The following is a 71,479-nucleotide window of genomic DNA, read 5'->3' on the forward strand; positions in this document are numbered from 1 at the left end:
GTTGGTCATAACTTTCCTTCCAAGGAGCAAGCATCTTTTAATTTCATGGGTGCAATCACCATCTGCAGTAATTTTGGAGCCCCCCAAAATAAAGTCTGACACTGTTTCCATACTTTATTCATCTATTTCCCATGAAGTGATGGGACCAGATGCCATGATCTTAGTTTTCTGAATGCTGAACTTTAAGCCAACTTTGTCACTCTCCTCTTTCATCAAGAGGTTTTTAGTTCCTCTTCACTTTCTGCCATAAAGGTGGTGTCATCTGCATACCTGAGATTATTGATATTTCTCCTGGCAATCTTGATTCCAGCCTGAGCTCCATCCAGCCCAGCATTTCTCATGATGTACTCTGCATAGAAGTTAAATAAGCAGGGTGACAATATACAGCCTTGACATACTCCTTTTCCCATTTGGAACCAGTCTGTTGGCATGCAAAAAGATTTAACACATAATGTTAAGCCTGTAAATTAGGCTACAGAATAATGGTATTGAATGAGACAGTGTATATAAATTTGAAAAAAGAATAGAAAAAAGACTGGAAGGATGGAAGGAAAGCTAACAAAATATAAACAGTGGTAATCTCTAGGTGACAGATTGTGAGTGACTTGTTTTGTTTTAATTATATGAACTTCCTAAGTTGTCTTCCAAAAACATCTGTGTAACTTGTGTAATAAGACAAAATGAGAAGTAGTATAATCATTAGGATTGTGAAGTTACCAGTTACAACCAAACCCTGAGTTTCAGATTCTTTTTCCAAACTTCCAGCAGGTGGCGCAATGGCAATGTGAGCCTCTATCTGAGTTTCACTCCAGATGAACTCAATCTGTGGATGAAACCACCCAGACCCAGGGGCTGCCTGGCCCAGGGTTCCGTTCTTCCCACATTAGGAGAAACAACATAATTAGAATTGCAATGAGATGAGGTTTCTGTTCCTCTCTCCACCCACGTCCTCCCCATCATTTGGCCTGGGACAAAATTCAAATTAGTCTTATTGGGCATTTCTGGATTAGATTGGGTTTGCAGCTCATCCAATCCTAATGATAAGTGAGACTGTCAGCTAAAGGGTGGAAAAAAAAGAAAAGCAAGTAATTTTCTTGTTCACAAGAAAAGCAATTTTTAATGAACAGCAAACCTTGTTCACAAAGATAATGGACATTCTGGACCAATGTCAGTCATGGGGGAGGGAAGGCAGAGAGCCTGGCAGCCTGGCTAAGCAGCTTCCAGGGACTGAATGGGACAGAGTCCCTCCAGGCCTGGACACCCCCAGGGAATGAATGGGTCACAGCTTTGCCTGGTCCAGAAGGGGAAGAGCCCTCAGAAGAACCAGCTCCACTTCATCTTTTCCACTTTTGTTTTACATTTTAAATTGACTGCCCCCAAGAAAACTACTCTGAAGGGAATTCAGAATGTAAATAAAAGCCAGCGGAGTCCACCAAAATGGTCCCCATTCCACCCAGATGCACAAAGATGCACACAGTCTGGAGATATGGAATGTTCTGGGTCCTCGCTGCTGTTTCTCATAACTCTTCAATAAGCCTTCAGTGTCCTTCTTGGTGTTGACTTGGAGAAAAAGAAGGGAGGGAAAAGACCACCTCAGCTCATCTTTGCAGAGAGAAGCTGAGTGGGTTTCTCCAGCTTGGTCCCAGAAGTTTTCACTTACTGATCTTCAGCGCTATTGTGGTCCAGATGCCTCCACAGACAACTGGCTTTCCTGTGGCACCATCTGCGTTCTGAGTGTGTGAATCAAAGCCCTTGGCACAGAGTTGCTTTCAATCTCAGACAACCCACACAGCTGGAAGGAACCACATAAAATGATGAGGAACAGGGACGTGGCAATTCTGTCTGTATATACGCAACACGGGCTTCCCTGGTGGCTCAGATGGTAAAGAATCTGCCCACAGTGCGGGAGACCCAGGTTTGATCCCTGGGTCAGGAAGATTCCCTGGAAAAGGGCATGGCAACCCACTCCAGTATTCTTGCCTGGGAAATCCCATGGACAAAGGAGCCTAGTGGGTTACCGTCTGTGGGGCTGTGGAAGAGTCAGACGTGACTGAGAGACTAACATACGCTTTCACTTTCTTTCTTATACAACATCACCACACATGTCCATTCCTCTTCTCTCTTGTTCTTTCTCTCTCTCTCTTTCTTACACACACACACACACACACACACACACACACACACACACACAGAGGCATTCCTAAGGGTACTAGAATAGAGAAGATTGTATAACAAGAAGAAGATAACTAACTTAGATAACTAATGAGACCATATACCAAATAATTTAGCTTCAGGTTTAAGAGCTTGAAGTCACTCAGCCTGGGTTTGAGTCCCAGCCCTGCCACTTTCTAGTGTGATACTTTGAACAAATTACTTAAGTTCTGTGCATCTTAGGCTCCACCTGTGAAATGATAATAAAGATACCTACACATCCCAATGTTGCAGAGGGGATTCAGTGAGATTCTGCCCATGGAGCACTTGGCACCGTGCCAGGCACTGAGTGGTACTATGTACATGTTGACTATTATTGTCTTCTGAAAGCATCAGAATAAAGGGGCAGTTTGAAACTGGAGCTCCTCCACCAAGGGGAAAGTTCATCAGAGGCAGTTGCATCCAGGGACAATAGTTTTTGTCACTGAAATAATTTAAGACATTTAGTATGCTTCAAAGTAGAACCCAACGCTTTTCTTGTCACAAGTTTCCAAGTGGCTGTCTAGGGGACAGCTGTGTGATAAGTTAGCTGGGAGGGTTTCAGATGATCTTCAGACTAATTAACAACCCACATGGCAGGAGTACCAGCCCATGGGAAAAAACACAGGCCGCAGTGCTGGAGTGGAGACCGAGATAACCCCTAGGGGGCCAGGCTCCTTCTGTTGGACTGTGGGAAACCCAGGGGGCTGAGTGGATGCTGGCAGAATAGATGTGGATGCTTGGCAGTGGCTATTGATCAACTGCAGAAGTATTTCAGCATGTTAATAATCTGTGTGAACAGGCTGGTGCACCCTGGCTGAGTATCCGTTCTAGGTCAAGGTGTAAAGTTCAGTCACACCCTCACCTGGCTGGCTTTCATGTGGCATCCATGTGTCCATTAGGCTTCTCTGCTGGCTCAGTGGGTACAGAATCCACCTGCAATTCAGGAGACACAAGAGATGCGGGTTCAATCCCTGGGTGGGGAAGATCCCCTGGAGGAGGAAATGGCAACCCACTCTAGTATTCTTGCCTGAAAAATCCCATGAACAGAGGAGCCCAGTGGGCTACAGTCCATGGGATTGCAAAGAGCCGGACATGACTGGGCAACAAAACGTCCATCAGTTTATTGGCCAAACTGAACAGCCTGTTTAGAAAGATGTCTTCTTTGGCAAAATAGATCAGTGGAGAATAAATGAATTCATTCAGAAGAAATCTCTCCCCATTTCTGGAAGGACAAATCAATGAGAAAAAGGCAGAGGGTTGGTTCTTACTCTTCTATAGCTTATGGAGGCTAAAATATTCCAGACCCCTATCTTTTAGATGCTGACAGTCCAGGAGGAAGGATGAAAGGAAAGCCCACGAATGCAGAGAGGAGCTTCTGAGGTGGGCTTGGTGAGTCACAGGGATCATGAGGGAACACCCTGTGCGTGGTGAGCTCTTGGGGTGAGAAGCATGACTGGTTCTGTGTACCCCCAAATCAGAGAGTACCCAGTCAATACTCAGTGAGACCAAATGTGGGACTCAAGTGCTGGGTGGAAAGGAGTGATCGTGTATGTGGGGGCAAGTGTCAACAGAGGTAAGGGAGATGAGAGGAAGGAAAAAGCTCATGAGAGAGAAGACTCTGAAGTCAGCTTTCCTGGTCGTGTATGGGCTCTGGAGTAAGCAAGGCTACCAAGAGAAATTTGTCCACATATTCTTTGAGATAGCCTGGGAGAGCAAGGTAGTTGTCCTTTGGAATCGGCAAGAATGGGGGAGGGTGAGAGAAGAGATCACTGCACTTCTGCCATGGCCCAGGTTGGCACAGTTGGTCCTCGGAGCCAGAGAAGGATGGAGCCTCACTATCCGGAAGGTGCTGTGGGTGTCAGCAGCCATGGGAGACCCCTTTCCTGGGCCGTGAGGTCATCTAGGGCCTGAGAGTTGTTGGTCAGCTGCCTTTTCAAGACTTTGTCCAGGGCTGACCCCCAAAAGAGCTGTAGGGGTTTGGAGACAGGAACCAGTGGACCTGCTCTGATGGGGAAGCTAGTCAGAGAAATGACTGGCTACTCTAACCATGTCCCTCTCATCTGTAGGGCATCATTCAGTTGACAAAGCGTTGCCTCAGTCCTAAATCTTTCCAGCAGAGACGATCACTGCCACTTTCTAGATAAGAAAGCAAAAACCCAGAGAGGTTAAAAGATGAATCTGAGGTCTATGACGGCGATAGGCCATCGGGGGCACACGGGATCGCCATTCAGGTTTCCTGACTCTCCAGTGGGTCCTCTTAATCAGAGTGGGATGCGAGTGAAGTTCCTGGGGAGCAGTATGTAAGGAGGTGAGGTCCTTAAGAGGGAGGTGGCTGTGAAGTGGCTCCCCACCTGGTCACGTATGCGCGATGGTGGCTATCTCAGCTTTAGCCCCTGGATATGCCTCGCTTGACTCACCTACATCCAGACCTTCCTTTAATCACCAGTCTCATTGCAGTGGTGGAGGGTTCTGCCGGGGAAGCACGAAGTTGGGATTTCATGCTAGATACCCCGGCACCCGCAAGCCTGCTGAGCAAGCCTGGGGCTTTTCCACAGGCTATATCCTCACTGAGAAGTTGCCTAGAATCTCAATCTCTTCCTGCAGCGAGGAGAGGGGCAGAGAAGCAGACTGTTGCCCCCAGATAGGCCGGGCACCACAACAAACAACAGAAAAGATTCATGTGCTCAACGAAGCTGAATTTTAATTGATACTTTTTCTAACAGTGGTTCTGAACCAACATCCCTCAGCCCCCAAAGATGATGAAGGGGGTGTGGCTTAACGCCACAATTAGCACACAACCCCACAACAAATACAGTAAACATTAATCATATTAAATATTGAATGCAGACTCTGGTACGCTTGAAGAGCAATGGGTTTTTATAGTTTTATTTTTACAGAAGACAAAGCAATGATTGTGGAGGAATTATTCTGATGTCAGTGCTGAAGGGAAATAATGTAACATTCTGGAATTTATATAAAAATTACAGCTTTGTTGTGTTTCACCCTATATATAGTAATTTAATCATTTGCAGCTGATTAATTTCAGTGAAGGAAAATGTAGCATTATGCATCCCTAATGGAGTTCCAAGGTTTGAATTCTAATCGTGAGTTGGGCACAGTTTAAGTCTAAATTAGCAGTTAGCTTGGGCAAGGGACACTTAGGTTAAAATGGAGTCATCTGTTGATGAGTACTGAGTCAACAAGAGAGCAGAAAGGAAGATCACCAGAAAAGTGCTTGCCGCAGAACACTCTTTGCTGGGGTCATCATTATAATTCCTTACATTAGCAGAATGCGGTTGTGCGTTAGAAAACAATTTCTTGTACGTTTATCTCATCTGCATTGGTCTTCATCTAAGTCTATAAGTGGGTATTTGCGCTCCATCATATGGTGAAGAAACTGATGCTCAGAAGAAGTAAGGTCGCGAAAAGGAAGAGCATTTATGGTGGAGGATTTGAACCCAGTGTTCCAGGTAAAAAGCCAATATTCTTTCAACCTCAAGATATTTTCTGGGGAAATATGCTCCAGTGGCAGGAAATAGGAGGGAGAGAGGCACGTGGGGCTGGAGTGGTTATTATTCTAGTTTCCTCACTTTGGGCTTCCCTGATAGCTCAGTTGGTAAAGAATCTGCCTGCAGTGCAGGAGATCCTGGTTTACTTCCTGGGTTGGGAAGATCCCCTGGAGAAGGGAAAGGCTACCCACTTCAGTATGCTGGCCTGGAGAATTCCATGGGCTGGATAATCCATGGGGTCGCAAAGAGTTGGACAGACTGAGCGACTTTCATTTCACTTTCCTCACTTCAGAGCTGTCAGGAGCTGGCTGTGCCCTTCTCCTGGAGGTCACAGCTCCCGTCAAGTGGCTACACTGCCCTCTGTGTCCAGGCTTTACTGATGCCCCTCTCGACTTGCCCCTTCAGGCTCAGGGTGGTCATGGTGCTCACTATTATCAGCCCTGAGGCACTGCCTGTCCTTTCTGGCGGTTTCCCTGCAGCCCATCCTCCCTGTGAGCAAGGAACAACGCAGGGAAGACCTGCCCCAGTTCAACCAGGCAAAGGTTGCTTTCAAGGAAATGGACACAAGAAAGATGGAAGATAGGATTATTTAATATTTTATTTAAGCACCTAGAGACAATCAAGACAGGAGTAAAGAACTATGGTGTTACACTCTTCAAACAAATAGAAGAGAACATGGCATGTTTCTAGAACCTCCCATCTCTGCTCATGCAAACTGCTGAATCCTTGTGCTGTCCCCAGATATCAGGGCTCTTGGGATGCAATGACACAAACTCAATTTAAATGGACGTAAATCAAAAAAGTGAACTTATTGGTTCATGGACTCCAACTTCGAAAAAAAAGAAATGCGTGGATCCAAGCTCAGGAAAGTCAGGATCCAAGACCTCCACTGCTGGGACTATCGGCTCTTCCTTTTTTTGTTGTTGTTTTTCCTTGAAGTTTGTCTTTATTCCTCTGACAGATTCAGCCTTGTCAAGTGATGCCGATTGACAGAAACAAAATCAAAACTCTTATCATTCAGATCAGAAGTGGGGATCTGAAGTGAAATTCACTGAATCAGAGTCCTGGCGGGAAGCAGAATTTCTCAGATGGTTAATTAAGGAGATTTTTAAACAAAAGGACTCATGGACAGTGTTCACTGTATACAAACAAGAAATATTGAAGCACCCAGATCTAAAGAGGCAGAAGCTAGCTGCACTATGGAGAGTGCAGGGTGGGGCCTCCAGTGATCAGGGACACAGCTACTGCCAGCCATGAGGGCTGAAGCAGGGGAGTTGGGGCACCCTGACCTCTCTCTTCTCCTGCCCTTGGATGACTTACCAGTAACATGCTTCCATGAGCACACCCAACCAGAAACCCAATTGCAAGGGAATTGAGGTGGTGCAGGGTTCAGGGTCAGCCTCCCAGGGTGACAAAATAGGACAGTTAAGTCAGAAAGTGAAACTCAGAGGAGAAAGAGAATAACCTGCATGTTCATCTTGTATCTCTGCAAGAGTTGGGGGATTGGAAGAGTGAACATACTTGAGTGTTTTAATTTTATAAGAGAATCTCCTAAGAATTTCAACTTCAATGAAATAATTGACTCAAGCAGGGATCATCCACAGAAGCTAAAACCATTAAATAAAATACTGATTGGGCTTCCCTGGTAGTTCAGTGGTAAAGAATCCGCCTGCCAGTGCAGGAGATGCACTGTTCGATCGGGAAGATCCCGTGGAGAAGAAATGGCAACCCACTCCAATATTCTTGACTGGAGAGTCCCATGGACAGAGAAGCCTGGCAGGCTATAGTCCATGGGGTTGCAAAAGAGTCGGACAGGACTTCGTGACTAAACAACAACAACAAAATGTTGGTTAGTCATCAGGATGTTTACATGATCTCAGAGTATCTTCCCAAAGACTTCTCGTTAATTACCAAAGGGAAGGTATCTTCACAGTGGAGAACCTGCCAGAGAGCTGCTTAACGAAGCCATCAAGCTTAGCATCAGTCAGCGATCAAGGGACACAGTGACACTACATGCCTTCTTGTGAGATGCAATGGGAAGCACACAACCTCACCTTAGTTGTGTGCTTGCCAAAATGTTTAAGAAAGTGAAAGTCACTCAGTCGTGTCCAACTCTTTGTGACCTCATGGACTATACAGTATTCTCCAGGGCAGAATACTGGAGTGGGTAGCCTTTCCCTTCTCCAAGGGATCTTCCCAACCCAGGGATTGAAGCCAGGTCTCCCACATTGCAGGTGGATTCTTTACCAGCTGAGCCACAAGGTTTAAGCTGAGTCTAATTCAGAGAAAAGGACCAGATAAGTCCAGATCACAGGACACTCTTCAAAAAAGTCAATGCCCTGAACAGCAGCGACCACAAAGAGGGGCTAAACAGAAAAGAGTACCACACAACTTGGATGAATCTCACGGTGTTGAGTAAGAGAAGCTAAGTTCAAGAAGGGTATATAAAACATGATTCTATTTCCATAAAGTTGGAAGACAAACCCTATTTAAGCATTAGGAGCCAGGACAGTGATTTCCCTCAGGGAGTGATGTCAGGAAGGGCACCTAAGAAAGAATACCAGGATGCTGATGATGTTCATTTTCTTACCTCAGTGCCTGTTACAAGAATTTATTCCGTCTATGAAAGCCTATTGTAGTGAGTCCACTCTGTGTGTGTGTGCATATGTGTGTATTAGGGAGAGAGATAACATTAATGTGGCCAAATACCACCAGCGGATGAATCGAGGTGAAGGATCTGTGAGTATGTGTTATCATTATATTGTTTTCTAACTGTTCTCTAGGTTTGAAATTTTTGAAAGTAAAAACTTGGGGGGGGGTAATAGGAACGATTTTGAATTATTTTTTAAATGTTACATGACAAAATAACTGACAGAGTATTCATCAGTAGACATTACAGCCAGTTCACATCATTGACACACTTATTTAAATATATGCAAACTGCTCACACTTAGCTAAAATAAAACAAAGAACAAAAAGCAGAGCTACGTCGCATTTATTACGATTCCTAAACAGAAGCCGAGTATCTCGTCTGATGCGCAAGTATAGAAATAACAAACTGTTCCGATGTTCACAGAAAAACTGTTGTGTTGGACATATTAAGTTTGGGATCCACAAAACCATACCTATGGGATTTTGAATTCTCAAGGGTTAGTTTAATGGCCAGTGATCTTTACTCTGCTCACTAAATTTAGAACCCAGCTAACTTAAGCTGTGCCATCCCTGGCTATGTTGACCAATACGCGGACCTTGTTTTCCTTTAAAAACACATAGTCCTGTTTGGGTAGAAAGAACTTATCAGCTCCCCATCCTCTGGTGTTTTCAGGCCCAGGCATGGATAGAAAGTCTCAGAAGAGGGCAGATAAGAAAAGAGGGAGAAGCTCTACTTGTTTTAATCCATTTCTGTTCCAAAATAACATACTAGCCAGAAGCCAGCGGAGGATCCAATGACGATCCAGTGGTTCTTACTGTCAAAGGTTATCATTGCATAATCCTTATGTGTCCTCCTGCCCTCATCCTTTTAGCTGCCAAGGCTTCAGGAGAGCAAGCACTGTGGCCTCTGGGCACTTGGGTCTGAGGAAGAGGCAGAATCTGCCCGACTCTCCAGTATCCCAATGCCAACACAATAGGCACCTTTGGTTCAGCCCAGCTGCCAACCATCTGTGAGCCACTGTTCAGCTAGAATATAGTAGATGCTCATTAAATGTTTGTTAAATAAATGAGTGGGCTATGGAAAGAAGGGCTGCAGAAGAAGCTGGAGGAGTGGTGTTCATGGAAGATTCTATGTAACTTGAAGGGATTTTTGCTCACTTCTGCTTAGAACTCAGCTCTTGAATCCTTGAGGATGCCATCCTGGGAGCAGTAGAGATATACCGCTGGCATGGATATCAATATTCTTATCTCAAGTGAATGTGCAGGTAACTGACATCTGCAAGGGGGCAGGGTAGGAGAGAATGACCATGGCTGTGTGGCAATTTAAAGATGACTAATTTCTGAGTCTATGTGTGACACCTCCTGGGAGTCCTTGACTCAACATTTGTAGGGAACAGGCTCTGGCAGCATATAAGAGAGTCAATGAAACTGCCAACTGCAGGGCTTCAGACTTCTAGCCTCTGTAATCACGTGAGCCAATTCCTTATTCTAAATCTCTTTGCATGCACAACTTGAACTCAGTATTGTGAAACTATGGACTGTAATCTGCCAGGCTACTTTGTCCATGGGATTCTCCCATGTGTTTAAATACACATTTAAAACGTATATATGTGAAAGTTGCTCAGTCATGTCCAACTCTTTGTGTGGACTGACTATACAGTCCATGGAATTCTCCAGGCCAGAATACTGGAGTGGGTAGCCTTTCCCTTCTCCAGGGAATCTTCCTGACCCAGGGATCAAACCCAGGTCTCCCGCATTGCAGGCAGATTCTTTACCAGCTGAGCTACAGGGAAGCCCAAATTGTGTACACACACACACACACACACACACACGTGTATGTGTAGCTGTGTATGTGTGTGTGCCCATGTGTATGTATAGTATTATCATATTCTGTTTCTCTTAAGAACCCAGACTAAGAACTTAGATCACACAATTGTACGATAAACACTCCTGGTTGCCTGTCTACCAAGTTTGCTGAGATTCCCCCCTCCACTTCTCTGTAAAGAGACCCCCTTTCACATTCCCTTGCTAGGAGGACCCACCTCTCCCAATGGAGACTCAAAATGCCAAACTCTCACGTTCCCAGCTCCCACTACATTCAGAGCACAGGTGAGCAACGCAGACCCTGCCATGTGAACACAAAGGAGAGTTTACCAGGGGCTACAAGGAAACATTTCTTTCCTAGAAAAGGAGCCACCCAAGGGGAAATGTTTTCCTCCAGCTCTGGGTAGAGTTGCACTTGCCCAGTGCCAGAAACCTCAGTAACGTCTAGCCATCAGCAGGGAGACATGGCCTTTGTGTTGAGCAAAGCAGAGCAGAAAGAAACAAAACACAAGAATTCAGAATTCACGAGAATACTGTAGAGCTGCTGAATTAACCATCCAGAAATCACCCTGCCTCCAGATTTCTTATGTGACATAACAGACATTCTTATTGTTTGGGTAAATGCTTAGTCGCTCAGTCGTGTCTGGCTCTTTGTAACCCTTTGGAATGTAGCCTACCAGCCTCCTCTGTCCATGGGAGTTTTCAGGCAAGAATGCTGAAGTGAGTTGCCACTTACTACTCCGGGGGAATCTTCCCAACCCAGGGACTGAACATGCATCTCCTGTTTCCTGTGTTTCCTGCAATGCCAGGGGATTCTTTACCCACTGAGCCACCAGGGAAGCAAAAAACCGATATTAAGTCCTCTTTAAAGGAAAGTCTGTTTCCTGTACTCAAAAGCATCCTAATCGAATTAGCTGATTTTATTTTCATTGTTAAGAACTCATATCAAAGGAGGTCTCTTTATCCAGTCAAAGGTATACTTACAGATTCATTTAGTATTCTTCTTTATTTATAAATAGCAGCGTGAAATGAGAAATATATTTATATATCTATACCCATATTCATCCCTTCATCCTTCTATCCTTCCACCCCTCTGTCCATCTCTTAATCTAGCTGTGAGTTCCACAGTCAGAGAAGTTCAGAAGCCGTGATTACTGCCTACTTTTGGAGAATCACAACCAACATTAATGTATTAGAGCCTTTGAGAAGTTCTGCAGCAAAGAAACTTCTTTAACTCCATATTTCCTTGATTTTTGCTTGTTTGTTTGTTTTGTTTTTGAATCACAGAACCCTTCTTTGAGCAGACATTTCAACAGCAATCCAATTTGGGAAATGTGTGCATGACTGCGTAACTCTGTCTCTCCTTAGATCCCATACACACATTTTAAGAGGACAATTGTTCCCTCTGAAGGCAACACTTGTTATTCTGAAGCACTGAAGCAAAACCTCCAGCACATTCGGAATCTGCTTAGATGTTTACAGATAGCTTCGTGTTAATTTCTATACAAAAGATATATATTTCTGGCCTTGGCGTATTGTTCATGATTCACCGCCACATTCTAGGAACCTCCACTCTTACTCATCATCCTGCTTGAGCTAACCATATCTGACACAAACAGTTCTCATTCATGGTGGCCCCATCCCATTTATACCATCCATAGCCCAAGAGGCAATCTTGTGCTTGTGTTTTAACATAAACTTCAAATCACATGCATACTAACACTACTTCATGAGCAAGAAATTACCACATCTGGTTCATTGACATTTACTTCTGGGAACCATTTCAATCAGATTAATCCGTTTATCTAAATAATCTTCCACTCACTTCACAACATCAGAACTCACCAATACATTTTCTACTGATGCTTCCAACCTTCCTTTTTGTAGACTGAGGTGCAGGATTCATTATCACCTGGAGTTCTGCAAACTGGACATTATCAGAGTGTAAGGGAGGTGAAATAAGAGCTATCCCATCAGAGTTTGAGGAAAGGGGAAAAGAGTGGGGCAGGTGGAGATGTCCATCCATCTCTGATATGACTGCTGGAGAGTGTGGCTTAGATGCGCAGTAACAAATATGCCTTGTATTAGGACTGGTAGCTTATGCTGCAGCAACAACCCAAGAGTGGCAGAGAGAAACAAAGAGTTATTTCTGGTCCACATCACATGTCCAGTTTGGGCCAGCTGAAGCTCTGCTCCATGTCAGCTTCACTTAGGAGCACAGCAGTTGGAAAACTGCCAATCCTGGTGGAAGAGAGGGAAATGCTAGTATGGCAAGCCCCATACCAACTCTCAGAGCTTCCACCCAGACGCGACCACATCACCTCTGCTCACGTTTCATTGGCCTCATGTGAGCTCCATTACCACGGGCCCCCAGCCCTGAGCCCCGGGGCTGGAGAGAGGTGTTCCCCTAGAGCAGGCATCACTGGAAAAGCCACGGGCTTTGTCCCACTGCCTTGTCTACCCTAAGAGCAAAGCCACACCTATGCTCTCTACAGACAGATGGAGCCCAAAGAGAGTGGGCAACAGGGGATAAACTCCTTAACTCTCCAGTCAGGTGAGAAGCGACCAGCAAAAACAAATCACAACAGGACTTTTGCAAAATAGGTCTTCCACTTATTGTCTACTGCAGTTTTAAATTCTTGGTTCAATCTTGAGCTCTCTTCTTCAAGCTCCCCACCTTCTTCTCAGATTGCTTTCCCGTCATTCTAGACTGCTTCATCCTCCTCCTATAAGAACTGTGAATCCCACCCTACTGCTGGATGCCTGGCTACCTGAGCAGATAATCCAACCCTTGAGTTACTAACAGGAAAACGCGATGCTTAGTTCAGTCTGAGAAAAGTCTGTCTGTGACTTGCCACCAGGGGTTTCCGATGGAAACACTCCCTGAGCAAGTGGATGAATGAAGAGACACCATCGAAAGCCCAGTACAGCAGGCGCTTCCATGTGAATTTCAGTGTGAGTTTCCCACCTTCAGCATCTTTGCCAATTCTCCTCCCCCTCCCACGACAGTATCTTTCATTTGAGCTCTTTCTTTATCCAAATCCCAACAGGTCTTCCCGTGTCAATCAAGCTCAGGCCCTACCTCCCCTAGACACATTCCCACATTGACCTACAGTGATGGTGACCCATAGTGATACTCTGTCTACACAATTTGAGCTCCAGTAACAGAACTGGAGGTGGCAGAACCAGGGATTGAACCCCTGTACTCTGCCTCCAGAGCCCAGGCACCTGACCTCTACACTAAAGAACAGATGGGACAAGAAGTGGAGAACTAGGGCCTTCTGAAATCAATCACATAGGGCATGCCTTGAGCCAGACAGACTTGGGTTCAAGTTCTTGCTTGCCTGCTTACTAGAGGTTTAAACAAGTTACTTCACCTTTCTGGGCCTTAGTTCCCTCAGCTGTGAGATGGAATAAGGAAGATTAATATATAACATATCTGACAACTGTAGACTTGCAATCAATGTTAGGTATGAATTGTTCTCCTGTTCTCGCTTCCTCTAAAACCAGAATCTTTATATCAATCAGACTGCACCCCGTCTGTTCAGTCTTCAGTCCGTTCTCTGGCTTGCAAACACAGAGAAAGGTAAGAAAAGTACCTGATAAAGGAGTTTCCAGGCTGGCCTAGCAGTGAATAGACCACAGATACCTCTGTGCGGCACTGGTACCCAGGAGCACTAAGGCCCCCCTGAGACCAGAGTCCACTGACCTCAACTGAGAGTCAAGATGTGTTTGAGCAGAAAATGCAGTTCCCGGTATTTATTGTTACTCCTCCTTAACAGCCTTCCTTTTCTTCCCCTCTTTAGCCCTTTATCAGATATTTCAAATTTATTAATAGGTCCCAAGTTCAATGATGAGCTACACATAGTAAAGCAAACCAGTATCTCCTCTACATAAGGACATTCTATATAAAATGACAGAGATGTGGCGTAGCTGCAAAGAGGGCTGAGCTGGTTAGACTCACTTTTACAAAAAGAGGAACTCTCTTCCCTGTGGTGTCACCACCAACAATACTGCAGGCAGTCTAACAGCTTCATGTGAATAGCCGTGTCTGGATTGCAAGTCCTGGCCTTCTCTGGTGGAAATACTGGTTTGGGCTTGCTGGTCCTTCAGCAGGAGAGCTGTGTGGTCAGATGTGGTCTGGAGAGAATCTACCTGGATTTGACTCCCACAACTTGCTGCCTAAATAGCTTTCCTGGTGGCTCACACGGTAAATAATCTGCCTGCAATGCAGGAGAGCCGGGTTCAGTCCCTGGGTCAGGAAGATCCCCTGGAGGAGGGCATGGCAACCCACTCCAGTATTCTTGCCTGGAGAATGCCATGGGCAGAGGAGGCTTACAAGCTATAATCCATGGGGTCACACAGAGTTGGACATGACTGATGAGACTTAGCGTGCTGACCCAGGGTGGATGGGGGCAGGGAGCTGATATAGAGGAGCGGCAGTGACAGATACACCGAGAAGTGAGATGGGAAGCTGACCGTGAACGCATGACTGGGCAGTTTCCAAGGAACATAGGACAGACTTCCACATATTCATCGAGTACTTCTTGAGGGCAAAACCCCAGTGTGGAGGGCAAAACTCCACAAATCCTAGCAATATAGATGTTGCAGTCAGAATCCCAGTGGGCCACTGGGTGACCTGGAGCATATTATTTAACCCTTCAAAGGCTCCACACCTGAGCTTTAAAACACGCTGAAGAGGTTAACAGGACGAAGTCCTACCCGGCACAGAGCAGGCACTTAAACAAGGCTGGTTTCAGGGACTTGCCTGTCTGTCCAGTGGTTAAGACTTCACCTTCCAATGCAGCGGGTGTGGGTTTGATCCCTAGTCAGGGAGCTAAGAACTCACATGCCTCATAGCCAAAACATCAAAACATTAAAAAAAAAAAAAGGAAGCAATATTGTAACAAATTCAATAAAGATTTGAATTTAAACAAACAAAACAAAAACCAAAAGATAACCAAGGCTGGTTTCTTTCTGGTCCTCTAAAAGAACCGAGAAGCAGGAGAGGCTGCTGTAATCTTCCTCTCCACTGACGTCCAGTTAGACACTGAGAGAAAAGACATGAAACCCACTTCCTTAGCTGTGCAGCCAAGGACTGCCTGGCCCCTGGTGTCAGCAAGCAGACTGGGAACGGCCCTGATGGAGCTTCTGTCGGCCCTGCAACATCCAGTGAGTGCATATTTATTGGGCACCTACTATGCGCCAGGTGCTGGTTAAAGCAGAGCCACTGCCAGCCCCCAAAGTGCTCTGTGCAGATTAGAAAAGGTGGCCCTTTGTGGCAGATACAGCCCCGTCAGCACACAGTTTGGCAAGCGAGAAGACTCTTTGTGTCAAGAAAAAGAGTGCCCCTTCATTCGAGTGGACACAGCCCATGCTGGGCGCATGCCTCGGCAGGCAGTGAGTGGCTTTAGGCCCTGAGGACCTCCCTCATCCGGGCAGCCTCGCCCTGCATCTGCGCCCCACCAGGCACGGCATCCCCAAAGTCATGCATTTCTCTTAATGTGCTCTGTTGAAGGGCTTCTCTTTTATTTTCTCCTTTTAGACATGGGAAAATATCCTTTCTTTTATGAAATGATGCTAATAGTAGATGGCAGTTGTTTGTTTTATCTCTTTTGTGAACTGTTCTTAGCAAAATAAAGTTGGCAACTTTATGTCAGTACTTCTGTTTTGGACATTTTTTTGACCCGTAAAATTCAAAACTTTAGGAATTATTGTGGGAGGTGTTGTGTGGTGAGAAGCCCTTCTGTTCAAGCAGAAGAAAAGCCCCTGCAAGACCCCACAGACCTGGGCAGGTACTCTGTTGCCATCAGGGTCTCTGAGCTTCAATGGTCTGCATGCCACTGCATTTCAGAATCACTGGGTTGCTATGGTTATCACCAGAGCTCTGTAATTACCTTGGAAGTTGCTATCTTTGAGACTTATGAGGTCCGTGCCATATAGATATTCAAAAAAGAAAGGGTTTTGTGTCTGAGAAGTATACATGCTGACAATAAATGGCATTGCTCAAACACAGCTGCACACAAACACACGTGGAAATACTCATACACACAGGAGAATCATCATCTCTTGCATGGTTTGGTGGTTAGATTTGTGGACTTCACATGAGGTTCACACAGTTATAGGAAAGCAGGTCTTGGCTCCAGTGATAAATCTGGACTTTCTCTTTTAGCCAGGATTCTCTGGCTCCAAACAAAAAACTGGTGGTCTCAGTTAAACTAGAGTGTATTGGCTCACCTCATTGAGAAATGAGTGTTTGTGTCAGGTACGGCTTGACCCAGGGGCTCAGGATCAGGATTTGCCAGGTGGTTCAGTGGTAAAGAATCCACCTGCCAATGCAGGAGACACAGAAGACGCGGGTTCGATCACTGGGTGGAGAAGATCCCTTAGAGGAGGAAATGGCAACCCACTCCAGTATTCTTGCCTGGAAAATCCCATGGACAGTGGGCTTCAGTTCGTGGGGTTGCAAAAGAGCTGGACACGACTCTTGGGGGGTTGGACACGACTGAGTCACTGAGCAAATAGGGCACCACCCCCGGGCAATCTGCTTGCTCTTGTAAGTTCCTTTGGGAAGGCCTCACCACCTGGTCAGCTCGCTGCCAAATTTCGAGCCTTGGATTGACCGGAGGGGTGGGGGGGAGGTTGTGGGGGGAGTGGGCGGGGTGGGGGGGGAAGAGAGCTTATCTCCTCCACAGTTCAAACAAACAAAAGGTCTGCACCTTGGTCTCAGCCTGCCTTAGATCATAACATAAGCCTATCTCTGAACCTATCACTGTGCCTGGGGACATGCCCAAAGCTGGAGCAGGACTGTGGGGAAGCATACATTCTCTAGAACAGGGATCCCCAACCTCCGGACCACGGACCAGTACCTCCTGCCAGATCAGCAGCAGCATTAGACTAGAAATGAAGTACACAATAAATGTAATGTGCTTGAATCATTCCCAAACCATGCCCCACCCTCTAGTCTGTAGAAAAATCACCTTCGATGAAACCAGTCCCTAGAGCTGTAGACTGCTGCTCTAAAACAAAGTCAGGGTCAAGGGATGCAGCCAGCCAAACTTATTTTCTCTCCCCAAAGGAGAGGGATCTAGGAAGTTAGTGGCGAGAGAGACATCACCTGGGCTGCTTATGCCCCTTTTGCCTCCCCTCACCCACGCATCTATCCTTGCTCTGCTTGATCCGCACTCTGTGTTCTGAGTTGCAGTCTCTGCAAGGCTTCCTCCCAGGCCCCTTGCCTCGGGCCATTGATTGGATCAGACAGAGCAGAAGCACAGCAGATCTGAGGAGGCAGGGGAGAAAGAAGTGGGTGTTTTTCCCCTGCCCCCTCCCTGCTGTAGTACCTCCCAAGGCCCCATTCTCACGGCTTACACCACCTCCTCTCTCCCTACCCTCAAGCCTTTGAGGCAGTAACAGCTTCCTGCTGCTGTGATCTTGATACCTCAGTGCTCCTGTCTGTTCCACTGATGCTGCCCACTTATCTGCACATTGTCCCTTAAAATCTTTTAATCTAAACTGGGAGTCAGTGAACTTTGGCCCACAAGCCAATAACCACTCCCTCGCTTTTTGTAAAGACAGTTTTACTGGCCCACGGTCACACCCACCGCCCATCCTTTAGGTGTTATCTGTGGCCAGTTGTGACAGAGACTGTAGGCAGCCTGAAAAGCCCAAAATACATCACAGAAAAAAATTGCTGATCCCTGGATAAACCAGCTCTGATGGCTTTTGCTTCCTGCTGGGACCCTTTCTATTTTATCTCCTCATAAAATTTCAGAAGAGAAGGCTACTTTTACTGTAAGATTTGTACACAACTTTTGAGAAGAAACTAATATGGAAGATCAACACCGCTGGTTCAAGGGGAAACCACACAGGGGATAGAAAGGTGTAGTGATCCTTTTTTAAAAAAACTTACTTGGTTGCGCAGGCTTTTAGTTGCAGTGATCCAGTTCCCTGACCAGGGATAGAACCCAGGCCCCCTGCACTGGAGCACTAGCGAAGTCCCTATAGTGATCTTTTTATACAGTGAATCCTGCTCTCTCCTAGCCCTTGAGCTGAAGGGTCTCAGGGCAGAGAATGCCCCCCGTCCTGCACCCCTAGCCACTGCTCACTTCAGACAGCACACCTGGGTGCTCCGACTTCATCAGAGAATGCCAGTGAACGGGAAAATCAATATGTAAAGAACCAAACCGAAATGCCGGATGAAAAAGATGAACATTGCTAGGTTTAGAAAATAAAAATGTTCTAAACAGATAAACAGTAAGCAAAGTGCTTTGATTTGTACTGTTTTCCAGTCCATAAAACCCTAATATCCACCGACATTTCATTAAGAGCTTCCATGCCCGCTGTGGCTTGAACAGATTGCTGCAAACATGTTATTTGAGCCACAGACCCAATCTTTTGCAATGTTTTACATGGGTGCTAAATGGGGGAGAAGTCTGATCTGTCATGAACAGAACTCTACTTTAGGGGAAAAGTAAATGCTGGAGTTAAATGAATAATATCTATCATTTTGCAATGTGATTTTTCCAGTCAATCAAAAAAAAAAAAAAGTAGGCAATGAACATTTATTGGAGAAACAAAAAATGGCAATGAACACATGCAACCACATCCTCCTTCAGCTTTCAGAAACAGGGAGGATTTGTGATTTGAATAATTTCCAGTGAAATAAATATTCAATTTATGTTGGAAATGGTTCATTTGGTCTCTTAGCCTTTTGCAATCCCCAAACCTAATAATACTCCAGTTTATGAAATCCCCTACTAATATAGCAACGCCTTTTCATTTATTGTTACACTCACTCCTGAAGTGGCCCTACTGCTAGCTTTCTGAACCATCAGCCAAAATCAAAGGTGCTACACAGAGCTCTTTTCCTTGATGATTTCCATTTTGTGGCTGCAAGAAAGAGGAAAAAAATCCTAAACAATAAATTAGCGACGCTGAAGTGGATTTTGGGCTGCGAAGCTGAGAAAGACTTGGACAGATTATTAAATCACTCCCTCATCCTCAGTTTCTTTATCTGTAAAATGGAACCAACACTCCCTCCCTACCCCCACCACCCAGATTCTTGTACCTTCATCCATTCCCATTTGTTGAATATTTACTAAGCACCTTTTATGTGTCAGGAGGGTGCTGGGAGAAGAGGAAAATGCGATCCCTGGAAGGCGCTTCTTGAAGTTCACATACTGAGGAAAGAACTACCAGGGACAATGTGTTGTGGCAAGCTCTAGGACAGCAATAGCAACAGTTCTTTGAAAGCACCCAGGAGGTACCGGTGGCCAGAAAGAGCCAAGAGGAAGGGATGGCTAAATGTATTCTGAAGAATGAGTCAGAGGGGAGGGGTACAACGGAAGATATCATCACAAAGGAGAAGAGACTTCTCAGGATTACCAACAGGGTTTTCGCATGGCCACACCCCAGGCTTTAAGGTGGGAGAGGCGAGAGCCCTGGGAAGCAGGGAGAACTAAGCAAAACCCACATTCCAAGGACCTCCCAGCTTTGCTGAGGATTCGGACTTTTCCCTTGAAGGCGGTGGGGAGCTCACTGCAGTGCTTCTGTTGCGGGACATGGCCTGATTCGATGTGTTTCAGGAAGTCCGTCCTCACCATCACTAGCAAGCAGGTGGAGAAGGAGTCAGAGGGGAGACGGAGGCAGGGAGGCCCTTCAGCAGCGAGAGGTGCAGTGGCTGAAGTGGGGTAGAGGCGGTGGGGATGCGAGAGAAGAGGTGGATGTGGGAGGCGTGAAGCTGATGGGACAGCTTGATAGACTGCGGAGAAAAGGGAAGGAAAATGTCAGGGAGGGCTTGGAGGTTCCAGCTTGGACAAAAGAGCAGATGCTGGTTGCATTCACTGAGAGAGAGCGCATGTGAAGCCAGTGCTCGGCACAAGGCAAATTAAAGTGTAGGTGCTCAGTAAGTGTGTCTCAAAGCAGAAACTTTATTCTCCTAGCTTCATTCTCCCCTCTCTTCTGTCACCCCACCCCCCAATGCGCGCACACACACATACACACTGCCCCCACCCACTCTAGCTCGTCCTGCACATCACTGCCTGGTAAATCTTCTTAAAACACCAATTTGCCTGTCAGATTTAAATGGCTCATTTAAATGGCTCAGGATTTCCCCAGGTACCACTCAAAGCCCCCCCTGCTCAGCCTCCCTAATCCAGCTCCCCTATCAAGCCAGCCCTGTTTCCTCTCTGCCTCAGTCCGGCCACGCAGACAGCAGCCCCATGACCTGCCGGCCTCCAGGCCTTTATTCAGGCCGTGCTCTGCTCCGGGAGTACTGGCCTTTCCTTCATCCTGCCACTGGAAATTAAAATCAGAGAGTCACAGTGGAGACTGTGATAAAAGAAAGCAATTCCCTCTGTACCCCTGTTACTTCTGTTAATTCAACACAGGCTTAATTCTTTGACATCTCGGCAACACAGAGAGGCTATGGCTGAGTTTCAAGAGAAGAGACACAAGACGTAAGTTTTTCTAATAAACCGGCTAATAAAATGTCTTGTTACATCCTTCTAGCACATTCCATACTCTCCAAGTCCTTTTGATTTTGAAATGCATTTTTAAAGCATGAGTGGATTGTGATTGTCAAGGGAAAAAAAAGTCGTTTTCTTTCAGGCCTTAAGCTATAAAAACTGCTATTCCTGTTCTCTCTCCAAATGAGCCCACTTTAGGATTTCCTGCTGGGAAATGAAGGCAATTGCTTGATGCTTAGGAATTACCAAAGATTTACTTGAAAGTGCTACCTCACACTCAGTAGGCAATAAGCCTAAATGAAAAGGAAAACAATTAGCCCAAATGTGCCAACTTCAACAGTGTTGATTGGTCGGTTGGTTGATTTTGAAAGCCCATTTTTATTTCTGGAATCAAAAGTTGCAAAAACAAACAACAAACAACAAAAACTTGAGTTGTGACAGTCCATGGATGAGAAGTCCCTGGGGCAAGCACAGGCAGGGTTACTTTGAAGGCCACCCATATTTGGGTCTGAGCCCCTCCCAGGGGCCAAGGAAGCTAGAGGGCCACCTGGAACAACAGAGACTCATGTCCTGTTGTCTGTCCAGCAGGCTTCCCCACTGGGACATGACAGCCCTCCTGCCCCAATCCAGCCTCACTCCCTTTCCAGCTCCCAGGGCAGTGTTTCTCAAACAGTGGTTCAAGAACCACCTGCAGTTGCATCCAAATCACCTGGACTCTTAAAACATGGGGGTGGCTACTCCCTATACCCCCTTCCTGAGACCACATCCCTCAAAGTGGGTTCATTCATCACCACCACCAGTACAGCCAGATTAGCAAGGCTTCTCTTCCCTCCCAGCCCATTAGCATTTTCCTTTCATTGTTCTCCTTAGCCTCCTAAAAGTCCCTGGTCTATTGTTCAGTTCTAAACTTTCCTGCAATTCCATTCTGTTGCCCCAGTAAATTTACTCTCCACCCACCTGAATAACTTTATCATATTTCTTCTTCTGCTGCTGCTGCTGCTGCTAAGTCGCTTCAGTCATATCCAACTCTGTGCAACTCCATAGATGGCAGCCCACCAGGCTCCTCCGTCCATGGGATTCTCCAGGCAAGAATACTGGAGTGGGTTGCCATTTCCTTCTCCACATATCTCTTCTATTCTATTCTCTTCCAAATACAATTTCCTGATTACCAATCCCATCACTTTGTAGCATTTGACTTTTCTCCTAATCTCTGAAAATTTAGAGGCTGTCCATTGAGAATTCCTTGCTCCTTGGAGAAAAAGCTATTTCAAACCTAGACAGAATGTTAAAAATCAGAAACATCACTTTTCTGACAGAGGTCTATATGGTCAAAGGTATGGTTTTTCCAGTAGTCATGTACAGATGCGAGAGTTGGACCATAAAGAAGGCTGAGTGCTGAAGAACAGATGTCAAACTGTGGTGCTGGAGAAGACTCTTGAGAGTCCCTTGAACTGCAAGGAGATCCAACCAGTCAATCCTGAAGGAAATCAATCCTAAATAGTCATTGGAAGGACTGATGCTGAAGCTGAAGTTACAATACTTCGGCTACCTGATGTGAAGAGCCAACTCATTGGAAAAGACCTTCATGCTGGGAAAGATTGAGGGCAGAAGGAGAAGGGGGTGACAGAGGATGAGGTGGTTGGATGACATCACCGACCCAAGGGACTTGAATCTGAGCAAACTCCAGAAGATACTGAAGGACAGGGAAGCCTGTGCTCCAGTCTATGGGGTCACAAAGAATTGGACACAACTGAGTGACTGAACAACAACAATGAGATTTCCCTCCTCCTGTAGGTTCAACCCCCTCCCCCACCCACCCTCATAATCCTCTCTCCACTGGACCCATCCCTCACCTTGACCTGGATCCGGGATCCCAGCTCACCCTCCTTCTCAGAACTTCTGCAGTGCCATAGGCCTCCTCTCTCCTATATGTCCAGTCTTGCACTCTCAACCCAGTCCTTCCCTCTGGCTCTTTTTCCCTTCCATTGTAGAGTATCATGGGAGTGGGGAATTCTCTCCAATATCCTAGGAGAAGTATGCATCAGTAGGACATATTTTAAACTCAGTAACCACAACTGAATGTTAACTTGTTATCTATCAATACTTACTAGAATGAAGAATATGTTTCAGAACAGTTTTTAAAACTTTTGATCATAGAAAATTTCAAATATATTAAGAAACAGAGAAGCTATACAGGGTCACGAGTCAGAAATGACTGAGCCAGCGTGCAAGGGCAACTTATATATATTTGTGTATATATATGTATATGTTTCAGGTGTACAGCATTATGATTTGACATCTGTATGCACTACGGAGTGATCACCATGACAAGTCTAGCTGCCATCTATCACCATACGATTGGCCCACCTCACCCATTTCACAGCCTCCCTCCCACAACCAGCTTCCCCTCTTGTATCCACTAATCTGTTCTCTGTGTCCAACTTTGTTTTTATTTTCATTTTGCTCACTCATTTTTTTAGATCCCACATCTGAGTGAAAACATAAGGTATTTGTCTTTGTCTGGTTTATTTCACTTAGCATAATACCTTCAAGATCCATCCATACTGTTGCAAAATGCAGGATTTCATTCTTTCTTATGTCTAAGTAGCATCCCATTGAGCACAGGAGAAGGCGATGACAGAGGATGAGATGGTTGGATGGCATCACCGACACAATGAACATGGGTTTGGGTGGACTCCAGGAGTTGGTGATGGACAGGGAGGTCTGGCGTTCTGCGGTTCATGGGGTCGCAAAGAGTTGGACACAACTGAGTGAACTGAATTGCACTGAGCATCCCATTGTGTGTGTGTGTGTGTGTATGTTAGATACTATCAGAAAAACTCTGCCTTGTCTCATTTCCTCTTCCAACTACCATCCTTTGTATCTCTTCCCCACCCATAGCCAAAGTTCTCCAGAAAGCAGTCCTCTATGCTTTCTTAATTTCTTCAGTTTCTACCCACTCTTAACCCATTTAGGTCTGGTCTAGTTTCTGCACTGTAGCTCCTAGAAATAATAACGACCTCCATACCACCAAGTCAAGCAGACATTTTATTTCAATTCCATCTTATTCTAGTATAAAATTTAGTAGCTTGAAACAAGAATTCATTTTTTCTTCCTTGTGATTCTCTTAATTGACTGGGATAAGCCGGGCAGGTCTTACTTGGGTTATCTCAAAGGGCTGGTGTAATCTTGACACTAAGGTGACTCATGCCTTACATGTTTGGTACCCAGGTTGGAACAGCTGCCACAGCCGGGAGGCGGCCAGGCATCATCTCTCTCTCTCCATGTGGCATCCCCACAGGCAGTTTAGCCTTCTTCACAACATGATGGTCTAAGGGTAAACAGACTTTTTACATGGTGGCTGGCATCCCTCTGAGCAAGCATTTCAGGAGACCAAGGTTGACACTGCAAGCTTCATATGACTTATCCTCAAAAGTCACAAATTCTATTAGTTGAACAAACCCAGGCCTCATTCAGGGTGGGAGGGTACTACACGAAGTGTGAATTTCAGGAGGCATAATTCATTTGAGGGCCATCTTTGGAGACTGACTGTCCTACTTGACTTTCCAACAACTATCAGAGGGACTTCCCTGGTGGTCCAGTGGCTAAGACTCTGTACTCCTAATGCAGGGGATCTGGGTTCGATTCCTGGTCAGGGAACTAGATCCCACATGGCACAACTAAAGACTCCGCATGCTGCATCAAAGACTGAAGATCATGTTTGAAACAACTAATGCCTGGCACAGCCAAATAAATAAATTTTCTAAATTATCAAAGTCCTTGTGAACCATCCACTTTTTGAAACACTGTCTCCTTGCTCCCAAAACACCATTTTTCTGTTCTGTTTCTACTTCTCTGCTCCAGTCCTCCAGGCCTAGCTCTAAATTTACTCTCTCCTATATCCCTTCTCTCCTATATCTCTTTAATCGCTTCTCAAATTAAATTAAGTCACTTAATCCAGATCTACTATTTCAAATAATTCCTAAAATACATTAGACTAAAATATTAATCATTCCAGCCCAAACTTGTCCTCTGAATAGCATACCCCACCTCTCAAAACTTCCCCTTGAAGATCCCAAAGGTATCCAATTTAGCATATCTAATCTGAACTTAGAATAGACCACTGCCCTCAAATGGGGCCTCTTCCAGAATTCTCCAGCTTCCCGGAGGATAACTCACCTGGCACACAGTGGAGCTGCCCTAGTTGTTTCAGTTGTGACCACCCTAAAGGGGTTGATAACCAGCCAGTCCCAGACACATGAGCAAGTCAAAATGAGGAGGACGCTCAGCCAACCACAGCTGGCCGAAGAGGCAGAAGCGAGATCAGCGGAGAGCAGCCAAGCCAGCCCAGACCAGCTGAACTCCTGTGAACTGGTACAATAAACAAATGTTTATTTTTGTATGTCACTGAGATTTTGTGGTTTTCTCACTACATAGCATTATTTTGTCAATGGATATCTGATACACTACAGCTCAAACATTCAACAATTGAAGAAAAGTACAATGTCATGCAACCTTTAAGAATGCTGTGTAGATGTACAGTCATCCCTCAGCATCAGTGAGGGGATTGGTTCCCAAATCCCCAGGGGTATAATAATCAGAGAATACTCAAGTCCTTTGTATAAAACAGAGTGTTATCGTTGTTTAGTTGCTTAGTTGTGTCTGGCTCCTTTGTGACCTCATGGACTATAGCCCGCCAGGCTCCTTCTGTCCAAGGGATTTCCCAGGCAAGAATACTGGAGTGGGTTACCATTTCTTTCTCCAGAGGATCTTCCTGACCTGGGGTTCGAACCTGTGTCTCCTGCATTGGCAGGCAGATTCTTTACAATGAGCCACCAAGGACGCCCCATAAAATGGAGTAGTATTTGCATATAATCTATGCATATCCTCTATAGGTTACTTATAATAAGTAATACAATGAGAATGTTGTGTAGATAATTGCTGGCACATGGCAAATTCAACTTTTGCGTTTTGGAACTTTTTGAAAAAAAATGTTTTTTAAGTATTTTTCGATCTGTTGGTTGAATCCCTGGACACAGAACCTACAGATTGGAAGGGCTGACTGTAAACGGACTTGAAGTGTTCACAACAAACTGATAAACTGCAGAAGGAGGAGAAGATTGAAAAACAATGTGTATAATATGACACCATTTTCCTAAAACATGCATTTCTATATTTGCATATGAAAATGTCAGGTCTAATATACAACAAGATCTCTGGGTGATAAGACTTGCTGTAATTTTCATTTTCTGTCACTCATATAATTGTTCAAAAGGGAGAAAAAATCTTTGCTGTATAGTACATTTGGTTTAGCTATCCTTTGGCTTGTTGGTAAAAATCCTGAATATTTTTTGATTACGTTTTGCAGAGGAGGGCGCCAGAAGTTATTCCCGGCACATCCTGTCCAGGCAATGTGGACACCGCCTCTTCCAGGACTCACTAAGGGTTGCAAGTATAAGAACACACATCTGTCTAATTTCTACTGGCAAGCCTGAAAAGAGAAGTTCACACCAGTGGTCTTCCTAGCCCACCATTAGAGCCTGGGAAGCATTAGAAGTCCCTGCCTTGGAGACAGGGATGGGGAAACTGGGAGCAGAGTAGGACACCTCTAGAAACTTCCTGCCTGTGGGGCTTAGTTGTACGTCTTGGACAAACAAAAGAAATCTTCCTCTAAGTTCTTACTTCCAGGGTGTCAAATGTCATACATTCAGAATAAGAAATTCAATGCCCCAGGGCAGGCCTAGGATACCTAAGGTGCTAATCCTTCCTAAGGCTGAAAGAACTTTCTTTCTTTTCTTTCTTTAAGCTTCATTCCTTCCTTGCCCCATTTCCTCTCCCTCCCAATCACTCAAGGAGTTCCCTCCCTTCCTCCCTCCCTCCCTCCCTCTCTATTTTCTCTCTTTCCTTATCTAATATTTGGGAGTTAGGCCTTCATTTAAAATAATTCCTAATTTATAGCAAATCTATCCCTGTACTTTCCTGGACAATCCTTATTTTGCAGTAAACCTCCAATCCATTTTTTTTTTTCTGCCACTATTTCTGTTGCTAAAACCCTCCAGCTAGAGCTGGTGAAAATTGCACATCAGGCTGATGAATTCTACAGCAGTCATATATAATCTGACTTCAGCTGACTGTGCTTATACACTAGATTTCCTTTCCTCATTCCTACTTATTTCTTGTTCCCTAATATGAGTTTAATCCTTTCCCATTCTTGTCATGCCCCAGCACCTCACACTCCAGAGACACTGACTCCTAACACGTGAGATCCAACAACTGCCCTTCCTCCTCCTCCAAATGTTATCATTTGATTTCCTCTTATCAACAGCCCCCAGCCCCAGAAGCTCCCTTCAAAGCTCTCTGAATGGTGGTCTCAGCCCACCTGGTTAGTCTCTAAGACAAAGGTTCTGTAAGTGAGGGTTCAGAAGATCATGTGGAGTCCCCAAGACACTCCAAGTGATCCATGAATCTTTTGAAATGAATGCAGAATTTTAAGTCAGTTTTTAGTTGAGAGTCTCTAGATTTCATCTACTTTCCATAGGACTCTGGCGACCTAGGACTTTTCTTCATCACTCACTTCCTCTTTCTTGCATTTTTAGGCTCACACCTTTTTGACTGGTGTCCTCTTTGTCTACACACAACTTGGCTGTACCATGAAATAGAATTACCAGATGTATTAGTCTGCGTTGGCTGCCACAGCAGACGACCACAGGCTGGGTGGCCGCAATGACAGAAATTAATTTTCTCATGGTTCTGGATGCAAGAAGTCCGGGACCAGAGTGCCAGGATGGTTAGTTTCTGGTGAGAACTCTCTTCTTGGCTTGCAGATGACCACTCTCTCACTATATCCTAGCATGGCCTTTTCAAGGGGTGGGCACACAGGGGTGGAGGTAGGGAAGTTCTCTTTTTATTATTATGCTACCAGTCCTACTGAAATAAGGCCCCACCCTTCAAACCTCATTTAATCTTAATGACCTCCTGAAAATCCTGTCTTCAAATATAGTCACATTGGAAGTTAAGACGTCAACATATGATTTACAGGGTGTTGGCGGGATGGCACGTGGTCCAGTCCATAGCACCAAGGATAAAAATAACTTGATTTAAGATATCAAAGTTGTGATCTTAGTTACGCTGGCAATAGCTTTCTAACTTATCTTTCTGCTTTCTAACCTGCCCTTCACGCTGTAGCCAACCACACCTTGCATAATCACCATGTTGGGAGAAATTTCTTCACTTCTGATGCATTTTGCTATGTGGAGAAGCAGCCACTAGGTAACACTCCCGGCCTCCACTCTCTGCTGCCCCCCAAAGAGCCCCACATCAGTGGTCCAGGACCTCCCTCTCCTCTGCTTCTTGGGAATGAGCTGCCCACACGGAGCATTCTTTCTCCTCTGATCCTGTGTATGCAGAGTCTTAGAGGGACTCCCTGGTGTGTTAGCATTGCCTTTTGGTTCCTTCTCAAGGTTCCCTTCTCTCTGCCATTATACCTACTGTTCTTGTATGTTGTCTACTTTTTCAACTAGAGCCTTTACATTCTGTCATAGTTGTTTTAAATGGCCTATCAATCATTTCACAATCTGCATCATATCTACACCCAGTTGCGATCCTTGCCATGCCTCTTCAGACTGTATTTGTTCTTCGCTTTTATCATGTCTTGTAATTTTCCACTGAAAGGCAGACATGACCTATTAGGTAATAGGAACTAAGGCAAGTAATCTTTTAGTGAAGTTTTATGTAAATCCGGCTGGGAGTTGGGCTGTGTTTCACATTTGCTGTAACCATAAGGAAACCAGGGGCTTCAAATTTCACTAGATTTCTTTTTTTAAAATCTCCTCTGTTGTCTTTGGGTTTCCCTAAGAACTCCTTCTGAAAAACAGTCTGAGCCTTACAGTTCTTTCAGCAGTAATTCACTTATACAGGAGCCCTATTAATGTGATGGCAAAGAGTGAGAGAAGGGAAGCATTCTATAAACTTATGATTAAATTTCAGTCTTCCTGTGGGCTTGCAACCTTTAACAAATGTTTCTTTGCTATCCCTTCCCTCTTAGGTGATACAGAAAAGCTAGAGGGGCTGGAGACAGGAAAATGCTCTTTCCCCAAGAATCTAAAAAAGAGAGGATATATGTATATGTATAACTGATTCATTTTGCTGTATAGCAGAAACTAACACAATGCTTTAAATCAAATATATTCCAGTAATTTTTTTTAAGTGCTCTTTCCCAAGATGAGATGAGGCTCTGAAAAGTTTTTTTCACTGGAGAGTAGTCAGTCCTGTGTAATGGAGAATACTCTGGGCATATTTCAAAATAGTTACTTTCCTTGTCTATCTGCTGAGACATAAAATGATTTTTTTCTTGGCACTTCACCACCTGGTGTGGTTGGTGGCGGTAAAACCACAAAATATCTGCCCCCTGCTCTCCAGATAACAGCCCCCAGGGGAGTCCCACTCTCCTGTTAGTCAGCACACAGCCTCAGCCATTTATCAGCATGATTATTCTACTGTTCCTACCAGGTTCTGGTTCTGGCAGCTTCTGCTCTGGTAAGCTGATCTTGACCTTGAGTATCTGCCTCCACTTGTCTCTCCAGATTCATGGTGGTGGTTTGCCCTGAAACCTCACTTTTCTGGTGAGTCCAAGAAAAGTCCCTGCTTTTCAGCTTTTTTCTTGTTGTAAGGTCAGGAGTGAAAACTTCCAAGCTCTTTTATTGTTGGATCTGAAACGAGAGTCCCAAGGCAAGCTAATTTTTTTGGTTGCCTGAAGTTAGTCTTTTCTTTAGTGAGTTTTGCTTTGATTATGAAACCCAATAGTTGGTAGTTAACCAGCCCATCCACTCCAAGAACATACTTTATGTTACTTGAATTCATTTAAATTTATTGAGACATTTTATGGGCCAGAAGATGTTCTATCTTGTCAAATTTTGTGCATTTCAGAATAATGTATTTTCTACTGTTGTTGGGTAGAATTTTCTGAAATGTCACTCAGCTCAAGCATAGTTAATGCTATTCTCTGCCTACTTGTTCCATCAGTTATTAAGAGAACATTTTTAAAAATTTCTGTAATTGTGTATTTGTCTGTTTCTCTCTTTTTTTTTGCTTCATTTCTTTTGCAGTTTTGCCATTAAGTACACAGACATTTAGGATTGTTATGTTCTCTTGATTAATTGACCCTTATGTGATTACGATAAGACTTCCTTTTTCTTAGCAATGTTCTTTGTTCTGACACTCCAACTTTCCTTTGATTAGTGTCAGTATGTTATTTTTTCCCATCATTCTACTGTTTAGCCCATTTGTGTCCTTATCAGTTCAGTTCAGTTCAGTTCAGTCGCTCAGTCATGTCCAACTCTTTGCGACCCCATGGACTGTAGCACTCCAGGCTTCCCTGTCCATCACCAACTCCCAGAGTTCACCCAAACCCATGTCCATTGAGTCGGTGATGCCATCCAGCCATCTCATCCTCTGTAGTCCCCTCTCCTCCTACCCTCAATCTTTCCCAGCATCAGGGTCTTTTCAATATTTAGGGTGTATTTTCTGTAGCAGCACATAGCTGTAATCACTATTTTACACAATTTGACAATCTCTGCCTTTTAAACTGGGGTGTTTATATGATTACCATTAATGTGATCATTAATATGGCTAGAATTGATTCTATCATCTTGCTATTTGTTTTCTATTTGTCTCATCTGTTCTAGGACCCCCCCCCTTTTCTCTTTGTCTACCTGCTTTGGGATTTTTTTTAATGTTGCTTGCATTTTATACACACACATATATATGTATATATCCTATACACACACACACACACACACACACACACACGGGCTTCCCTGGTGGCTCAGTTGGTAAAGAATCTGCCTGCAACGCAGAAGCTCCAGGTTTGATCCCTGGGTCGGGAAGAGTCCCTGGAGAAGGAAATGGCAACAAATCAAATCTCTCTCTTCTGGTTTAGGGTTAGTTGAGTAATTTTTATAATTCCATTCTGTGACCATTGTTGGCTCATTAGCTCTAACTCTTTGCTTTCATAATTTTGCATTGCTTTAGGGTTGAAAGCACACTTTTGCACACTATCGATGGAAGTTTACACAGCTGATTGCTAAAGAACACCCACAGGACCCCAAATGACAATGTTTATAAAAACCTGCAGGAAAAGGATGCGGTATACAACATGAAAGACATGCATCAACAATCAAAGGCTATCTCACAGGAATGGGTCTGGAAAAGCCAGAAGGAATCACCTATTGTCCCCCTTTCTGTAAAAGTCATAGTCAAATTCAATTCATCTATTGGGTGAGGAACCACTGTTGTAGGTACAGAATACCTCAGAACGAAGGAGCCCCAAAGAGCACCCTGCCTGGTCATGTAAGCATATTCTTGCTCCATAAGAGCAAAGTCTTCCAGAAATCTCAAAAACAATGCTGACAAGCTGCAAAAATTCCCCTCCAATTCCTCAGACACTGGGTTTCAAGATAAAGTGATGAATGGGTATGTTTCATGCCTTCACTAGGAGTCAGTGCTTTGCTAAATATTTAGGAAAACTGATCAGGTTAGATCCTAAGTGAAAAGTAAAAGTGTTAGTCGCTCAGTCATGTCAACTGTTTGTGGCCCCATGCACTGTAGTCTTCGAGGCTCCTCTGAAATTCTCCAGGCAAGAATACTGGAGTGTGTAGCTATTCTCTTCTCCAACGGATCTTCCCGACCCAGGATTCGAAATGGGTCTCCTGCATAGCAGGAAAATTCTTTACCATCTGAGCCACCAGGCCTTCGCTAGGAGTCAGTCATATGCCGAAAATTTAGTGTAACCAGAGTCACATAATAGGCCACTTGAAATTGTCCCAGGTATCACTGATTCTCTATTTTTAAAATTCATGTTTCTCTGTATTTTTCCTTTAGGATAGTTCCTATTGCTATGCCTTTAAGTGCATTAATATTTTCTAATGCCTTTGTGATATTGTGATTTGGTTTATGAAATATATATTCAGTCTTTGTCTCCTTGACACAGAGCTAAAACCCCTTGGATTTTCCTAAATGATAAGAGTAATAATGGTGTCCTTTGTTATTTGTAACAAGTCCCTTTCACCTACCTCTGAGTTTAATTTAATAAGATGATTTTGTAAAGTGCCGAAGGATGGGGGAACTAGCTATGTGATTATAGGATTGGAACTCTCAGCCATGTCCCCCAACTTCCAGACTCCAAGGAGGTGAAAGGGGCTGGTATGTGAGTGAATCACTAATGGCCAATGATTTAATCAACCATGCCTGTGTAATGAAACCTCCATAAGCCCCAAAAGGAAAGGGTTTGGTGAACTACAAGGACCTAACAGAAAGAGAAGAGATTAAGAAGAGGTGGCAAGAATACACAGAAGAGCTATACCAAAAAAGGCTTAATGACCCAGATAACCATAATGATGTGGTCACTCACAGAGAGCCAGACATCCAAAGTCAAGTGGGCCTTAGGAAGCATTACTAAAAACAAAGCTAGTGGAGGTGACAGAATTCCAGTTGAGCTATTTAAAATCTAAGTTGATGTTGTGAAAGTGCTGCACTCCATATGCCAGCAAATTTGGAAAACTCAGCAACGGCCACAGGACTGGAAAAGGCCAGTCTTCATTCCAGTCCCAAAGGAAGGCAATGCCAAAGGATGTTCAAATTACTTTTGAACATTGATTTCACATGCTAGCAAGGTAATGCTCAAAATCCTTCCAGCTAGGTTTCAACAGTACATGAACTGAGAACTTCCAGATGTACAAGCTGGATTTCGAAAAGACGGAGGAACAGTAACTGAGCAACTTCACTTTCACTTTTCACTTTCATGCACTGGAGAAGGAAATGGCAACCCACTCCAGTGTTCTTGCCTGGAGAATCCCAGGGACGGGGGAGCCTGGTGGGCTGCCGTCTCTGGGGTCGCACAGAGTTGGACACGACTGAAGGGACTTAGCAACAGCAGCAGCTGAATCATAGAGAAAGCAAGGGAATTCCAGAAAAACATCTACTTCCGCTTCACTGACTATGCTAAAGCCTTTGACAGTGTGGATCACAACAACCTGGAAAATTCTTAAAGAGATGGGAATACCAGATCACCTTATCTGCCTCCTGAGAAACCTGTATGTAGGTCATGAAGCAACAGTTAGAACTAGACATGAAAAAATGGACTGGTTCAAAATTGGAAAAGGAGTACATCAAGGCTATATATTGTCACCCTGCTTATTTAACTTATATTCAGAGTACATCATGAGAAACGCTGGGCTGGAAGAAGTACAAGCTGGACTCAAGATCGCCGGGAGAAATATCAATAACCTCAGATATGCAGATGACACTACCCTTATGGCAGAAAGTGAAGAATTAAAGAGCCTCTTGATGAAAGTGAAAGAGGAGAGTGGAAAAGCTGGCTTAAGCCTTAACGTTCAAAAAACTAAGATCATGGCATCTGGTCCCATCACTTCATGGCAAATAGATGGAGAAAAAGTAGAAACAGTGAGAGATTTTTATTTTCTTGGGCTCCAAAATCACTGCGGAGTGTGACTGCAGCCATGAAAATTAAAAGATGCTTGGTCCTTGGAAGAAAATCTATGACAAACCTAGGCAACATTTAAAAAGCAGAGACATCACTGCCAACAAAGGTCTGCATGTCAAAGCTATGGGTTTTCCAATAGTCATGTATGGATGTGAGAGCTGGACTATAAAGGAGACTGAGCGCTGAAGAACTGATGCTTTCGAGCTGTGATGTTGGAGAAGACTCATGAGAGTCCCTTGAAATGCAAGGAGATCCAACCAGTCAAGTGTAAAGGAAATCAGTCCTGGGTATTCATTGGAAGGACTGATGCTAAAACTGAAAATCCAACACTTTGGCCACCTGATGCAAAGAACTCAGTGGAAAAGACCCTGAGGCTGGGAAAGACTGAAGGCGGGAGGAGAAGGGGCCAACAGAGGATGAGATGGTTGGATGGCATCACCGACTCGATGGACATGAGTTTGAGCAAGCTCTGGGAGTTGGTGATGGACAGGGAAGCCTGGCGTGCTGCAGTCCATGGGTCTGCAAAGAGTCAGACACGACCTAGTGACTGAACAACAGCAAAGACACAGAAGTCCTCAGAGAATGGTAAGTCCAGAGGACACATGGAAACTCCGTGTCCATTCCCACATACGTTACCTTGGTCTATGCATCTCCTCCATCTGGCCATCTTTGAGTTATACCCTTTTATAATCAAGTACATAAAATGTTTTCCTGAGTTCTGTGAAAAATTCTAGGAAATTAATTGTACCAAGGAGGGGATTCAATCTATAGGCAATCAGTCAGAAGCACATGTAACAACTTGGACTTCTAACCAACATCTGAAGTTGGTGGGGAGACAGTCACGTAAGACTGAACACTTAACCTGTGGGATCTGACATCTCTGGGTAGATATGCCAGAGCTGAGTGGACCCTGGTGATGCTGCAGAATTGCTTGGGAAAACCCCAGACGCATTTGGTGGTCAGAAGCGTCAAAGGCGACAAAATATAGTGGTATTCAGAGAGTATTCAGTATGTGATGTAAATGAAAGCAATAGTTTTTCTTTATAACCATGCAGTATATTTTTCATCTTAGGTATAATTTTTAACCTCTGGAGTTTCAATTTAAGTCATTTTTATATCTTCATTGTCTCTTCTGAAATTTTTAGACATACTGAATACAATTATAATAACTTTCAATGTTCTTCCCTGTTTACTCTAACATCCGTGTCTATTCTGGGCCAGTTTTATTTGATTGATTATTCTCTTCATTACAGGTCATTTCCATGCCTTCTTGTATCTGACTGGATGTTAGTAACTGTGTTTTATCTTGTTGGGTGCTGGATATTTTTTGCATTCCTCTAAGGTTTTTCTTGAGCTTTTTACCTGGGATGAAGTTCAGTTACTTGGAAATGTTTTTCTTCCCAAGGGTAGTTTTTGTGCTCGTTATGCATTTTCTGGAGTAGTGCTCTGACTGCGGCTAATTATTCCCCACCACTGAATCAAGACCTTCCTGAGAACACACTCTATCAGTGCCCCAGGAGCTGTCTTTCCAGTCCAGCTGCTGGGAACAGGCATCATTCCTGACTCTCACTATTCCTTCTCACCTTTTCAGATGGTTCCCTCCTCAGGCACTGATCTACTCTACTGAATATTCCAGGGGACCCTCTGCTGATCTTTGGGGTCTCTCTCTTTGCAGCTGTCTGCTGCCTGGTTCTGTCTCCTAAGAAATGTGGCTGATTTGGTCCCTGGACACTCACCTTTCTCTTTCCAACTCGGGGCATCTGCCAGGCTTCATCTTAGTTTCTCCTCTCTGAACTGTACCCTGGAAAATATGTGAACAAAAGCAAACTGGGACCATGGTAGGAGTCACCTTACTTATTTCTAGTGTCCTTCATTGCTGGTGACCAGTGCCTTTGAAACTGTTGTTTCATATATTTTGTCTGTTTTTTTTGTTTATCTGTTTGAAGTGGAAGTGTAAATCCAGCCCCTTTTCTCATCCACCTTGACCAGAAGTAGAGATTGGTAGTTATTATTATTCTACTATTTATTCAGAATAGCTTTTGGGCCCCTACATGCACCAGGTACTGCCCTAGGTGCTGGGTATACGATGAACCAACAATAATGGTCCCCAGACTCAAGGTGAATCTGTCTTATGGGGATCAACTTGTGGCGAAAGGCAATACATGTGCTGGTCCCTGGAGTTAGCACATAAACATGAATCATATGTGGTCCTTCCTCTCAAGGAATTCAGAATTAGGGAAGACAAAGAAGGCAAATTTCTTAACCCAATGCAGACTGTAAAAAGTGTTATGTGTGACAGACAAAGGTTCTGGGCATATTTAGAAAGAAGTAATAAGTTTTGACTGGAGGTAAAAGGGAAAATCTCAAGGGAAAGATGACATTTGAGTTGAGCCTTGAAGAATGTGTGCAATTTTGAGCAGAGAAGTAGAAAAAGGTAGAATGCTCAAGGTGCTTTTAAACCTGAAAGCAGTTAATCATGATTGCTCCTAGTAGACACAGCCATCAACTTTCTCTTCCCTGCCAACAGAACTCTAACCACGTGGTTCACAGGAAGCTACATATCTTCCATCCCCAGGAAGTGAATCGTGATTTGCCTAAATGAGCCCTGGAAATTCCAGTCCCCTTGCCTGTCACTGGATCCGGCATAGGCCTGTGACACACTTCTGGCCAATGAGATGTGAAGGGATGTCTGCTGGAAAAATCTTCTTCTCAATAAAGAGAGGTAACACTTTTTTTCCCCATGCCTCTCAGAGAAAAAAACAAAACAGAAAACCTGGTTCCTTACTGATGTCATCAAACCACTTGAATGAAACACTCTGAAACTGATCTAACAGACTTTTTGTTCCATAGATGACAAGGTTTTCCTATTGTTTTAATAACTTCTGGCTGGATTTTGTTGTTTTGATGACATTATTTGCAGCTAGAAATAGCAGATCAGCATACCAGCTCACATTTTTGAAATTTGCTTTTCCTTTCCACTGGTACAACCTGCTGTTAAATGTCACTCCCCTTGCTTCTGGTTCCTTTGCCTCATCAAGAATAAAGATTAAAAATGACAGCACACTTAGCCAATATGTGCACATAGGAAGAAATAGAAGGCAATTTTTAAGATGAAAGAAAGTGAAATATCTTGACTATTTAATATCATCACTTACTCCTGACTCTCTGGTTGGGAGGACTTAACCCTCGTAGGATAGTAGAGGGATGAAAATATAAAAGAAGAGAATGTAGGGGACTTCCCTGGTGGTCCAGTAGTTAAGAATCTGTCTTGCAATGCAGGCGACCATGGGTTCAATCCCTGGTCGAGGAACTAAGATCCCACAAGCCGTGAAGTAACTAAGCCTGTGTGTCCCAACTACCGAACCAATATGTCACAACTAAAGAGTCTGTGCACTGGAGTAAAAAATCCCCCATGATGCAACTAAGACCCTATGCAGCCAAATAAATACATAATAAATAGATACCAAACAGAGAGAGAATGTAGGCAAGCTCAGGGGAAATGATGTAAACTTCCCCCTGCACAGCAGTGCTGGAATTCTCTTGTGATTCCCATGGGAGCCAAGACTACCTCTGGAACAATCTAACTGTTGGAAACTACTACCGTCTGGCAGGAAACCAACTAGAATGGGGGCAAAGGATGTGCAATTCTCAATCCCTGGGGTCAGGGCCTGCCGCTGGCAATGCTGCAATTAAGTAAAGACTGTCTCCAGTCTCCACCCACTTTCTCATTTCCTCCTTCCTTACTGTGGTGTTGGAGAAGACTCTTGAGAGTCCCTTGGACAGCAAGGAGATCCAACCAGTCCATTCTAAAGGAGATCAGCCCTGAATATTCATTGGAAGGACTGATGTTGAAGCTGAAACTCCAATACTTTGGCCACCTGATGTGAAGAACTGACTCATTTGAAATGATCCTGATGCTAGGAAAGATTGAAGGCCGGAGGAGAAGGGGATGACAGAGGATGAGGTGACTGGATGGCATCACCAACTCAATGGACATGAGTTTGAGTAAACTCCGGGAGTTGGTGATGGACAAGGAGGCCTGGCGTGCTGCAGTTCATGGTGTTGCAGTCAGAAAAGACTGAGCGACTGAACTCAACTGAACTATCCTTCTCTTTCTTTAGCTCTGATCTTTTTCCTGTGCTTCCTCCCAATCCTCCTCTTGGCCCGCCTCCACCCCCCAACCCCCCCACCCCCCACCCCACTCAACAAATCTCATCTTGCCTGTCCCAGGAGCACAGAAGGTACTAAGTTACCTACCTCAGGGGCCATGCCTTTTCATTGGGAGCTCTTACAAACCCAAAGTAATGCTTCTCTATTGTTTGAAATCCTAACCTCTGGACAGGCAGTGGGGGACTCACTACTCAAGCACAGCACTTTCTGTCTCATGCAAAGGCAGTGCTGGTGGGGTGAGGCACCAAAGAATATGTCCCACTGCCAGGGCTCTCTTCCAGCTGATGGGAGGTACAGGATCACAGGGACATCTCCTCAAGTTCTGCTGCTGTCAATTCACACAAGACCTTATCCTCTCATATATGCAGACCCCTACTGTCTGGCTTATCCCTCTCACCTTCTGTCCCTGTTTAAATGTCCCTTCTTCCAGAAGGCCTTCCCTAATCCATCCCCTCCACGATAGTCCATGATACTGAGTACCTACCTTCCTAACTTGTCATGCTGATTTGCAATCTGTGGCTACTCAGTAAATCAGTACCCAGCCTAGGCCTGACTGCTCAGTATATTGAATGAATGAGTAAGTGGGTGAATGAATATTCACATACACTACAGTTCTACAGAAACCATGACTGTCATGTTCCCCTTTTGTATCGTCAGCAGCCAGTCCAGGGCTTAGGTCATGGAGGGCACACAATCATTATTCACTAACCGATTGAAAGAAGCCTTCAGAAGATGGGTACTTGGATCTATACTGTTGTTGGTAATGTCCTGACATCCTTATTGTAAGAGAAAGAAACACAGCCCAGTGGACTCTAGAGAATCAGGGATGGGGGACAGAGCAAGGTGGTGGAAAAGCTCTGGGAGTACAGCTGTCCCAGGCAGCGGGAGGTGAGAACTTACTCAACCACAAGTAAGTTTAGTTTCCTAGGGATTCTTAACCTGAGGCACACAAGTGGGGCTTCCAAAGAGCCATGCATCCTCTTTCACTTCAATCAAACATTCAAGCCAGCAGCTCTAGGTACATTTTTTTTGCAAGAAGGTCCACAGTTTCCAATGAGTTTCAAAAGGCTGTGACACACGAAGAATTACTGGTCTACCTGAACTGTCCAGTATGATAGTCACTAGCCACGTGTGACTATTTAAATTTCAATTTAAGTTCAACGATCAATGCCTCAGTTACACTAGCTACGGGTCTGGTGTGTTCACCAAAGGAAGTAACTGAAAGTCGCTCAGTGGTGTCCAACTCTTTGCGACCCCATGGACTGTAGCCTGCCAGGCTCCTCTGTCCATGGGATTCTCCAGGTAACAACACTGGAGTGGATAGCCGGTCCCTTCTCTAGAGGAACTTCCTAACCCAGGGATCGAATCCAGGTATCCGGCATTGCAGGCGGATTCTTTACTGAGTCACCACTAGCCACTCCCTATTGGGCAGCCCAGATACAGAACGTTTTCATCACTACACATAGTGATGAAAAGATACAGATAAGATTTGTTCAAGACAAGCGGTACTGTTGTAAAGTGAGTTGCCATCCTTTAGAAATGAAAGCGGACATCCAAGATCCTGATTCTGTTGAGATCTGCTTGGGGCCTGCACTTCCCGCTGGCAGCGGGAGTGCACAGGGCTGCTCAAGGTAGATGGTCCCACACCATGTTGAAGTCATCTGTCTGGCCCTCCTCCTGCACCAGGTTTGTGACCCTGGTTTCCAGAAGACCTTGCCCACCCGGGTCTCCTTCCAGTCTCTTGAATCTGTAACCAGACTCCCAAGTTTGGTTAGGAGAGTGAAAGTCGCTCAGTCCTGTCTGACTCTTTGCGACCCCATGGACTATACAGTCCTTGGACTTCTCCAGGCCAGAATACTGGAGTGGGTTGCCATTCCCTTCTCTAGGGCATCTTCCCAACCCAGGGATTGAACCCAGGTCTCCTGCATTGCAGGAGGATTCTTTACCATCTGAGCCACCAGGGAACCCCAAGTTTGGGTAAGTGGGGTTGAGTTTGTTTTAAGAGCACATCTTGAGGCGGGGTCTAGAGCTGAGTTGGAAGTTGGGGCGGGGGCGGGGGGCAGCGCCTCCCTCCTCTCAGTTCTCCGGAACTGGAAAAAGAGAGAGGGAGTTTTACCCCGAACATCTGTTGCTCGACAAAGAACTTCCCGGTCTTAGGAGCCCTCCAGTCTCCGGCCCAGTGCGCCTGGGCCCGCCCCTCGCGACGAGATCGCGGGGAGGGGCCGAGGCGAAACCCGAGCCCCGCGCCCACCACCCGGGCGGGCGACGTGGCTCCGCGGCTCCGGCCTCCCCCCGCAGCCCGGCGGCCAATGGGCGCGTGAAGGGGCCGTCCGGCGCTCCCCTGCCCGCCGCCCGGGGCGCGCCCCTCCGCTCTGGCACGGGGCGGGCGCTGGCCGAGGGGCCGGCCCGTCCCCTCCCTCCCGGCGCCGGCCCTGGCCCCAGCCCCGCCGCCGCCGCGCGCGCTCTAAGCCCCCATTCCCGAGCCGCCGCTCGTCGCTCGCTCGGAGCCTTCCCGCGGGCCGCGCTCTCCTCCGGACGATGGCGCGCGGCGGCCGCGGTCGCCACCTGGGGCTGGCCCTGGGGCTGCTGCTGGCGCTGCTGCTGGCGCCTCCGGCGCTGCGGGCCAAGCCCACCGTGCGCAAGGAGCGCGTGGTGCGGCCCGACTCGGACCTGGGCGAGCGGCCGGCCGAGGACAACCAGAGCTTCCAGTACGACCACGAGGCCTTCCTGGGCAAGGAGGACTCCAAGACCTTCGACCAGCTCACCTCGGAGGAGAGCAAGGAGAGGCTGGGGTGAGGCCGCGCTCGGGGACGCCGCAGGTGCCGGCGGGGCCCCTCGGGCCCAAGCCTCGCTGGCCACCGGCCGCAAAGCGAAAGCGAAATCAGGCGCCGGGACCCGAGGGCGTGGGCCGGGCGGGCCGGGCGGCGGGGCTGAAGCAAAGTTTGCCCGCGGGCGCCGGAACCTTGCATGGCGATCGCCGCCCCGGGCCGGGGTGGCTTCCCGCGGGGAGGCGAGAACGTGGCAGCGGTCTCCGGAGCCAGGACGGCCAGGGCCCGCCCCCTCCCCCGGGTTGCATCAGAAGGGAGGGGAGGGAGCGTACAAAAGAAGAATTTGTCCACGGTGGCCTTTTAGTGATAGGAGATCTTCCCCCACCCTCCTGGTTTCTCTCTTCTCCCATTCCAAGAGGGGAGGCAGGAGACACTGCTAAGGTCTCAAGGATGATCGTTAATGGATCAAAGAGGAAGGGGCAGGCCGAGGCTTGATTCCTGGACCGTGTCCCAGGGCTGGGACTGAGGTGTTCTTGTCTTCTGCTCAGTCGCCCCCATATCTGAAGAAGGGAGTATAAGAATCCTGCTGTTAAGAAGGGAGGGGCAGTAGGAGATAGGGATGGAGGGGTGGGAATGGAAACTGGTCCCTTCGTTTCTGTCTCCAGCATCTTCTATTGGCAGCCGAGGGCAAAAGGCTGGAGGGTGGTGCGGTGGCAGGTTGTGAATTTCACCCTTGAAGGCAGCTGAGTCAGGAACCAAGCCTGGGCAACGAAACGTGGGTACATCTCAGTGCATCCGCAGCACAGGCCCTGGAGAGACACTTGGGCGCCGTCAGAGGTTCTCTGGAAACCCTTCCACAGAGGAGTCTACATCCAGCCTGAGCCCAGATGGAGACCTGGCTGGGGAGGGTCCCAAGAGCCCTGCCTACTGGGCACCAGGCCTCCAGGAATCTGCTTCCCAGGGGTGGAGGGTCTTTCTGCCCTGCTACAGGGAAAAAGAACACAGCCGTCCCTGTGCGGATGGGGCCACCAAAGGCCAGTGTGATTGGACAGACTGTGAGGCTAAATTACACCTATTGTGTAGGTGCACCATCTGCCTGCGCTGATAGAAAGGATCTTTGAACTTCAAAGTCACCTCCTAACAATTACGTTTTATTCTGCAGAGAAGTACTTTCTCTTCTAGTTTGAGCCTTAACAATGGGGGCCATTGAAGAGTTCAGTCCATTGTATTGCTTTGAGGCACTTGGAGGCTGATTTATTCAGGGGCCCTGGGTGGCAGCCATTTGTCACCAGTGAGGAGGAGGAGAGGAACTGGAGTAGGGAAATTCTAGTTTAATGTCCTAAAGCTTCTAGTTTAATGCCTTCATCAGGACTAGTAAGCCTAGTGGTGAGAGCAGGACAGTAAGCCTAGTGGTGAGAGCAGGACAAGTAAGCCTAGTGGTGATGCATTTGACCCTTGGATGAAGACTTTTGCTGCATTCATTTACTAATGAAAAAAAAATCTGAAAGACTGCTATGTGCTCAGCAGGGTGTTAGATACCTGACAACTACAAAGATAAAACCTTATGCTTTAGGCCATAAAGTACTTATAATCATATGCAGAGAAGAGAGGTTGGAGCAGATGCTACGCATAATTGCCCCCTAAAGCTTCAGGTTGGAGACCTGGGCTGGAGGTGGGGGATGGGGAGGTTGGGATGTCACCTGACCAGGGCTTGTGGCATGACTCAGAGGTCACCAGGCTTACGAACAGGGGAAGGCATTCCTGAAGAGAGTAGCCTGCTTGCAGACAGTTTTAAAATTTGTTCCTTTGGATTCCGGGTGTTGGGACAGTAAAGGGACGGGGCAGGAGGAGTGGGAGGTGGCAGTGGCAAGGAGGCCAAGGCAGGACAGAGGGACCTTTGTGAGGTGGAGATTAGACATTATCCTGTACACAGTAGAAATTATTATCCCAAAATGCATTAAGAAAGTTGGACTCGCAGCAGGGCAGAGAACGTAACCGAGGCACAGAAGGGGAGGCCAGGGCAGGGGTGGCCGTGAGTGCCTGAATCAGGCACAGTGGGAGAGGGCGAACCCTGAGCCATGTTGGAGGTGGAACTGGCAGTGCTTGCTCTTGGCTCAGCATGGCGGGGGCGGGGAGAGGAGGGAGCAATCTAGAGTGGCATCTGGTCTCTGGCCTGAGCCACTGCAGGGACAGTAGACACACTGCTCACCTACAAAGTAAATCTGGGCTGGGGCGGGTGGGGCGCGGGTTGGAAGGTTGGAGATGAAGGGTGGGCGCGATATGGGATGGGCTGAGTGTGAGAAGCCATCTTTCTGTCCACAGCTCCAAGTCTGGGCTGCAGGGCGGGGGAGCGTGGCTGGATCCAGGCAGCTTCGTCACCACCGTCTGCGCATAGATTCTGAAAACGTGGCAGATCTAAGGCCCCCAAAGACAAAAAGAAGTAGGGACCCATAGGCTTCGGGCAGTTGCAAATGTGGTGCACAGTCTTAGAAAAAAAAATAAATTACTTGCCAACATTTAGCATCGGAGTGACTTCACATACAGACCCTGATTTTTGGTTTCTGTTGATACCCATCGCCTGTTATTCCATGTGGAGGTCATTGTCTGGAGCAGAGCTGGGCAGCCTTGTTTGGCAGCTGGTGGGCGATCCCTGGATGCTTCGCTGGCTTCTTTTTTTTACATTTTTATTTATTTGGCTGCACTGGGTCTTTGTTGTGGCCTGCGGGATCTTAGTTCCCTGATCAGGGATCAAACTGAGGGTCCCTACTTTGGAAGCTCATCAGAGTCTTAGTCACTGGACCACCTGGGACATCCTTCTTTGCTTACTTCTGTTACCTGTTTGTTGAGTTTTCCATCCACCTGTGTTTGGGATCATCGTCCTTAGTGAGGAAAGGTGCACACCGTCTCCTCTAACCCTCCCAACATTCCTTGTGAAATAGGTGTCCAGTTTACAGATGGAGAAACAGAGACTCAAGTCATATGCCCGAGATCACTCAGGACTAGGATCCTGGTGTTCTGATTGTAGCATTTGGTTTATCTGCATCATAGCTGCCTTTTCCCATAGCTCATCTTTGAGATTTTTAAAGAGAGAAGTTAGAACGGTTTATGCTTCCAGCAAATATTTATTGAGCTCCTACTATGTGTCAGGCTGAGCTATGTCCTGGATGTTTCTTTGGCATATGTTGGATGCTGTCCTTTCCAAAAAGCAGGTTGTATACTGTCTGATGTCATTTGGTCTTTGCTGGTTTGAGATTCTGCTTCTCAGCTGGCTTTGGATAACTGATGGGCATGTCACCACTGCCAGGACTGGAGCAGTGCCTGGCACACAGTAGGTAGGCTAAACACTTGACAGTATTGAAAGAATTCTGCTGTGTTTGGCTGTCATTTCCTGGAAGCAGGATACTTGAGGTTTAGTCTTATAGTCTTGAGACCTGTCAAAATTGCAAGGAAGGGACAAGTTCCTGAGAAAGAGGAACTTGGGCCACCCAGGTTCAGGTAGGGGATGGAGACTTAAGTACTAATGAACTCATTTCCATTTCTGATCAAAGAGTAACTAATTAGCCTGTATGACCTCTTTTCAGGTAAATGAACTACTATGGTAAAACTTTCTTAAACACTGGAAGTAGCTTTCAGGAGTTTTTGAAGTTCCTCTCAGGGCTGGCATCCCCAGCGTGGGCCCTCTGGCCTAAGAGATGGACACTGTTGAGGTTCCCAGCTTGACATTTGCTCTGCACAGGGGTATGCGGTGCCCTAGTGAAGTCCAGTGGGGAATTTCTGGAACCCGGGCCAGCTGTGAAGCAGGATATGCCAGTGTACATAGTTGCCTTCACCCTAAGAGCAGGAGGTTGAGGTTCCTGCAGCTGCTCGGGTTTCTTGATTAGGTTCCACGATGTCAAGGCCCTTTCATCCTTGACATTTTTTGCTTTGTCCGAGATCTGGTCTCCTCCTGCTTTAAGTTTCAAGTCTTTGAATCCAAAGTGGTGAGATAAAGGAAAATAAAAATCTCACTTATTTTTTGTTGGGTTAATTAGAAAGCTAGACTCTTCCATCTTGGAATTGGGTTTAGAGCCAGAGGACATGGACTCTGACTCCAGTGGTACCAATTATTCCCTCATACTTTAAAAATGAGGGAGTTAAACTACATCAGGGAAAACTGCTAGGTTTCATCTTACAAATCAGCTCACTCACTTGGTAGTGTCTGTCTGCAGAGCACTGTGTTGTAAAGGATTCTGAGGTCACATCAAGGTCTATGAGGACAGAATGGCCTGATCCACTAGTGTCTGGTGTTGGCACTGGGTGGGTGGAGAGAGACATATCATTCTTGGAAAACTTAAACTTTAAGGTCCTTTCAAGCATCACCGGGTCATTGATTTTATTTTAGCACTTAAGCATTTTAGATTCTGCAGGTGTTTGATCTCTTTCTGGATCAGGATCACACAAAGCCTCATGGGTTGTTGTTGTTGTTTTTTTTAACTACAGGAAAATTGTTGATCGAATCGACAGTGATGGAGACGGCTTTGTCACCACTGAGGAGCTGAAAACCTGGATCAAACGGGTGCAGAAAAGGTACATCTATGATAATGTCGCCAAAGTCTGGAAGGATTATGATCGGGACAAAGACGATAAAATTTCCTGGGAAGAATACAAGCAAGCCACCTATGGTTACTACCTAGGTAAGAGGTGCTGCAGGAGCGATTACACAGCTGGGGCCCAAGTAACAAGCTTCTTGTGGGAAATTACTCTCTCATCATATCTACCCACTTCAGGGAGATGTCACAGTCTGCTAAGTAGAACCTGATTAAGTAGAACAGTGTAACATCCTGTTTTGCTTACTAACAACACAATGGGCTGCTTTCTTTGAGTGAACTTGTAGGTGGAAGGGGGTGAGGGTCTACTAAAAAATAAGCTGCTCTCCAGCCTGAGCTTACAATCTCAGAGGCATGTCCAGAGAACAAAGCAGAGAGGAAGCATGTGTGCTGAATTTCAGATAGCAAGGACTGGGTAAATTAGAACAGTCTCAGAAGGCTTCCTGGTGGAGGGTGGTTTAGGAACTGGGCCTTAAAGAATGGATTTGTATCTGGAGAGATGGAGACGAGTTGGGAAGGTGCGTCAGCTGGAGGGACAAAGGTGCAATGATGCCTTCAGCAGTGGGCAAGGTTTGGACATAAGACATGCTTGTTTGGGAGGAATGATGGAGGGGGTGTATGCCCAGCATGGGGTGCAGACATGTTAGATAGCTGCCTAGTAGAGGCCATATGTAACAGGACAAGCCTGAGGAGAACCAAAGACACACCCTCCTAGCTAGATTAAGAGAGGTCTTGAAAGATTTGCAGGAACTTAGATGTCCCAGGTATGAGGGAGCCTTTGTATGTTCTGTGTCAAAGAATATGATGAAAATAGGGTACTACAAAGTGAAGTAGGATATTAATATGGTCTCTAGCCTATGTTTTCCACCACTTGCTCTAATGCCCCTAACAAGCCTTTAGGGCCTGGACTGTAGGGTGGCCTGGAGGGACAGACACTGGAGGCATTCTGAAATAAAATGTTTCAGAAACTCGACACATCAGGACCTTCTGCCCTTCGTATTAAATACCACGGGGCATGATCTGGAGGGGAACTCTTTCCTTGGTAGTATTCATGTTTCTGCGCACATCCTGCAGGAAACCCCACAGAGTTTCAGGATACCTCAGATCATCACACCTTTAAAAAGATGCTGCCACGGGATGAGAGAAGGTTCAAGGCTGCAGACCTCGATAGTGACCAGACAGCCACCCGGGAGGAGTTCACCGCCTTTCTGCATCCTGAGGAGTTTGAGCATATGAAGGAAATTGTGGTTTTGGTAAGATATCCAAACAGCCTGGACTGGGAAAAGACCAAATCGAAAGCAGCACCAAAACCTTATCCTTTCTTGCAAAGTGAGAATGTTCTTCAGCCCAAGGGGAACTGGACAGGGACTCTGAAGTGGAATATACTGGAATGCCTGTGTACTCAGGAGATGAGTCAGGGGAGGGGAGCTGCTATAACAAGTAGCCCCCAATCCCAGCTATTCACCACAATAACTGAAAATTAGTTCTTGCTTATACTGAGTCAAGGGCAGATGGTCCCCATCAGTGGATCTTTTGGGCGGTTCTCAAGTGCTGGCAGGCCGCCAGGCCATCTCCATCTTGTCCTGTGGCTTTGAGGTCATCCTGTCCAATCCCCTGTATTCATCTGATAGACAGAAGAAGAGAAGGACTGAGGAAAAGGCACGGTATTTCCTGTACTGGCCAGGAAATGACACCTCCCTTCCTTTTACATTCCGTGAGCTCCTACATTTGCCATGGGCTCCTACACTGACAGTTTAGATGTGTGCCCAGAAAGAGCAGATGGGTTTAGTGAGCAACTAGCTTGCCTCATTTGCCAGCTTTGAGGGAACTAGAATAAGACTCAGAAATGGAATGCACTGGACTGTTAAATCATATGGAAACGTAAGGTCAGACCATGTCTAGAAAGGGTGCTCCTCTTGGAGTGTATTTGCTTTCCATAGTGTCTTGTCGGGTCCCAAGTGTCTTCATTTTCCTTGACATTAAAGCAAATCCCAATCCCGTTTCCAGGGCAGGCATCCTGAGGCAGTTCCAATTGTTTTGCTGCTGGGAAACAACCAGCCCTGGACTGTTTCCGTTTTCCAGTCTTGGATGGGTTCGCTTATGGATGCTTCATCCTTATGACCACAGTGACCCTGAGGACTGGGCAATGGCTCTAAGAATCATTCCTTTAACACCCAACGTCCACTTAGTGATGGCTAATTTGCCAGAAGACAGTGAAGATGGGAAAGTGGATTATGTGCTTCTGGATTGACTCAGTTCTCAGGTTGGCTGTTTTCTTCAGGATGCCTTTGAGTTTCTGTGACAGTGGACAGTAGACTCATTTAATTAACTTACCCTAGCAAAACAAAAACAAAACCCCTAGTTTAGAGGCCAAATGTACTAAATACACAAAATAATATTGGGTGGCCAAAAAGTTCATTTGGGATTTTCTGTACGCTCTTACTTACTGGCCACCCAAATGTATTCAAGTCAGATATACTTTTATTTTCCAGTTGTTCACAGTTCCCTATTTTCCTGACATCACCTTGGTATTCATGGTCCAGTTAGCAATGGAATCTATCTTGGTGATCATTTTAGTCCAGTGGTTTTCAAGCTGGATTCCTCACAGTACACAGAGACAATTAGGCAGGAGAGTGGAGGTGGTTAGCCTGGCAGGGCTTCATAATAAGAGAACATCTCGGCTTATAGGTACATTTTCATTTGCAAAGAGTGTTCTGCTTTTAAAATGATAGGCTGGGGGAGGAGGGACAGAAGCCATTGCCTGCTTTTTACGGATCACAAACTAATGCCCAGGGAGGTCAGGAGACGAGCCAGAAGTCCTCAAGCCATAAAAGCCAGACAAAGGAGGACAGTAGTTAGATTTACTGAGAGCACGGAGCTATCTTGCATCTCTTCCCCCTTTGCTTCCTAGGAAACTCTGGAGGACATCGACAAGAATGGGGACGGCTTTGTGGATCAGGATGAGTATATTGGTGAGTGCTGGCCTGGAGCCTTGCTCCTCTGTCCCAGCTGGGCACCAGGCCTCCCCCACCTGTCTGGCTACTTTTCCTCAGACGTCTCCTTTAGCAGCAGCTGCAAGTCTGTTGGTGTCACTCCTGTGACTTCCCAGTGAGAAGGACTTGTCACACCAGTCCTCGGGGTGCAGGGTCAATGCAGTGCATTGCAGGCAATACAGTGCCTCAGGGAGGCATTCCTGGTGGAGTAGAGCCCAGGCCAGCCATTGACCCCACGGCTCTGAGAGGCGCTCTTCATCACACTGTGGAGTTTCTCCCTTTGCGAGACGGGACTAGCGATCCCAGAGCTGGGGAAGCGGGCTAGTGCGGACAGTCTCAGGACAGACTCTACAGCAGACTGTTCGCCAGCGGGGCCTAGAAATGGAGCAGACAGAGCTGTGGTCAGCAGAACTGTTTACAGGCCCAAGCTGTCTGCAGAAAGGCATTCCTTCTTAGGTAAACCTTTTACAGAATGCATAGTCTCCCCACATACGGCTGTTTTACGCCTCTGGCTTTTGGTCTTTCATTGGGAGTACTGTTCCCAGCTTTTTGTCCTGAAGGGTTCCACTTGAGCAACATCCAGAACTGTGTTTGCAGGTGACCGAGCCCTGGTCAAAGGAGGCTACAGTTAAGCCCCCAGGTCAGAAGCCACTGCTCCTGGTTAGAGCCCTTCCCAGGAGCCCTTCCAGCCTGAGGGACTGAAGGAGGCGGCACAGAAATATTTTCATTTGATCCTCAGCGGTTGCTGCTTGGGAGGTTTGGCACATGCCCCAGCTGCAGGCCACCTTTTCAGGATAGCTCTTCTCTTCCCAAGTGTCAGTAAAGTAAAAGCTGGAAAATCGTTTGAGGGGTGGGATGGATATAACTTTTGTGCAGATATTTAATAGAGGCAGTCAGTTACCTTGAATAAAAGCAGCACCCACGTTGCCATCAGTCTCCAGTTCGTGCTTAACTGTGCCCTCCCAAACACAAGAACAAGTACCTGCTGTAAAGAAGAGCAGAGTTTCTAAGAGCCATTTGGAATTACATTTGGTCTGAAGCAGCAGACGCTGTTTTCCTGTCTGTCGTGACGGCAGCTCTCGCCTCAGTAACTGAAGCCATCTCGGTGGCATTCCCTCTGTAGAACAATCGGTGCTGACAGCCCCGTCGCCAGAGTGCACAGTGCAGCCTGTCTCACGCCTGATGCACACGCGTGTGAGCCCCGCACACCCAGTGGTGAGGGAATTCGACTTGAAGGGAAGGCAGGGTGATTAAGATGGTGCAGCTCTTCTGATTTCAAGTGTGTGCTCTCCTTGACTCTCTTCCTGATCCGCATTGAAAAGGTGCATGGTGGGGGGCAAAACTCTTTGAGTGACTTTGCCTAAAAGAAACATTTTTTTTTTTGCACCGGACACTGGCAGAGAGGCTGATGGGGGCATTGTTCTTGAAAACAGAATTCTGAGCAACTTGCTGTCGGAGACCAGGTGCCTGGTCTAGCAAGCTACTTCCTTTAGGGAGGAGCCTTCTCTACAGGCAGGGACAATCGGTGATATGGTACAGTGGGGAGAACGCTGGAATTAAGAGTCCTGGCTTCTCCACTTACTAGCTCTGTGATCCTGTGGGAGTCATGTAATCATTCCATATAAGCCTATAAGCCTCAGTCTCCTCATCTGTAAAACGGGAAGGCACAGCACCCATTTTTCCAGGATGGTGTGAGTCTACTTGTAGCTGAACCCAACCAGGGTCTCACCTCTCTTTTTCCTTCATTCACTATCTACTGTCTCTACCACCTGACCTTTCCAAGCTGTTTCCATCAAAGAGAAATTGCCCACAAGGTATCTTTCTTTTCCTAGAAAATCTAATAGCTTAACAAACAGTAGATAAGCTTTGCCTTTTTCCTTTTCCCTGCCATTTTGTAAAACAAGGTTATTGATCTGTCTTATAAAATTGCTTTAAGGGTAAAGCAAAATATATGTGAAAGCCCTCTGGAAATGATATAAACAGCAACAGTAATAAACACAGTGGTTAAGACTATGGGTTGGAAGCAAGAGTGCTCGTGTTCCTGTATAGTCACGTACATTCTTATGCTAGCTGTGGGTTCTCCTTGGGTTAAGGCTGTGCCTCAGTGTTCTCATCTATAAAGTGGGAACAACACCACCTACTTAATAGGGTTATACTGAAAACTCAAATTTTAAAAAGTATGCATTCTGTACAGCATCTGGACTATAGAAAGTGCTGGTATTGGTCATTATTATTAGTTTTCACCTGTATAGTTCCAGCCTGGGTTGTAGAGGGCTTGACCTTGATAATAACCTTTTGAATAATAAATTACTGTCTCCACTTTAGACAAGGCACTGGACTAAGTCAAAGGTCAGAATTCACCTTCTGGCTTCCAAGCACTGTTCTTTCTCTTCCACTCACTGGCCCTTAGAGTGGATAAATCATTGTATTCTTTGTCCAAGAGGTGATTGTCCCCTAGGTATCTGCTTAGGTCTCTTGACTGCTGGAGGTCAGGTTTTCTTAGATTTACCTTCCCACTGGTCTTCATAACCAAGAACAGCCTTCCCTTCTAGCTGATATGTTTTCCCACGAGGAAAGTGGCCCTGAGCCAGACTGGGTGCTGTCAGAACGGGAGCAGTTTAATGAATTCCGGGATCTGAACAAGGACGGGAAGCTGGACAAAGATGAGATTCGTCACTGGATCCTCCCCCAAGACTACGACCACGCGCAGGCCGAGGCCAGGCACCTGGTGTACGAGTCAGACAAAAACAAGGTATTTCGCAGTCTTCTGGAACCGTTCCTTGAAGGGAGACAGTTTACAGAAGATTGGTTCTGTTTGCTTCTTTGATGTTTGCCTTGGCCCGTGCGGCTGTGCCCTTATTGGCCTCTCTCATTCCTGCCCTACATCTGAGACCTGTGAACTTGGCGGGCATCGCGATAACCCGCAGTGAGCTCATTAGGCCAGATGTTCCTGTTCCTAGAGAGCCTGTTGTGGGTTGCACTTGGGTTCACTGACATCTCCTAGGATCGCAGAGCCGGTCACTTTGTTGGCTGTAGGCAGGCATGGATCTAAGAGGTATGCCCTGCATCACCCTAGGACCAGCTTTTCATAAATCCATTCACTCCTTCAGCAGACTCTCATCAGACATCTGCAGCATGTGAGGCAGAAGGGATCCCATCACAAGAAGGCCAGCTTCCTGTGCGGCTCCAGTGCCAACATCCACTGGTCAATATGCAAATATAAGATGTGGAAAGAGGTCCTGCCTCTTCCTATTTTGATCATTGCTCTGAATTCTCGGGAGACAGTCAGGTTCTGCAGTCAGGCCATAAAAGGGAAGTGGAATTCTTCAGGGCCTGTTTTGGGAATGCCAGCACTGCATGTAGACATAACCAGACTCTGGCTTCTGAATTCCTTGAGGACTTTTCCGATATATTTCAGCACAGTGTTTATAGCAGGAAGCTGTTCCATTTAGGGTTTTGCAGAGCAGTGATGGTAGATGAAAGAGGTACCCAGCAGTTTCTTAATTATGAATTATAATATTTTAAATGTTGCAGATCAATGAAATAACATGAGTGTCAGGCTGAGCTATTTACTCAGGGTTTCTGTGACAAAGCGCTTTCTTCTCTCCTCTAGGATGAAAAGCTCACTAAAGAGGAGATCTTAGACAACTGGAACATGTTTGTTGGAAGCCAAGCTACCAATTATGGGGAAGACCTCACCAAAAACCACGATGAGCTCTGATGCACACTCAGCGTAACATGACAGACTGCATAATAGCCTTTCTTTTATTGTCCTGGATGGTTGCTATAGTTGTCTCACTTACAGCAGTTATGTCTCCACAGAAAGCAAATTTATCACCTCAGATTGGGGTTAAAATTGTTTTTTACTCAATATTTGCTGGAAAATACTCACCACTATTCTTTGAGTAACATTTCTCTTTAAGCACATTAAAATCTTGGTAAATTGCAATGCTCTATGGGGATACATTACTAAAACATGACTTTTTAGCTTTTTCCGTGAAATCTGAACTAAAGAAGAATGAAATTTGAAAAGCCCTATTATTCAGAAGTTAGGTAGGTGGGGAGAGGGCAGTATATGGAGTGACTGCTATGCATTTTAACTGCAGATTTTTTTCCATTTGCCACCGTTAATAGTTGGTAAGGGAAAATTCTGATTAAGCTTCAGTGGTATCTCTTCCTACACAGGCTTCTTTCAGAGCAAGGCTGATTATTCAAATTCTTCCTTCTTGATGTACTCTGAGCTGTTACTGTAAATGGCATATAAACCTCTGGGCATTTTTCTGTATGAACCTGCTAATGTGCACAACAGATCCACCCATCTTTGTTTTTTGTCTTTTTTTTTTTTTTTTACAATAAGAAGCAATTAAGAAAGATAATGTGAAAAAGAAAGGAATTTTAAAGGTAGGGAGAAAAGATGAATGTCAGGCATTTGAAGAACTATAGGAAAATGGTAAATACTTTATTATACTTGAGAAATTCTTCTTGACATGTAAATGAAGTAGATCTGAACTTTGAAAAAGTGACTAGAAATCCAATCCATTTCCTTGCTGACCTCTGACAGGAATAGAGAGTGGGGTGCTAGGGAAGCCTGCCTAGTGGAGCTCTGGAACCCATCTCTTCCAGTCTGGTGAATCCACAGCCTTCCAACCTGCCCTGGGACCACTTACACCATGGAGTTGACAAAGTAGTGTTCCAAGCCACTGGCTAAACTGGAAGAAAGAACTTTTACAGGTTGAAATTCCACCTTATAAGTAGAAAGTAAATGAATAAAGGATCCCTCTGAGGATTTTCTATTGTGTCCTGTGGTGTTTGACTTCACACGTACCATCTATGACATTATTGTTAAAGAAGTTCTGCATTTAAAAAAGCCAACTACTAGAATGTTCAGGACATACTCATATTTACTTATTTAATATATACTTCTCTATGATAATTAGAGAAACTACAGATCATCTTAACTGTAAGGCCTTTTCAGAGACAAGTTTCAGCTGGAAGGAAATCTAGGCTTCTTACAAAGGCTTGTTGTTCAGTCACCAAGTCGTGCCTGATGACTCTTGACCACCCCATGAACTGCAGCATGCCAGGCTTCCCTGTCCTTCACTATCTCCCAGAGTTTGCCCAAGTTCACGTCCATTGTACTGGTGATGCCATGCAACCATCTCATCCTCTGTTGTCCCCTTCTGCCTTTCTAGCATCAGGGTCTTTTCCAGTGAGTTGCCTCTTTGCATCAGGTGGCCAAAGTATTGGTGCTTCAGTGTTAGCATCAGTCCTTCCAATGAATATTCAGGGTTGGTTTTCTTTAGGATTAACTGGTTCAATCTCCTTGGTATCCAAGGGACTCCCAAGGCTACCAGGCCCTGCAGCATCTGGTCCTTTCCCACCTCGTCAGTATCACTCGGTTTCATCTCCCACAGCAGCCTCACTGACTTTCTGGTCCTCAAACACACCAAATTCATTTCCAAGTTGGGCCCTTTGCACTTGCTGTCCTTTCCCATTGGGAACCCTCACTGCACACATCCTGGGGTAACTCACGATACCTCAAAGGGGACCTTCCTGACTCCATTATTTGTAGTAGTCCCTCAGGCTTCCCTGATGGCTCAGTGGTATAGAGTCTGCCTGCCAATATAGGAGCTGCAGGTTCGATCCCTGGGTCAGAAAGATCCCCTGGAGGAAGGCATGGCAGCCCACTTCAGTATTCGGAGAATCCATGGACAGAGGAACCAGGAACCCCTGGCTACAGTCCATGGTGTTGCAAGAGAGTTGGATACAACTTAGCAACTAAACAATGACAACATTTGAGTCCACATTCCTCCGTTTTATTTTCTGTTTGGTATGTATATATTGCCATTTATATTTGTTTCCTGGGACTGCTATATAAATTACCATAGAAGAGTATGGTTCAACAACAGAAACTAACAGTGCAGGCTGGAGTCTGAAATCAAGTCGTTGGCAGAACTGTTGTTCAATAGCTAAGTCATGTCTTACTCTTTGCAACCTATGGGATGCAGTACACCAGGCTTCCCTGTCTTTCACTGTCACCTGGAGTTTGCTCAAACTCATGTCTGTTGAGCCAGTGATGTCATCAGACCATTGCATCCTCACCAGGACTGTGCTCCTGAATGCTTTAGGGGAGAATCCTACAATCTTTCTTGCTTCTTCCTGCTTTTGGTAGTTCCAGGCGTGCTTGCTGTGGCTGCTTCACTCCACCCTGCATCCGTCTTATGGCCTTTTTTCCCTCTCTCTGAGTGTGTCTCTCTTTTGTGTGTCTCTTACAAGGACACTTGAAATTGGCTTTAGGGCCCACCTAGATAATCCAGGGTGATCTGATCTCTAGATCCTTAATTATATCTGCAAAAGGCCATTTTCCCAAGTAAGCTCATATTCACAGGTTCCAGGAGTTAGGAGGGAGACATATGTTTTGCGGGGGACACCTATCAACATCTGCCTGACATCTTGTTTGTAAACTGTCCATCTTCCTTGAGCTAGAACACAAGCTCTATGACAACACTCTGATTTGTTTAACTAACTGCTGGTTCCCAGGATCTAGAACAGTAGAGCAGTAAAGCCTAGCCTACAATAAATACTCAGTAATTATTTGCTGAATGAATGAGAGATTGTTACCTTTAGTGAAAGAGAATACTTCTGGGGTCAGGGCGGGGAGGCAGCAGGATTCTATAAAAAAATTTTTTAAAATAGCTAAAATTTGCTGAATGAAAAGTAATTTGCCAGGATTCCAGAGTGATCAAATGGCAGGACCAGAATGCAAATCCAAGTATTCCTTGCTCCAAAATCTCTGTTGTTTAATACTAAATTTTACTGCTCCAAATCTCTGAATCTGATGTATGTCCCCTTTATTTCTTTGCTCACTCGCAGTATATGATTATGTGGTCAGGAAATGAGAATAACTCACTTACCTAGAAATAGGCTGACACTTTTTTTTAAGCAATGAGAACCTATCTTTAAAAATATGAGAAAATAATATAGTGTAACCTAATTATAAGCATAGCACTTTTAAAAGGTGCTAACATTATTTTTCCCCCAAAAGGGAATACTGGCTAGTTTATTAAGTTATACACAGTCAGATGTTAAATATATTTTGAACACTAAGTTTTTCCCTTTCAAGTCAGTGCACATAGACGAGAACCCTCAAAGAGACTAGTGCTTCTGGGGCTGAATTTAACACTATTTAAGGAAAGAAAACCTTAGCTAGGGGACATAGCTGTTAACATGGTGATTTGTAAAGCCTTAGATTTCTAATAGGGTCTGACTGTTTCAAGGAAAACATATTTTGTTTCTAGGTAACATTTCAAGTCTGATTATGAACAAATGCTACAAAATTGATCTGTAATGGGAAATACTGTTATGTCACAAAGCATTATCTATATGCTTAATGTGACTGAAAGCATTAATTGCTAGGAGCCAAAATCTGTCCAAGCAAAACATGAACATGTATTTTGTATCTCTTGTCTCTTACTGTAGATTTTCGAATGAATTCGAGTGTAACAAAGATGTAGTTAGAAAATCTGCACACCTGAAGGCTTTCTTCACCCGCTCGGATTACTGTACTTGTTCCTTGTTAGCAAATGCAGGAGTCCTAACTGCTCAGAAGTGCCCAGCAAACAACAGACACATGCATGGCCACTTGTTAGTAGCTCAGCAAGAACATTTTGCAGAGTGGTGAATGGCTGACTGCATTTTAAAGTCTTTCTAGATTTATTTGGCCACCTTTACAGTAAAAGTCAGCTTCCTCCAACTACATGCAACTAAAATTTGGCTCTTTCTGTATTTTTTAAAAAATTCTCTCTGTAGTCTTAAAGCAAGTTCATAGTGCTAGCAATTCCCACCAAAAAACCAATGAGTACCATAACATCTAACACTTTGGCTCATGTTGAAGCATTACAATTTTGAGCAGTGGAAAGACTGTGTCATCAGCACTCAAACTCATGAGATTTACATGAACTTGGAGCCATTTCCAAGTATCCATCTGCACTCTCAAATATGGTCATTTGCAGGGTCCGGGACTGGGGAAACACACCCTAGGTATAATGCATTCCATCATCCCGTGTGCTTTAAGTACCTCTCTGATTCTTCTCCTATAAAATAGTGCCCAATTTCCCACAGAGACTCATGAAAGAAAATGAATGTGAGGATTGGTTACTTTCCTACCTTGGAGGTATTTGTGTAGTGGGAGCACACAGTATTTCTTTTCTCCTACGTAAATACTATTAATACCTGTACCAGGCACCGTGCCCAGGACTTACATACACTAACCGTTGAACCCTCACAACAGCCCTCTGAGGTTGGTACTTGTAATAAAGAGGATATGTTGGGTTAAGCTGCAGTAAAAATCATTTCATCTCAGTGGTTTACAGCAACAGACAATTAATTTTTCCTTTCTCAAACTCTGCTTTGGTTCTGAGCAATTGTCCATGGCAGCTGTGGTGTGGGTTTCAGCAGGGTGTCTCTATAGCCACCCATGTCCACTGAGGAGTGGAGCACAGGCAAACAAACATGGCCACTCCTGAAGGTGACCCATGTCTCCCATTCATTGGTCAAAACAAGTCATGTGGGCACATGTCTCCCATTCATTGGTCAAAACAGGTCATGTGGCCACATCTAACTTCAGGGGAGTAGGAAGTGCAATCCTACTATTGCTCTGCGAGAGGGGTCAGGGTGTTAAAAACATTGGTGACTGGCACTCCTGGGTAACCAGTGGTAATAGTATGATTTTTTCCATTTTATAAGTGAGGGAATTTTAAGGGGAATTAATATCCAAAATAACACAGTTCATAAGTTAGGTGACTATATGATTGATTGGCCAGATCAGAATACCTTTGCCAATGAAAGGAGGGTTTTAATCAACACCTCCCTAAATCCTGAGCAGCCTGCACTGACCGCCTGCACTGACTGAGGGATTTACTGACCCTCTCTGTTCCTCCCCTGGCTGGGATCTTCTTCCTCCTCCTCCTGAACTGAGGTGTCCACAGCCAACAGACAAGGTGAGCAATGCACACGCAAGAACTCAAGATCAGAGAAGTGAGACACACAAAAAGGGGGTTTTCCCCGATGACCTTCCTGAGGAGGTCAAATGCCAGAGGTCAGATAAATCAACACCTGCCAACCAGGCTGCTGCTTAATGGTCTTGCCAAGATTAAGAATTCTTGTATGAAGTGTTTTAAAACCTAAAAATCAATCTATCACTAGGTGAAATTGAATGAATTAAATGACAAAGGAATAGCTTTTAATGTTGTTTTTATCATGGTCAGGGTATTCCAAAGCTAGTTGTATGTGGTGGCGATTTGAAACTCATTTCAAAAGCAGGTCGAGTCTTAGTACAATCAAAAACATTCAGGAAAGGTTATATTTTCAGAGGAAGAAACTGAGGCCCAGACAGATTTAGCTTGTGTGTTCCCTATCTCAGGACTGAGACAGAGGTTGGACTAGAACACCTTCCCCAACTCCAGTTGTTCTTTTTAAAACCTCAATGTTCTCATGTGAAAAATGGCAACAATAAATCCTACATTATAGAAGAGAAATAGGATGAATTAAGGTAATGGTCATAAAGCACTTTGTGTGGCCAGTGCGCAGGAAATGGTAAGCATTTTCATTATTATATCAAAGCAGGGTTCTTACATATTTCAGCATCAAAGGTTTATTTTTAGATTGCAGCACATTCCATTAGTGACTGATGGAGGTCATGAATTTATCAGAAAATTGTTAAAGGTGTGTTTGTTGTTTTAAATACAAAAAAGAAAGTTGTTCTTTTCTTTTTTAAAAGTTCACATATTACCAAAAAAAGACCTCATGTGGTTATATTAACTGTAAGAAGCTAAAGACATTTAAAGACTCTCATCAGATTAGTGGTTTTAAATCACAGCAAGTATGCGGCTATGCTACTGGAGATAAAGATGCCTGTAGCCAGCATGCCCAGGTGAGTTGAGTTGAGAGACAACCCCACTCACTAGCTGAATGACTTTAGGCCAGTTATTGATACTTGCACCCTGCAAACCTCGTTTTCCTCTTTGAAAAAGGAGGGAAGAGCAGCACCAGCCTGGCTAGGTGGTGTGGGGGCTCAGTGAGACCCTGGGTGTGGAGCACTTTGCCCTGGGCCTGATTCACAGGGATGCTTGATTGGTGAAGCAAGGTGACACTCATAAAGGGTAAAAAATACCCTCTCCTTGGGGTGTAAAAAAACATGCTAAGGAATAAAAAGAAATCATCTAGAGAAGGAAATATTGCCATTTGCAGCAACAGGATGGACATAGAGAACATTATACTTAGCAAAGCAAGACAAAGACAAATATTATGTGATATCACTTATAAGTGGAGTCTAAAAAATAATACAAATGAATCCGTATACACAATAGAAACAGACTCACAGAGAAAACAAATTTTTAGTTACAAAAGAGGAAAAGGAATAGAGAGGGATAAATTAGGAGTATAGGAATAACGGATACAAACTATTGAGCATTAAATAGATAGGCAACATGGGATGTCCCCTGGTGGTGTAGCGGTTAGGATTCTGGGCTGCCCTGACCTGGCCTGGGTTCAGTCCCTGGTTGGGGAACTAAGATCCCTCCCACAAGCTGCATGGCACAGCCCTCCCCACACCCCAGAAAGATAAGCAACGAGATTTACTGTATAGTACAGGGAATTATACTGACTGAACTGAACAGGGAATTATATTCAACATCTTGTAATAACCTATAAATGGAAGATAATATGAAGCACATACATACATATATATTATATATATATATATAACTGAATCATTCTGCTGTATACCTGAAACCAACACAGCATAAATAAATCAAATGTAGTTCAATTAAACAGAAGAAACTGTTAAGAGGATCATCTACACTTTATTTTCTGGCAGGCGTGACTCCCATACAGACGTTCACCCTGGAGCCGGGCTCATCAGCCGCAGGAGGCCCCTCCGGAAGTCTTCGGGAAGGCCCACCGGCTTGCTGGTGGCTGGATTGACAAAGACATGGACTGAAGACCCTGTGGTGCAGGCCGAAGAGGCAAAGTGAGCCAGCTTGGGGTGGCCGAAGAAGAAGCCATCGCTGAGGTCCCAGTGGCTGACGGAAGGCGTCTCCTTGGTGGGCTTAGGGGGGAACAGGGCAAGGCGGTAGTGCACGCTGGAGCGACCCACTTTCTCCACGGCCAGCGCGGCCACTGGGATCTGAGGAAAGCTGACCGGTGTGTGGAAGGTGCACTGATTGGCCACCATGAAGCCCACCATGGGGGACGTCAGCAAGCCGGTTTTCAGGCCACAGTACCTGGGAAATTATATTACAGTGCTTATTCCAGGTCACCACAGTGCTGTCTCCCAGCCCAACCACTGAGTTTCAGCCTAGTGGGACCCAGCTTCAATGGGCCTAGAATCAAATCCCAGCTCTGCCCCTCACTGGCTGGGTTATCTTAGGCAAGTTACTTAACTTCTCTTTACTCCAGTTCCCACAATAATGTTTTGTTCACAACACTGGTACCTACTTCATAGGCTGACTGAGAATTAAATCATAAGTGTCATGTAATAGTATAAAATGTAAGACACTAACAGTTCACAGATATAGTAAGTTCTCATTAAACACTAGCTATTATTATTAATATTGTGTCCTTCTTGTCTTCACTTCTCCTGGTAAAAAATCGGGTATTTTTGTGCAAATGAGAGAATTACTGTGTCTCTTACATCTGCTATGAGCTTGTAATCTCTTTAAGGACAGTGACTATGTCTTAAGTTTGTTGACTAGAAATAAGGCTATATTTGAGATAAAAGATGGCTCACTGGGTAAAGAATCTGCCTGACAATGCAGGAGACCCAGGAGTTCGATATCTGGGTCGGGAAGATCCCCTGGAGTAGGCAATGGCAGCCCACTCCAGTATTCTTGCCTTAAAAATCCCACAGACAGAGGAGCCTGGAGGGTGACAGTGCATGGGGTCACAAACCATCAGACGCAGCTGAGCAACTGGGCACTACTGAGATAAATGCAGAGGTTGAGCAAAGTCAGAAATAAACAGCACCACGCTTGGTTATCTCTTCCTTCTTCTCCAAAGAAGTCTACTTATGATTTAAACAGGTTAATCATGTTGTCTTTTTTTCTTTTTGAGAAAATTAAGACTGAATGTGAGAATTTGCTGTAAGAAAACAATTGCGGATCCTATAAAGGTTTGCCTACAAAGCTGCTCACGTGTTTCACAGAAGCAAGCTACGCGTCTCCTTCCAGGGAGGGCGCCGTGGGTGCCAGCCACCTGAGCATCCACTGGTGTCATCCATCACGACATTAGATACATTCGTTTATTGACATGGAAAGTCATTAGTGGAAAAGATCATATTACAGAACAGCATGTAGCATTTGATCCCATTTGTTTTTATAGGAACATACTGGCTTATGTCCTTATTGCCTAGAAAGAAACTCTGAAAGGATAGACTCCCAAATAGTTTCAGTAGTGATCCAGCAGTGGAATTTTGGATATTTTTTTCTTCCTTTGGTTTGTATAAATTTTCCAGAATGAACATGATTTGCCTTTGAAAGAATTTTTTTAAAGTGCTATTTTGTTCAAATGTCTGAATATGAATTTCATTTCTCCAAAGGAGCACTGGAGAGACAAGCAGGCTGGAGAAGTAAGGCTCCTTCTTCTTCCCACTGGGATCCTGCCCCTGGCTGCACTGCCTGAGGAGCCTCCCTCCTGAACGAGAGAGAAGGAAAAGGGAAGAGGAGAAGAAAACCCAGCTCTTCAGTGTGACTGAGATCCAGTGAGAACCAAATTCTCCCATTTTTATTTCCCAGGCTTCTTTTCTGCAATTGCTCTCCTAGTTCCCTGCCACCTTTTCCTCATTCTTCTAAGGCACTGACAGTAAAGAAATAGTGCCTCCTCCCACTGAGGGTGTAGCATTTCCTGAGCTCCCTGCAACTCTGAGCCAGGCCACCAAACCTTTAAATAATTAAAATGCAGGAGCACTTTCAAACAATGAAATTGATGAGCACCTGGTCACCAGGGCTGCACTGAGTGTTTTACATTTTGTTATTCATCTCCAAAACCATCCTCCAAGGTAGATCTTATTTCCCCATTGTATAGGAAAGAAAGTAGAGCAGGGAGGCTGGATGAATTTCCTAAAGGCATGCATTTGTACAGTTAAGTGGTGGTCCAGGCCCAAAATTAGGGTCTGGAGAGCCAAAGCACTTGTTTGTCCTTCATTCTGGCTTAGTAGATAAAGTAGGGGAAGCCAAAATCTACATTTTAGTCCTGTGAATGAATTGCATTTTCTTTACGTGTTCCTTTGACTTTAAAAATGATATTTTCTTTAAGAGCTGAGTGATGGCTTCATTACATTTGGATAACAGACTTCCTGTTTGTTAAGTTCATAACCAATTTGATTTGACTGGTGGTGACCATAGGGTATTTGGGCTTCCCAGTTGGTTCACTGGTAAAGAATCCACCTACCAATGCAGGAGACAGAGGAGACACGGGTTTGATCTTTGGGTCCGGAAGATCCCTTGGAAGAGGGCATGGCAACCCACTCCAGTACTCTTGCCTGGAAAATTCCACGGACAGAGGAGCCTGGCGGGCTGCAGTTTATGGGGCTGCAAAGAGTTGGACACGACTGGGCATCAATGACCATAGGGTACTCAGTAAGAATTTTCCCACCATTCCATCTTTCTTAGGTTTTAATCTTTATCAGAGTTTATACACATGAACATTAAAAAGTCAAACTGTTGCTTGCAGCTTATTACAAAACCAGTGGTTCTCTAGCTGTTTATACCATTGGTTACAGTCTAGGTCAGGGGCTGTTATTAAATTCATTCATTCCACAGCCTCCACAGTTCACCTGCTCTTTGTTAGATGCTGAGGCTACAACACTGAGTAAGAGAGGATTCCTGTCCTCAGGAGCTCTCAATTTCAGGGCAGTGGTGGGGCCGGATGTGTCCATTGTTGACCTCTATTTGGCCAGAAGGTGCCTGTTGTTTTTTTCTGGCTCCCCTTCCACTTTCTTCTTCTCTCCCTTTCTTCCTTTCCTCAGCAAACATTTACTGTCCACTTCTGTGTTCCAAGCACAGAAGAGAGAGCCATGAACAGTTAGCAGGCGACAGTCCATGCCTTCACATGGCCATGGTCTGGAAGGGGGCACACTCAGAACTCAGGGTGACGAGCACTAGGCAGGGGAAGCAGGGGCTCTGGGAGCTTGTAGCATGCAGGCTGGTTCCTTGCTTGGTATCAGGGAAGACCCTCTGAGGAAGTGACAGCTAAGCTAATAAGCTAAGGAGAAAATGTACAAACTTTTCAAGTGAACAGTTGGGGGAACAGCTTTCCAGAGAGAGGAATGGCCTATGTGATAGCCCAGAGGCCAGAGACCTCTGGGGGCATGTCCCAGAGACAACACAAGTCCCAGATGGCTGCAACACAGACTGCCAGAGGCAGCTGGGGAGCAGGCAGGAGGCAGACTGGGGAGGGTCTTGGTAAGGAATTTGGATTTTATCCTGGGGCATTGGGAAGCCACTGAAGGCAGAGAGTTTTTCATTTGCTCAGTCAAGTCTGACTCTTTGTGACACCATAAACTGCAGCAAGCCAGGCTTCCCTGTCCTCAACTATCTCCCTGAGCTTGCTCAAACTCATGTCCATTGAGGTAGTGATGCCATCCAACCATCTTATCCTCTATCATCCATCCCCTTCTCCTGCCTTCAATCTTTCCCAGCATCAGGGTCTTTTCCAGTGAGTCAGCTCTTCGAATCAGCTGGCCAAAGGATTGGAGCTTCAGCTTCATCAGTCCTTTCAATGAATATTCAGGGTTGATTTCCTTTAGGATTGATTGATTTGATCTCCTTGCTGTCCAAAGGACTCCTCTCAAGAGGCAGGCAGGGAGAGGCAAGATCAGATTGACTTAGTAAAACTGAATCAAATTGAACAATGGATTAGATGGAAACGTGATGTGTGCAGAAGAATAATTAGATAACTACACGGTTCTGGCAAAAAATGATGGTGCCTGGGACTAGGATGATGACAGCAGAGATGGAGAAAACTAGATGGAATCAAGAGAGATTTTGCATAAGGTGTGATGATAAATTGAAATGAAGGAGAGAGAAGAGCCCAGAGTTGCTCCCAGTCTAGGTGACTTAATGCTTTGAATAGGTTGAGCTGAGGTGCCTGTGAGATCCTAAGATGATACACACAATAGGGATAACAATACCTCTGAGTGAGTGAGTAGAAGTTGCTCAGTCGTGTCTGAATCTTTGCAACCCCATAGACTGTAGCCCACCAGGTTCCTCTGTCCATGGGATTTTCCAGGCAAGAATACTGGAGTTGGTAGCCATTCCCTTCTCCAGGAGATCTTCCCAACCCAGGGATCAAATCCAGGTCTCCCACAGTGCAGGAGGGTTCTCTACCATCTGAGCCACCAAGGAAGCCATAGCTACAATTTACTTAGCCTTGCATGACACACGAGGCCTTCCATGGATTATATATTCAGGAGGCATCTGAATCTATGGGTCTGATGCTCAGAAAGAGGTTTGGGCTGCAGACAGGAGTAGAGCTCAGATCTAACATCAGGGTCTAGGCAGGGAGGGTGAAGAGTGGAAGCCACTGGCATAACACACTCACTGTGGCGGGCCTGTGGTGAGCTGGAAAGCAAATGCCCAGTTTGACCTCACGCAAATTCAGACTCTGAAAGATACTGATGTTAAAAAGAAATACTCAGGCTCAAATAGAGTCATGGCTCCTTCAGACAGCAAACCAAGACTGCACTGCAATTTCAATCCCTCCTAGAAACGTGACCTTTGAAACAGTCAATCTGAGAAGTCCAATCTACGGGAGTGAGGTTTGTCTGCATGATAAAGACCCCTGCTGCTCCCTGCCCCCAAAAGAAGACACTGTGGCCTGAAACAATCCTTTCTTCTCTTCGGCTGATACCTTCTTGACCCATCCTCCTTTAACCTATAAACATCTTCCATTTTATACCACTCCTCAGAGCCTCTTTCTATTTAACTAGATGGGGTGAATAAAGCCAATTCGATCTTCCAATTTACTCAGTTGAATTTTTTGTTTTTTGTTTGTTTGTTTGTTTGTTTTTTTAACACTGGGCAGACTAAGTAAAATTCATGTGTGTACTGTCTGGATTTGCTGGTTCCTGGTTTGTGACCCGTGGGAGAGACTAAATCAGGTGAGAGGGAGGGCCTAGAAGAGGATGTAGCAGGGTGGGGGGTGAGGACTGAAATCAAGCCCAGATTCAGCCTGCCACACAAAAAACCTGTCTTTGAATACGTTCTCAATGGATATTTCTTGGGATACCACAAACAACTGATAAAGTGATTGTGACGCTGCCTAATAATTGAGTGAGGTGAATGCCCATCTTCTATGCTTTCTTACACTTGCTTTATAAAGTAACCTTTAGCATAAAGGGAGGTTTGACTTGGAAGGCCCCTTGGGACTCACTTGGCACAGGGGCTCCCCAACACTAGTGTGGGGCTCAGAATCTCCTGGGGAACCTGCACAACATCCAGATCCCCGGCGTCCTCAGACCTCCTGAATCCATATACAGGGCATCCCGATTCTACCAAAGTCCCCGTGATTCTGATGCACACCTAGCATGGAGCTGTTCCTCTAGGGCTACCCTCTCAGATAAGGAAACTGCCCAAAGAGATGAAGTAAGCTGCTCATCTGCACACAGCTAGAAAAGGACAGGGTCTGTCTACACTCTGTGGTCACTCCAGCCCTTTCCACTAACCTCCTCAGCCCCAGACACAGCCCCAGCCCAGGCTTGGAGGCCAGTGTGTCTCTGGGACATTTGCGGCTCAGAATCAGATCAACTGTCCACGATCTCACCCTGACACTGCACCCGACTCCACCAGCTGGGCTTGGTCGTCTCTTACTTCCCTTAGCCAAGCTCCTGTCTCCTTCCTTGAGTCTACGCCTATGTTCTGCCTTGACCCTAGTGCGGAGGCCTGCCTTGGTGCCTCGCCTCCCTGGTTGCCTCCAGAGCAGGAGCTGTGCACACTTGAGGGACATGGTGCCTCTGGGTCTGTGTGAGCACACAGTCTTGTTACCTCCTGAGGTCTGGAGAGAAGCGCCTGTCAGATGGTAGGAGGCCAGTGGGCATATGGCACAAATAACACCTTTCAGAGAGGTGAAGCTATTTTTGTCACTTGCCATAAATAGCATAGGATGGGCCACGGCTTGTGGTCAGTTACCTGACATGTCAAGGCAGGATTCTGGCAGGAAGTCCATCCCCACACTCCCTAAAACTAAGAATAAGCACAAGCTGGGCAGTGTGACCCCTTGACTGTGCCGAGTCCTGAGGGAGCATCATGTAAGCTGCTGAAGAGAGACTCGGGCCAAGGGAATCTGCACAGAGAGGCCCCGGCTTGGGTGGTGTCAGGAGGTTATGTGGTTACAAGGAGAAACACATATTTAGAAATATAGACCTGGGGAGAAAATGCCTTAAATGTGAACATGTATAGAGCTAAAAGATTAAGATGATGAAGCTCACACTTAGGAATATACTCTGAATGTCTTTATATAAATAATTTATCTTCAGTCAAGCTTCTTTGGATATTGCCTTTACAGAATGATTTTGGTCTACAGGGGCTAATTGAAATTAATTGTATGCAAGTCTCTATGTCATCCATTTCTATTGACCTTGGCCTGCAGTGTAAAACACTGGTTAAGAGCTCAAGTCATTAGACCTGGGTTTGAATTACAGCTCTGCTGCTGTGTGACTTCAAAGAGTCACTCAACATCCCAGAGGCTCAATTTTTCTCATTTCTAAAACGAAGACAGCAACACAGACATGACAGGATTTTTTGTGACGATTATATAAGGCAATGCATATCTTATATGTCTTGGCCAATTACTGCAACTTAAAGATTTTTGTCGTTATTTTTGTTTGTTTTTTAAACTTTTTAAACAATTTTGGCCTCTAGGGGTAGAAATTTACATCTGTTTTTGGGTCAAATGTTTCCTTTATTTAGGGAAGACCGCTTGTATCAAAACCCTGGCAGCCAACCTGCCTGTAGACATGGTGTTCTTACAGGAGAACTATCAAAAGGGCCAGTGTATTGTTTCTTCAAGTGATTTTAAGAGCAGCAGAGGGGAGAATCAGGCGAGCAGAGCAAGAGAGCAAGGACAGGATGGATGAGACATGGCAACTACTGCACTTTAGGAACTTCGAGAAAAGGCTGAGAAATGCTTTGAAGGGGACATAGAACAGGTTTAGCAACTGAACCAAGTAACTTTGAGCCAGTGTACTTTGCATAGAAAATTTACAGAATTTAATGATTGCTGCAATGTCATAACAGACAAGAATTTACTCAAGAGGTAAATGGAAGCTGTTTAGTCCCTCTGTTCCAATGATGCAATCATACCAATTTGCGGAGCTAATCTTTCTCATGCTAGTAAAGTAATGCTCAAAATTCTCCAAGCAAGGCTTCAGCAATACGTGAACCATAAACTTTCAGATGTTCAAGCTGGTTTTAGAAAAGGTAGAGGAACCAGAGATCAAATTGCCAACATCTGCTGGATCATCAAAAAAGCAAGAGAGTTCCAGAAAAACATCTATTTCTGCTTTACTGACTATGCCAAAGCCTTTGACTGTGTGGATCACAATAAACTGTGGAACATTCTGAAAGAGATGGGAATACCAGACCACCTGACCTGCCTCTTGAGAAATCTATATGCAGGTCAGGAAGCAACAGTTAGAACTGGACATGGAATAACAGACTGGTTCCAAATAGGAAAAGGAGTATGCCAAGGCTGTATATTGTCACCCTGCTTATTTAACTTATATGCAGAGTACATCATGAGACACGCTGGGCTGGAGGAAGCACAAGCTGGAATCAAGATTGCCGGGAGAAATATCAATCACCTCAGATATGCAGATGACACCACCCTTATGGCAGAAAGTGAAGAACAACTAAAGAGCCTCTTGATGACAGTGAAAGAGGAGAGTGAAAAAGTTGGCTTAAAGTTCAACATTCAGAAAACGAAGATCATGGCATCTGGTCCCATCACTTCATGGCAAAGAGATGGGGAAACAGTGGAAACAGTGGTTGACCTTATTTTTCTGGGCTCCAAAATCACTGCAGATGGTGACTGCAGCCATGAAATTAAGACACTTACTCCTTGGAAGGAAAGTTATGACCAACCTAGACAGCATATTAAAAAGCAGAGACATTACTTTGTCAACAAAGGTCTGTCTAGTCAAGTCTATGGTTTTTCCAGTGGTCATGTATGGATGTGAGAGTTGGACTGTGAAGAAAGCTGAGTGCCAAAGAATGGATGCTTTTGAACTGTGGTGTTGGAGAAGACTCTTGAGAGTCCCTTGGACTGCAAGGCGATCCAACCAGTCCATCCTAAAGATCAGTCCTGGATGTTCATTGGAAGGAGTGATGTTAAAGTTGAAACTCCAATACTTTGGCCATCTGATGCAAAGGGCTGACTCACTGGAAAAAACCCTGATGCTGGGAAAGATTGAGGGCAGGAGGAGAAGGGGACGACAGAGGATGAGATGGTTGGATAGCATCACCAACTCAATGGACATGGGTTTGGGTGGACTCTGGGAGCTGGTGACGGACAGGGAGGCCTGGCATGCTACGGTTCATGGGGTCGCAATGAGTCAGACACGACTGAGCAACTGAACTGAACTGAAGTGAATCCTCAGCAGAAAATGGTAAACCAACCTTCGCTTCATCTTAAGTCTTACTGACCTAACCACATTACTGGGTTTGGTGCTGGTGATTCGGTAGCATTGGGTCCTCTTCCCTGGCAGAGCTTACAGTTAAAGAAAGGCCATAAAAAATATAAGCTGAGGGGAGGTGCTCTGCAGGAGATAGACATGGCTGTATGAGATGCTGTAACAAGGGAGTCTGAACCAGGTGGAGGCAGATGGGAGTGCAGAGCTCCTGAGGAACTGAAGGAAGGCCAATGAGGCCCTGTGGCTGGACCACAGGACAGGAGGGGAGAATGGAAGCGGGTGAGGTATGGGAGAAAGGCTGGGCCTGATCCTGTACCGATCAGATTTTAACCTAACAGAATGGGAAGCCACTGCTGAGGTTTAAAGAAGAGGGAGAGTCATGATCATGTCAGCATTTCAAGATTAACCCTTCAGGGAATGGATGGGGAAGGCAAGAGTGGAGGTAGAGGTACAGGAGGCAACTGAGAGCTGGGATTGGGGGCGGTACTGGGCTTGTGGTGCCGAAGATATTCAAGATGGGGCTCAAAGGACCCACAGCTGGGCCTCCCTGGCTGTCTGGCTTCCACCTCTCACAAACGGCACCTACCGCAGAAACAGGGGTCTCCACCATTCAGATAGCCTTTGAGACTATGATGAGACCTTGGGTTCCTCACTGTAACACCACCCTCCCCAGGTTGATTTCTGCCTTGGTTAACTGTCATTTGGCATGGCAGTACTGTGGTCTTGTCTCACTAGGTTTTTTAGGTTTTCCAAGTAGTTGAGGAATATTATTCCAAACCCAAGGGGAAATGACTACATAGACAAATGAATGTATTTGCAAACTTTTCAGCTATTTTGCTCCTGAAAGGGAGAGCGAGGCAGTTAAGATAAAAATAGGAAGAAATATTTTCTGACAGCCTCACAGTTTGAATAAGCATGACCTGAAGAATATTGAGTTTTCCTTTGGTTAGTTTCATGTTGCTTTTAAGCATGTTTTGGCTTTATTTTAAAGGACAAATGATTTTTTAAAAGGACAAATGATATAATAAGTAACAAGAAGGATTTCTTAGACTTAAAGTCAAGTAAGATGTGAGACTGAATAAATAAACAAGCCTTTACCTCACATTATGTTTTCTTGCCATTTGGCAATATTTTTTTTAAAAATTGAAATATATATAAATAAACTGGGTTGCCTATCTCTGAATATAAAAAGCTGATATAATGAGTTGGCAGTAGCTCACATTAGGAAAATGCTCAGCCGCAGCTGCCTGCAGATCATCGCAGTTTTCAAAGTGCACGCACTGGGTCCCCAAACTCAGCAAAACTAATGAAAATCATCTGCTGTTAGAGCAGAACAATTTCTTTGCAACCGTGTTCTCCCAAGAAGTTCATTCTGGTAAATCAGTGTCAAGATGACAAGAAAGTCCAACATATCTCAAGAGCCACAATCTATAACAAGCAAAAGTCCTCAAAGCCGTGCTCAGAAACAATATTAAAGGATCTGATGAAGAATTCAAGACTCAGAAATGAAGGATGTGAAACAAATTCATTAAAACATTTTGAATAAAAATTAGAAGACTGTGACATGATGCTCAATTCACAGGAAAACACAGTCTCAAAGGGTAAACGTAATAGATGATGGTCAGATAATTTTGTTAGATGTCCAGAAGCAGAGTCAACCGTGAGCGAAGGCCGAGAGAAAATAGATTAGGGTCAACTTTGACTCCACACACTAACGATACTACTACTGCTGTGCTTTTTGTCTTTGTTAGAGTTGCTCTTTGAGTGAGAGAGTTCAAAGGAAGCATCTTTGAAAAGTGACTATTAGATCTTCCAGGTTCTCAAAATTAAGCAGACCAGGGATATGGTGATAGTTCCTGGGCCCATTAAAAAAAAGGAGAACAGAAGTTAAGAAAGGTGTTTATGCATTCCATGAGATCCCTAACATCCAACTTCTTCCAATCAGTTATGGGCACCCAAGTGCATGGACTGACTGGGAATCCTCTGAGCTGGGTACATGCATTCTTCAGTAATCTCTTTCTGTGGCCAAAGCTCAAAGTTCTTTCAACTTCCTACATCACACTCTGTGGAATTAAGAAAAGAAAAATTCCTTATCTTCCATTCTAAGTCTTCTCCAACTTTTGTTTTCTCTAGATGGAAAGCTCTCAGAGAGTTATTGCTGAGTTATTGCATAACTCAGAGATCCCCAGAATTAACATTTTGATACACATCTTTTGATGTGATGAGCCTCTTGATGAAAGTGAAAGAGGAGAGTGAAAAAGTTGGCTTAAAGCTCAACATTCAGAAAGCAAAGATCATGGCATCCGGTCCCATCACTTCATGGCAAATAGGTAGGGAAACAATGGAAACATTGCCAGACTTTATTTGTGGGGGCTCCAAAATCACTGCAGATGGTGATTGCAGCCATGAAATTAAAAGACGCTTACTCCTTGGAAGGAAAGTTATGACCAACCTAGATAGCATACTGAAAAGCAGAGACATTACTCTGCCAACAAACATTCGTCTAGTCAAGGCTATGGTTTTTCCAGTGGTCATGTATGGATGTGAGAGTTGGACTGTGAAGAAGGCTGAGCACTGAAGAATTGATGCTTTTGAACTGTGGTGTTGGAGAAGACTCTTGAGAGTTCCTTGGACTGCAAGGAGATCCAACCAGTCCATTCTGAAAGAGATCAGCCCTGGGATTTCTTTGGAAGGAATGATGCTGAAGCTGAAGCTCCAGTACTTTGGCCACCTCATGCAAAGAGTTGACTCATTGGAAAAAACTCTGATGCTGGGAGGGATTGGGGGCAGTAGGAGAAGGGGACGACTGAGGATGAGATGGCTGGATGGCATCACTGACTCGATGGACGTGAGTCTGAGTGAACTCCGGGGGATGGTGATGGACAGGGAGGCCTGGTGTGCTGCGATTCATGGGGTCGCAAAGAGTCGGACACGACTGAGCGACTGAACTGAACTGAACTGACACATCTTTTCAGACTCTTTTCCAGAAAAGGAGATTTTTGTTTTGTTCTGAATAAAACAGATCATACTGCAATTTGCTTGCTTCAGTCAATTATATATTATGAATTTGTTTCTATGATGATATACGTATTTTTAATGACTGCTAAGTATGCCCTTGTATGGATGTAATATTTAGTAAATCAACCCCAAAGCAATTAAAAACTTGTTTTGAAGTGCTTTTCAACTTACAGAAAAATTTGCAAAAACAGTACAAGACTCCTGCATAACTATTGTACAGAGTCATCCATTCTTAACATTTTGTCACGTGTGCTTTAGCATTAACATTTATTACTTCTGAATTACCTGAGAGTAGGTTGTATATGTCATGCCACTTTTCCCTAAATATTTCAATGTGTGTTTCCTAAACACAAGGATAGTCTCTTCTATAACTACAGGACAACTATCATATTCAGGAAATTTAACAATGGTCTAATCCTTCTGGTAATCTATAGTTTATATTCCAAATTTACCAATTGTTTCAATAGGTAAAGTTCATAGAGGAACTTCTATGTTGGTCCAGTGATTAAGAATCTGCCTTGCAAAGCAGAAGACATAGGTTTGATCCCCAGTGGGGAAACTAAGATCCCACATGCTATAGAGCAACTGAGCCCTATGCCACAACTAGAGAGTTCATGCACCACAAAGAAAGATCCCACCTAAGGCAGAAAAGATCCCACATGTAGCAAACAAGACCCAGTGCAGCCAAATAAATAAATAATGGTTTTAAAAGAAGAAACTCTTTTTCCTGGTGCAAGATCTAATCCCAGATCATGTGTTACATTTAGTTATCATAGCTTTTTGGTCATCTTTTAATCTGGAACAGTCCTTCAGTCTGTCTTGATCTTTTATGACATTGGTATTTTTCTGATGAATACAAGCTAGTTATTGTATAGTATGACCCATTATGTGGGTCTGTATGATGACCCCCTCATGGTTGGATTCAGGTTAGAACACTATACATACGTCAATGGGCCCTTTTCAGGCTTCATATCCAGAGCCACAAGATGTCCATTTGTCCTTATTGGTGATGTAGATTTGATCACTTCATTAAAATATTTATTGCTTACTTTTTCTATTGTATAGTTTCCCTTTTGTCTATTTTTTAAATTGTGGTAAACACAAAATTTATCATTTT

The 71,479-nt window shown here is 45.1% G+C and overlaps 2 protein-coding genes, 1 long non-coding RNA gene and 1 other non-coding gene across 8 annotated transcripts in view; 2 read left to right on the forward strand and 2 right to left on the reverse strand.

Annotated features, from left to right (window-relative positions):
• Positions 1–23,076: 23,076 nt before the first annotated feature.
• LOC138420955 (uncharacterized) lies at positions 23,077–34,944 on the reverse strand. Its single transcript, XR_011249369.1, has 4 exons — positions 34,880–34,944; positions 29,150–29,352; positions 24,824–25,015; positions 23,077–23,376 (listed from the first exon to the last, which is right to left on the reverse strand). It is a non-coding gene; the product is annotated as an uncharacterized lncRNA (long non-coding RNA).
• TRNAR-CCU (transfer RNA arginine (anticodon CCU)) lies at positions 24,232–24,304 on the forward strand. Its single transcript has one exon. It is a non-coding gene; the product is annotated as a tRNA-Arg (tRNA).
• Positions 34,945–39,361: 4,417 nt separating the features above from the next.
• Positions 39,362–52,451, forward strand: RCN1 (reticulocalbin 1). The gene is made up of 6 exons (XM_069554670.1): positions 39,362–40,105; positions 44,561–44,754; positions 45,742–45,920; positions 47,579–47,639; positions 50,213–50,412; positions 51,274–52,451. The coding sequence occupies exons 1-6, from the start codon at positions 39,852–39,854 to the stop codon at positions 51,379–51,381; spliced, it is 996 nt and encodes a 331-aa protein (XP_069410771.1). The 5' UTR covers positions 39,362–39,851; the 3' UTR covers positions 51,382–52,451.
• Positions 52,452–58,502: 6,051 nt separating this feature from the next.
• The window catches only part of LOC138420953 (uncharacterized), a 199,477-nt gene continuing 186,500 nt past the window's right edge, over positions 58,503–71,479 (reverse strand). For all 5 annotated transcript variants that reach the window (XM_069554671.1, XM_069554672.1, XM_069554673.1 and 2 more), the window contains one exon: positions 58,503–58,942. In XM_069554671.1, the coding sequence (XP_069410772.1) occupies positions 58,558–58,942 (385 nt within the window). In that variant the 3' untranslated portion in view covers positions 58,503–58,557. The remainder of the gene's footprint in view (positions 58,943–71,479) is intronic.

This window comes from Ovis canadensis, chromosome 15, assembly GCF_042477335.2.
Source record: "Ovis canadensis isolate MfBH-ARS-UI-01 breed Bighorn chromosome 15, ARS-UI_OviCan_v2, whole genome shotgun sequence".
Taxonomy (NCBI): domain Eukaryota; kingdom Metazoa; phylum Chordata; class Mammalia; order Artiodactyla; family Bovidae; genus Ovis; species Ovis canadensis.

What these genes read in the sequence shown, in the direction of transcription:
- RCN1 (XM_069554670.1), top strand. Translation starts at nt 39,852, where the DNA reads ATGGCGCGCGGCGGCCGCGGTCGCCACCTGGGGCTGGCCCTGGGGCTG. An exon ending in GAGAGCAAGGAGAGGCTGGG is followed by an intron (nt 40,106 to 44,560) that starts GTGAGGCCGCGC and finishes TTTTAACTACAG; the next exon opens with GAAAATTGTTGATCGAATCG. An exon ending in ACGAGTCAGACAAAAACAAG is followed by an intron (nt 50,413 to 51,273) that starts GTATTTCGCAGT and finishes TCTCTCCTCTAG; the next exon opens with GATGAAAAGCTCACTAAAGA.